The following is a 59,940-nucleotide window of genomic DNA, read 5'->3' on the forward strand; positions in this document are numbered from 1 at the left end:
AAGCCGTCAGCAGAATGGCTTCTGTGTTTTTGTAGAAATGTTTTTAATTCTGATGTACAGCAATGATTCCCCATGCCTGCAAGTGAATTGCTACAGTCTGTTGTTCTCTCCGCACCCTGTCCATCTTTCTATCTCGCGTTTTTATAGCTGAGACAAGCTGAAATGAAATGACCTTGGACTGGAGGAAACAGTGCAGCTCACATCCAACTTCACAGCGAGTGACTCACTAACCTGGAGCCGCAACAGAGAGACACATACCCATAGCAACCATCAGCAGGAGCTGGTCAGATTCAAATGGAAAGTTCTTTCTTTGGCCTCCTTGTCTCGAGAGACAATGGATACGTGCCTGGAGGTGGTCAGTGGTGTGTGAAGCAGTGCCTGGAGTGACTATAAAGGCCAATTCTAAAGTGACAGGTTCTTCCACAGGTGCTGCAGAAAAATTTGTTTGTCGGGGCTGTTACACAGTTGGCTCTCCCTTTGTGCCTCTGTCTTTTTTCCTGCCAACTGCTAAGTCTCTTCGACTCGCCACACTTTAGCCCCGCCTTTATGGCTGCCCGCCAGCTCTGGCGAACGCTGGCAACTGACTCCCACGACTTGTGATCAATGTCACAGGATTTCATGTCGCGTTTGCAGACGTCTTTAAAGCGGAGACATGGACGGCCGGTGGGTCTGATACCAGTGGCGAGCTCGCTGTATAATGTGTCTTTGGGGATCCAGCCATCTTCCATGCAGCTCACATGGCCAAGCCATCTCAAGCGCCGCTGACTCAGTAGTGTGTATAAGCTGGGGATGTTGGCCGCCTCGAGGACTTCTGTGTTGGAGATACGGTCCTGCCACCTGATGCCAAGGATTCTCCGGAGGCAGCGAAGATGGAATTAATTGAGACGTCGCTCTTGGCTGACATACGTTGTCCAGGCCTCGCTGCCAAAGAGCAAGGTACTGAGGACACAGGCTTGATAGACTCGGACTTTTGTGTTCCATGTCAGTGCGCCATTTTCCCACACTCTCTTGGCCAGTCTGGACATAGCAGTAGAAGCCTTTCCCATGCGCTTGTTGATTTCTGCATCTAGAGACAGGTTACTGGTGATAGTTGAGCCTAGGTAGGTGAACTCTTGAACCACTTCCAGAGCGTGGTCGCCAATATTGATGGATGGAGCATTTCTGACGTCCTGCCCCATGATGTTCGTTTTCTTGAGGCTGATGGTTAGGCCAAATTCATTGCAGGCAGCCGCAAACCTGTCGATGAGACTCTGCAGGCACTCTTCAGTGTGAGATGTTAAAGCAGCATCGTCAGCAAAGAGGAGTTCCCTGATGAGGACTTTCCGTACTTTGGACTTCGCTCTTAGACGGGCAAGGTTGAACAACCTGCCCCCTGATCTTGTGTGGAGGAAAATTCCTTCTTCAGAGGACTTGAACGCATGTGAAAGCAGCAGGGAGAAGAAATTCCCAAAAAGTGTGGGTGCGAGAACACAGCCCTGTTTCACGCCACTCAGGATAGGAAAGGGCTCTGATGAGGAGCCACCATGTTGAATTGTGCCTTTCATATTGTCATGGAATGAGGTGATGATACTTAGTAGCTTCGGTGGACATCCAATCTTTTCTAGTAGTCTGAAGAGACCACGTCTGCTGATGAGGTCAAAGGCTTTGGTGAGATCAATGAAAGCAATGTAGAGGGGCATCTGTTGTTCGCGGCATTTCTCCTGTATCTGACGAAGGGAGAACAGCATGTCAACGGTCAATCTCTCTGCACGAAAGCCACACTGTGCCTCAGGGTAGACTCACACGGCCAGCTTCTGGAGCCTGTTTAGAGCGACTCGAGCAAAGACTTTCCCCACTATGCTGAGCAGGGAGATTCCACGGTCGTTGTTGCAGTCACCGCGGTCACCTTTGTTTTTATAGAGGGTGATGATATTGGCATCGCGCATGTCCTGAGGTACTGCTCCCTCATCCCAGCACAGGCATAGCAGTTCATGTAGTGCTGAGAGTATAGCAGGCTTGGCACTCTTGATTATTTCAGGGGTAATGCTGTCCTTCCCAGGGGATTTTCCGCTGGCTAGGGAATCAATGGCATCACTGAGTTCCAATTTTGTTGGCTGTATGTCCAGCTCATCCATGACCGGTAGAGGCTGGGCTGCGTTGACGGCGGTCTCAGTGACAACATTCTCCCTGGAGTACAGTTCTAGGTAGTGCTCAACCCAGCGGTCCATTTGTTTGCGTTGGTCAGTGATTATGTCCCCTGATTTAGATTTGAGGGGGACGATCTTCTTGATGGTTGGCCCAAGGGCTCTCTTAATGCCATCATACATTCTTCTGATGTTACCGGTGTCTGAGGCCAGCTGAATATGACTGCATAGGTGTTGCCAGTAGTCGTTTGCGCAGCGCCTGGCTGTTCTTTGTGCAGTGCTTCTGGCTGCTTTAAGAGCTACGGATGTTAACTCGCTGGGGGCTTTCTTGTAGTTCAACAGTGCAATGCGCTTAGCGGCTATGACAGGTTCCAGCTCTTCATTGTGAGGTTGAAACCAGTCTGCATTTCTCTTCGCACTTTTGCCGTAGGTGGTCAAAGCTGACTCATAGATGGTGTCTCTGATGTGGGCCCACTTGGTCTCAGCATCCCCTGTGGGAGTGTTTTGAAGGGCTGTTACAAGTGAATTTAGAAATTTTTGTAACTGCTGTGGATGAGAAGTTTTGCTTGTGTTGATGCGCGGGTGGCCCTTCTGCTTGGAATGATGCAACTTCTTTGGTCTGAGTCTAACCTTGCTGCTTATGCAAATAGAAATGGAAATGCTTATGCAAATGAAAGTAGTATGGCTGTAATGAGGCATCTGTCACTGAACAGAAGTGTTGCTTGCAAGTGATGCTCATGCTGACAATAGCAGTGTTTTTTTTTGTTAAAAACCACACTTACAGAGCTCCAAAAGCAAATTCTCCTGGGAATTTATTGAACTGGTTCTGATGCATGGTGATTGATCTGGATTGTTAACTCTGTTTCTCTCTCCACAGTTGCTGTCTGACCTGCTGAGTGTTTTTCTAGTATTTTCTGCTTTTTGCATGTTTTGCTTTTTGTATTTGTCCTTTGAGAGAGTTTGTCTACCAATTTGACTCCATTACCTTGAAGTACACCTCTATCTTTCACCGGCACAACTGAAACTTTTTCTCGCTCCTCACTTGAAGATGTTGGTTCCCACTGGGATACAGCTTCATAGATACCAGCAATCATCCACCATTTCCCCAAGTGGTCATTCTGCAAATGCGCCCTGACGACTGTTTGTATTTACATGGCACCTTTAACATGGCAAAATATTTCATCGTTGGAGGATATAACCCAAAAAAGAAAAAGATTTGCATTTATATAGCACCTTGCATGATCGCGGGACATCTCAAAGCACTTTACAGCCAATGAAGCACTTTTTGAAGTGCAGTCACTGTTGTAATGTAGGAAGCGCGGCATCCAGTCTACGCACAGCAAGCTCCCATAACCAGCAATGTGATAATGATCACATAATTTGTTTTTGTGACGTTAATTGAGGGATAAATATTGGCCAGGACACCGGGGAGAACTCCCCTGCACTTCTTCGAAATAATACCATGGGAACTTTTATATCCACATGAGAGGGGCTTCAGTTTAACATCTCAACCAAAAGACATTACAGCATTCAAATGTTATCCTTAATTGTTGTCACAAGTCCTTGAGGTAGGCATGATCCCAGAACCAGAGACAAGAATATGACCAACTGAGCCACAATCCAAGTACAGCTAATGTGTGAAGTAAGGTAGGTGGTGAAAGAAACTATCAAAAAAGTTTTTCAGGAGACCATTAAAGGTGGAGTGAGCTGGAGTGGTTTTGGGAAGGAGTTTCAATGTGTAAGGACAAGGTGGCTGAAAGTTCTGTCACGGATGGCAGGTAGACTGGAGGATGGGTGGCAGTGTTGGATGGGCAGAGAGTGGGGGAAGGGACTTTGGACTGAAGAAGTTCACAAAGGTACGGAGCCCATGAAGACATTTGAAAAGATTGCCCATTTTTAAATGAATGCACAGGACGACAAAGAGCCAATGGAGCCATCAAGGATTAAGGTGACGAGTGAAAGGAAAATTGCACAGAAATGAAAAGGAATTGCATTTATATAGCACCTTTCATGGCCTCAGGACGTCCCATAGTGTTTTTCAGCCAATTAAATACTTTTGAAGGGTAGTCATTGTGGTAATGTAAGAAATGCAGCAGACAATTTGCACATAGCAAGCTCCCACAAACAGCAATGTGATCATCTGATTCTTTTTTCCAGCTGTTGAGGGATAAATATTGGCCAGGACATTGGAGATAATTCTCCTGCTTTTATTCAAAATAGTGCCATCAGACCTTTTGCATCCGCCTGAGAGGGCAGACTGGGCCTCGGTTTAATATCTCATCCAAAATCTTCAACATTGCAGCATTCCCTCAGTAGTGCACTGGAGTGTTAACTTAAATTTTTATGCGCAAGTCTCTGCCATGGGACTTGAATCTACAATCTTCAGACTTAGAGGCGAACTTATTACTCACTGCGCCAAGGCTGATGCTTACAAGCAAAAATCAATGGCTAACAAGGCAGGTTAAGATTCAAGCAGTGAAATTCATCTAACAGTCCATTCAACTAGAGGGGGTATTATAGCCAGGTATCATCCTGTCTGCACCCACATATATTTTCAAGCAGAGATCACTGGATAGCACTCAGAGTAAGAATTTGGTTGATTTTCCCATACACTCGTCTAGGATGCTGAACCTCTCCTCTGCCACTCAGCTGAGACAAGCTGAGCCAGCACGGACTCTGGAATTAAAGCATTCCTGCTCTATAGGGTTGAGTGGCACATCAGCCAAGACACAACAGAGGAGCTTTTACAAGTCCAAGATTAATTAGGTTTCTGTGCCTTGTGGAATGATGGATGGAAGTTCCAAAGATGAATGGGGCAGGGGAGGCATTAATTGTGCAATAGCTGTCTCCCAACTTAATGTTTTATGACAGTATTATCTGCTTACACAGACTGTTTCATCTGTGAATCCAAGATAGAACATCCTAGCTGTGAAATAAACCTACGGGAATTAAATCCTGTAGTAAGCTGGAGTAAGGTGTGATTCTTGCATTGCACCATTCTCTGGATTGCTGGTTGCTTGGCATTTCAACAATGATGGAGGGAGGGGGGGGAGGCGCGGTGGTGGGTGTGAGGAATGGAGGGAACACATTTCCTATTCATCTCAGTTTTATGTGCCACAAGCTGAGGTCTCCTCCCCCACGGCCGCACTATTTTGTTGTAACATCTGGCGTGTGACATCCAATGCCCAACTGATGTATGCTGGATGAAAAATTGTAATTGTTTATATGTCTAAAAAAAAATTAAAATGAATAAATGGCAGAGTGAATAAAACTGTATTTGAACCTGGAGGATCAGACAGTAAGCATAAACCACTCGGGATTCATTGGGTTATATATCAGCTGAAGGCCTCAATTAAATTACAGCCATTTTGCTCCCTTCCGATGATTCATAATTCTAAATGTAAAATGGATTAAGAGATGACGACAGTTGGCTTTGTTTCAGAACGCAAACAGTTTTAACCCAATGAAAAGGCTTCTCGTTTTGAATCACTGACAGGCCTCGGACTCAGACAGTATAACAAGCCTGACAACATATGCTAGCCAATTAATAAGCAACCAGTGCCTCTGTTTCACTGCAGGCGTTACTCCAAGCAACTGACTCCCTGTCCATACTCAGCTTTCTCATTGCTGAATTCATTTTGAATTAACCTTCTGACTGCAGAATTTTTACTTTTCCATCACTTCTTGTGAATGCTTTCCTTTCCTTTTTGTCTTTTTCAATCCCCCCACCCACCCAGCTAGCCCCACCCCACCCCCACCCACCCCCCTCCAGGTTTTATCTCCCCTGCTCCCCTGTATGTGATGAATCACACTGGAGCAGACTTCCAAAGCAGCTAACAGCTAAAAGCTCAGTCAAAGAGGTAGGTTTTAAGGAGTGTCTTAAAGGAGGAAAGTGAGTTGGAGAGGTGCAAGTTAGGAATTCCAGAGCTTGGGACTGAAGTTGCAGCCACCAATTAAAATCAGGGATGCTCATGAGGCCAGAATTAAAGGAGTGCAGATATCTTGGAGGGTTGTGGGGCTGGAGGAAGTTACAGAGATAGAGAGGGGGCAAGGCCATGAAGGGATTTTAAGGCAAGAAGGAGAATTTTACAGTGCAGCAGTCCCTCAGCACTAGCAGTGGAGTGTCAGCCGAGATTATGTACTCAAGTCTTTGGAGAGGGATATGAACTCACAACCACCTGACTCAAGAGACTGCTCAACACTCTACAGGGCTCTTATCGATTGAGTCATCTGGGAGTTTGTGCACAGGTTTAAATGGCATTAGTAGTATTTGAACGGCAGGGCAGGAACATTAATTTAACAGGAACTGTGTCTTCGGTAAATTATATATAACGTATAAATAAAAATATGTGCTTTTAAACGCACCTTTTTAAAAAATTTTCAAGAGCACAGTGAATGGATCATTACTTAGTAAACTGATTTCTTTTCAGTAGGTCTGAAAGTTTTAATGCATGTCGAGCGATATTGCTACTGAAATATTGATAGTAGAGGAGCAGCTGTCGAGTGTGTCCTGAATATGAGACTACAAGAATTGTATAGAGGGGGTGGGGAGCTGACAAAGGTAAACTGCAAGAGAAGAAAAGAATATTTGTAACATTTTATTTTGCCTAGTTGTCTTCCCTCTCACCCCATTACCCCTCTAAAGGAAATGGATTTGCTTATCCAGTTACTCATGTAATTCTGAACAGGACATTCTCGATCTATTCACTGCTCTCACCATATATTCCCACGTGTGCACTTTCCAGCAGGGATCACTTTCTACCGATCAAATGTGGGAACCCTTTTCCAATTTCCCTTTCCCACCATTGCTTCTCTGGCTAAGAACAGCTACCCAGCACAGAGTGGAGCAGTCCAACCCAGGACGTTCCTAGTCTAACACAAGAGGTAAAATGCTACGGCTACTGGAAATCTGAAATATAAACAGAAACTGCTGCAAATACTCAGAGGGTTGGGCAGCATCTGTGAAGAGACAAACAGAGTTAACATTTCAGGTTGGTGACCCTTGCCTATGTGGCTCAGTACCAGAATAGGCAGCGCGCGCACCATATGAGCCATCAGGGGTTCCCCCCCCCCCGGTGAGAATTAAAAGCATCGAGGTCCAACAATAGCTTTGTGTTAATGGGGTCCTTTCACATGCTGCAAGAATGCTGCCTCCGAATAGGATTATCTCACCTTTATTTTTATTGCTGATGATTGAGAAAAGGGTAAAGATTAGAAATGAATGGTCAGCTAAGTCAATCTGCCACAGACATGTGAGCAATGATGATGACTCAAAGATACATGGAGCATCAAGTATTTACCGCTTGGTTGACAGAGAATCAGTCTGTGCATCGCCTTTGGGCCTAACTAACTGCATAATGGCTATACATCTTCACATTCTGCTTCACTCTTTAATAAGTGACCGTTTAATCCCATAAGCTCCAAGTACACCCAGGAGCCAAATGAGTGGAAAGGCAATTTTAACCCCTTCCGTTCCAGAATGCAGCACATTCTTGTTAAGACTGTTTTAAAAGCGAATCCTATCCTGGTCAGTTTTTTGTGTTAGGAGAGCAGTGTTTCAAAGTGACACATGTAAGATAAACTGTGGCGTTTACATAATACAATCACATACTTAGTTTACAGTGTCACATTGTGCATAGGGTCTACAAACAAAGAATTGGGCACTGCTTCAAGCAAATTCTGAGGGAAATGCATTTCCTAATGAGTAGCTGAGTCCCACAGACCCAAAAGATTCCAGGATCAATAGTTTCTTTGCTGGATAAGAGTATAAAATGATATGGCGACAAAGGCAAGTGGATAGAGTTATGATGCAAATCAGCCATGATCTCACTGAATGGGGGAAGAGGCTCGAGGGGCTGAATGGCCTCCTCTTGTTCCTATGTTGATTCCCAGTTTGTATTAAGTCACTTCCCTCACCTGGGGTGCTGATGAGGGATTGCAATTTGGCTTCAGTATCCTGTGCCTGAAGGAAAAGGTAAACCAGGATTGCCAATCCTGATGGCTAGCCAATGACCCTTATGCAAATGCATGGATAATGGAGGAGAATGGGATCAGACTCAGCTATGATGCCCCCTGCAGTTGAATAACTTGCCAGCACTGAGCCTTGTGCTTGACGAATGGTTAGATGGATGAGGTACCAGAGGCTAGCACCCACAGAACCACATCCTGGAAGAGTCGACAAGGTTCCAGGCTCGGTCTGTGCTAAGTCAGGTGATCCCAGGCACATTGCAGTTGGGGGTGGGTTGGGGAAAGGGACTTGTTCACTCACAGAATGTGGGCATCACTGGCAAGGCCAGCAATTATTGCCCCTTCCTATACAACTGTGTGGTCAGCTAGGCCAATTCGGAGAACAATTAATAAGAATCAACCACATTGCTGTGGGTCTGCAGATGGTGTAAGGATAGCAGATTTTCTTCCCTGAAGGGGTTTAATGAACCAGATAAGCTTTTGTTTCAAACTGGTAGTTTCATGGTCCCCTTTAATGATACTAGCTTTTTATTCCAGATTTATTTGATTATCAGAATTTAAATTCCTCAGCTGCAATGGTGGGATTTGAAATGTCTTCAGATCATTAGAACAGGCCTCTGGATTACTTGCCAGTAACACAACCAATGTTCTCCCAGAGGGAGAACTCACCTGCTGTTCTTCAAGATAGTATCATGGGATCTTTTACAGCCACCTGAGAGCAGACTTGCTTTAAAGTCTTGCCTGAGAGACAACACCTCCAATAACACAGCATTCCCTCAGTGCTGCACTGAGATGTCAGCCTAGATCTTGCGCTCAAGTCCCTGGAGTGGGACTTGAACCCATAACTGTCTTACTCAGAGCGGAGAGTACAACCCACTGAGCCACAACTAACACGCATGGGACAAGAATCAGGATCAGTCCCAATTGTACTGGTCAGTATTCACTGGCTCACACATGGACAATGGCTGGTGGGGCAAATTGCTCACAAAACAGGTGAATCAGTGGCTTCAGGAGAAAAGGGGAAGACAAGTGGAAATTTAACAAACAGCCAATAAACATCAACGTACAAAAGATACCAGTCTGCTGCTTCAGAACATTTATTCACCAAATTAGAAATATGTCCCCAAAATAAATACAACACTGACAAAAAATTGCAACAGAAATATGGGTTGCAATCCAAAGATTAGCATAATTTTTACAACCTGTGGGACAAATCATTTCTTCTAAAAAATTCTATTCTACAAAAATATAAATACATGTTTGCCAGCACTTATCATTTAAGGAAGTACAGAAGCAAGGAGATAATTACAAAGATTTCACCCATTTTTTTGGAGAGTTAAGTTGTTAGGAAAGTTGGGAGTTACTAAACATTCAGTTCTACAATTCAGTTCAAATAAAATTCGGGACTCAAAAGTCTTTGTGATGAGTCTAGTCAGGTTCATAGGAAATGCTTTGGAAGTTATATGGCCATGTCATGGAATATCTCACTGGACTGTCTGTCTTTACCATCCATACTTGGTGCCCTCTCTCCAGTCTAAGATCTCAATAGCTTCTTATCTCACTTTCACAGTTTGCCTCTATTTTTCTTTTCGCTCTTTGTCCGTGTAATCTTTAATTCCCATATAGTTTATTTTTTCAATTTAGTTTCCCTCTGAAGATTTGCTTTGAACTCTGCTTGCTCATTGTCTATACCATACCTCGTCCCAATTCCCTTGCCCCCCACCACTGCCTTCCGAGAACCTCCTCTATCATTTTTAATTTTACAAGCTTCGGAGTAGCCTATTCTAAAGTCTGATGTTTCTGGGTCTGAGCGTAGCATTTGAAACACATGTCCAGACACTCTCAGAAGCCTAAAGATTGGAGTGCTTGAATTTAGAGGAGAAATCTTTGCTTTGTGCCTGATTGAATTTGAGTTGTAGCCCATTTTATGTCACTAGCACCAGGTTGGATTCTACAACTGACAGGTGCAGTGCCAGGTTCTTAGAATGCAAGAAAACATTTATTCCCCCCACCTACCCCCAGACACTTTATACAGTCACAGTTAAGAAGTAATCTTCACACTTATAAGTTGCTTATGACTTATAGAGTGAACTGCCAATGGGGGAAATGAAGGAGGTCTTGATTCAACTATTCACCTAGGAGAAGGGCTAAAGGCCACAGTGCTGATAACCACCAAGGTACAAAACAGTAACAAACTAGAGATAATACAAAAAAGTAATGGTTGGTTCAAACCAAGCTACAACTTGGAGATTGTATGTGGAAGGGAGAGTTGACATAGATATGGTGGATCAAATGGTTTCCTTCTGTGCTGTATGTTTCCAGGGTTTTTACCCTAATATCAATTGGCTCACCCCTTTCTATCCAACAGGGGGCTGTCCGATGATGAGAGGCTGCGGTAATTGAGGTAATGTGCTATTTTGAGGTGCTGGGAAAGAATGAGCTTGAGTAGTTGTTAGTATGATGAGTCAATACAGTGAGGATTCAGAGGAGTGTTGGATGGATTTCTGAAACTTAAGAGAAGCCGGAAGTTCAGCAGAGCAATGATCATAATATAATTTATAAACAAGGGATGATAAGACTGCTACAGTGGGGAGAGAGGTATATTGAACACAAGAACACAAGAGACAAGAGCAGGAGTAGACCATATGGCCCATCGAGCCAGCCCCACCATTCAATATGATCATGGCTGATCTTAGGCTTCAATTCCACTTTCCCATCTGCTCGCCATATCCTTTGATTCCCTGAGAGACCAAAAATCTGTCTATCCCAGCCTTAAATGTATTCAATGATGATGCATCCACAACCCCTTTGGGGTAGAGAATTCCAAAGATTCACAACCCTTTGAATGAAGTAATTTCTCCTCATCTCAGTCCTAAATGATTGGCCCCTTATCCTGAGACTGTGCACCCATGTTTTAGCTTCCCTGACTAGCAGAAACAATTTCTTATGGTCTACCCTATCCAGCCCCTTCAGAATCTTGTATGTTTCAATGAGAGTGCCTCTCATTCTTCTAAACTCCAGAGAATATAGGCACAATTTATTCAGACTCTCATCGTAGGACAGCCCCCTTTGGATAGAAAGGGGTGAGCCAATTGATATTAGGGCAAAAACCCTGGAAACATACAGCACAGAAGGAAACCATTTGATCCACCATATCTATGTCAACTCTCTGCAAGAGCATTTCCCTCAGTATCTCTTAGTCCCAGGAAGATAACATATGGTCACTCTCAATGCAGGCAAGAAAGTGGCAGTGCCTGCGTGGTAAACTGAGTTTTCTTTTAGCTCATTCTCAGGAAGTGGGCATCACTGGCAAGGCCAGCATTTATTGTCCATCCCAATTGCCCTTGGTAAGCTAGTCTTGAGTCATCTTCTTGAATATAACTGAGTGGCTTGCCAGGCCATTTTAGAGTCAACCATATTGATGTGGGTCTGGAAACACATGTTGGCTAGACTGGGTCAGGACAGCAAATTTCCTTCCCTAAAGGACATTAGTAAATCAAATGGGTTTCTACAACAATTCACTATTCCTCATATAAGCTTCTTAGTCCAGATTTATATTTAATTAATTGAATTTAAATTCCCAACTGCTATGGTGAGATTTGAATTGATAACACCAGATCATTAAACCAGACTTCTGGATTATTAGCCTAGTAACATACCCACTATGCTACCATACCATTTAGCAGATCTGGTCATCAATAAAGAAATTAAAATGGCAAATATCATTGCCATACTATTAAAGAATAAGAGCATTTTAAAAGGCCAGCAATTCAATGGTTCAATAGAGTTAAGCTTGAAACTTGGTAAAACTCTTCTAACCTTTACATACAACTATTTTTTATTCATTCATGGGATGTGGGCATCGCTGGCTAGGTCAGCATTTATTGCCCATCACTAACTGCCCTTGAGAAGATGGCAGTGAGCTGCCTTCTTGAACCGTTGCGTTCTTGTTCATTAAACAGGTCACTTCAAATCAAGCATTCACATAGCATTTACATCTAAATTCCCTTCTACAACGATAAGGGTAGATTTTAATCTTGTGCGATAAAGTGATTCCAATTGCAAATCAGCAGCCTATTTTACATGTCCCGATTTTGATTTTGATTTTTATATTGTTTGACTGACAGTCAAGAATCATCCAACTGGGTTGTGATGAAACCATAGGTATAATAGGCTTAATTAGGTAGAATTTAGATATAATTAATACATTATACCTTTTAGAATTAAAGATAGAATAAATGGTCAGTTTTCAAGACTCATTGAAATTCCCTTTTAAGAGCAAAGTTAAAAATTCATAAATATCCCTGTTACAACAGAATGTGAACCAGAAACACCTTTTAAGTTAAAAAAAAAATCCATTCCAAGGTCTTCCAAAGTCTCTGCTACAATGGAATTAGAAGATGAAACACACTGAGACATCCTATGTGAGGTCAGTACTGATAACTATAAAGTTAATTAGTTGATAGTGTTAGTGATATAGACAGACTGACTCAAGAGGATGGTACAAGGTACCATAAAAAGACAATTACAGATGATAAATTACAAAATGAAATGGTGCTTACAAAAACAGATGCCAAGGAAACCCAATTACAAACATTTTGACCAGATAAAAGCTCACAACTTTGAGAGAAGGGAATTTCTAGCAAATATATTAAGTGGGAATGGTAGCTAATGATATTACCATATATGGACATCGAAAGCAGGAAAAATACACACAGAAAGGTAAAACCTACATTCTAAAAGATGAGATGATAGATTAGAAGCAGTATAAACATGAGAGTTTTGAATCAAAAAAACAGAAGTATTGAATTCCTCATCAATGCTTCTCAGCCTATGGCTGACTGCATGACAAGAGAATTCTGCTCTTAACTGAGAACGTTTTGCCTTGTTAAGCAGGAAGGCTTACTCAGGGAATTTAAGGTAAAGGTTTACTTTGAATTTTGATGGATATTCTAAAATAGTTTGCTATAACATTGTTGAGGTTGAACTTTTAGATTCTATTTTAGAAATAAGCTTATGCTTTACATCTCTTAGTAATTTTTTTTTATTCATTCATGGGAAGTGGGCGTCACTGGCTATGCCAGCATTTATTGCCCATCCCTAATTGCCCTTGCGAAGAAGGTGGTGAGCTGCCTTCTTGAACCGCTGCAGTCCATGTGAGGTAGGTACACCCACAGCGCTGTTAGGAAGGGAGTTCCAGGATTTTGACCCAGCGACAGTGAAGGAACGGCGATATAGTTCCAAGTCAGGATGCTGTATGACTTGACGGGAACTTGCAGGTGGTGATGTTCCCATGAAACTGCTGCTCTTGTCCTTCGAGGTGGTAGAGGTCGCGGGTTTGGAAGGTGCTGTCCAAGGAGCCTTGGTGCGTTGCTTCAAGAGGACATAAATAGGCTGGTGGAATGGGCGGACACGTGGCAGATGAAATTTAATGCAGAGAAATATGAAGGGATACATTTTGGTAGGAAGAATGAGGAGAGGCAATATAAAATAAAGGGTACAATTCTAAAGGGGGTGCAGGAGCAGAGGGACCTGGAGGGGTATATGTGCAAAAATCACTGAAGATGGCTGGACAGGTTGAGAAAGTGGTTAATAAGGCATACGGGATCCTGTGCTTTATAAATAGAGGCACTGAGTATAAAAACAACTAAGTTATGGGGAACCTTCACGAAACACTGGTTTGGCCTCAACTGGAGTATTGTGTCGAATTCTGGGTACCAAATCTTAGGAAGGATGTGAAGACATTAGAGAGGGTGCAGAAAAGTTCCAGGAGAATGGTTCCAAGGATGAGGGGTTTCAGTTACGAGCTAGACTGGGGAAGCTGAGGCTGTTCTCCTTAAGAGCAGAGCAGCTGAGAGGAGATTTGAAAGAGGCGTTCAAGATCATGAGGGGTCTAGGCAGAGTAGATAGGGAGCAACTGGCCCCATTGGCGGAAGCGTTGAGAACCAGAGGACACTGATTTAAGGTGAATGGCAAAAGAACGGGCGGCACAGTGGCGCAGTGGTTAGCACCGCAGCCTCACAGCTCCAGCGACCCAGGTTCAATTCTGGGTACTGCCTGTGTGGAGTTTGCAAGTTCTCCCTGCGTCTGCGTGGGTTTTCTCCGGGTGCTCCGGTTTCCTCCCACAAGCCAAGAGACTTGCAGGTTGGTAGGTAAATTGGCCATTATAAATTGCCACTAGTATAGGTAGCTGGTAGGGAAATACAGGGACAGGTGGGGATGTGGAAGGAATATGGGACTAGTGTAGGATTAGTATAAAATGGGTGGTTGATGGTCGGCACAGACTCGGTGGGCAGAAGGGCCTGTTTCAGTGCTGTATCTCTATAAAAAAAAAAGAACCAAAGGTGACATGAGGAATAACTTTTTTTTAAACGTAGCGAGTGTTTAGGATCTGGAATGCAATGCCCGAGAGTGTGGTGGAGGCAGATTCAATCATGGCTTTCAAAAGGGACTTGGATAATTATCTGAAGAGGAAAAATTGTAGGGCTACAGGGAAAAGGCAGGGGAGTGGGACTAGCTGAGTTGCTCTTGCAGAGGGCAAGCATGGACATGACGGGCTAAATGGCCTCTTTCTGTGTTGTATCTATTCTATGATTCTACAGAGAGTGGTTTTCCAAGGTGGGTTCAATCTCTGAAGATATGCATTGGTCAGTGTGCACACAGCACTGTCACACAGCTGAGACTGTGCTGATTTTGCACACCAATGTTCTCCAATTGAGGGAAAGAACTATTAGTTGCCTGGGCTGGATTTCAATCCATGTCCTTAGAGCTGAAAGGTCAATGGTACAACCCTTTGGAATCTCAATGTTGGCATCAACCCTGCCCTCCGTACTTTGTGCAGTTTCAAACTGTTATGCTCAAGTTAATTCTTAAATGCAGAGGTTGCCCCCCTCCGATTCCCCTACCTATTGGCACTGAAGAAGAGGAGGTGGAGGTTGGCACAGGTGGTCTGGGCACTGACAGCCCAGACAATTTCTCTCATTTGATTTCAGCCATCTCTTTCTTGTAATAAAGAAAAGCTCAGCTGTTGCGATCATACAAAAATCTTTGATATTGTAGTATACTTAGCCACTTAAAGTGTATTGCATGTTCAATTCTTTAATAAATAGATAAAAGTTAATAAATTGTCTCATGTAGCATTCTGTATACAACTACAAGAACCACCCCACCACCAACCCCCCCCTATCTCTGTCTCCTTAAGTGAGGAGATACTTATTGAAGAGAGTTTCCCAGACCCTTATAATATCTGGGATATTTATGACCTAGCTATAATTATTTTTTAAAATAGGCTATCGGAAAGATAGTAATATTCTCTGTTAGTTTTCTTTCTTTGAGGGAAGACTAGTTCAGTTCTTCAGACCCAAACAAGTGTCTGTAGGAATCTGTCTAGTTCGAATTTAATTAAGGGAGACTCATAGGGATGTACGCTTGATTTAGTTTAGTCCCTATATGGGGTCAAAGTCATGAATCACTTCAAGGTAATGAAGAGGCTTTTCGATTTTCAACTGGAGGGTGAAGGTGCTGCTTTGTGAAGATGCTAGCCAGCCAATGGTGGGAGCATGGGGGCAGAGTAATTAGAGACAGGAGATCCTGAGATGAAACCTCCAGGCCTACATTCAATCAGAGCTGGCAACCGTAACACAAGACCTTCTGCCTTACAAACAAGAAAAACCCAGACATGCAACTCTTACGCAGCTGGCTTGTGATCTCAGTCAGTCAGTCATGAGGATTTACAGATTGGAGAATGAATCAACTAGAGATGGTGACTTCCTGTGCATGATACTTTCCAATCTTTTCATTCCGGTATCCCTTTGTGCATCATCCATAGAGAAACGAAGTTGGGGGGTGAGGAGGGGAAGTAACTTATAAACTGGAGAGAACAATGTAACTGTTTTAATTACATTTTGAGTTGGAGTTGACAGATTTATGATTGAACACACACTTGTACTAGAAGGACATCTTGCTTCTTTTAGCGTTATTCTGTTTGTAAATGGCGAGAAGTTAGCAGCAAACATTAGGAGCTTTCTGGAAGCTAGTATATTGGTATCCTGTGCCAGGTTATAAAGAAGAATTTATGTGTTCCCTTGTCGCAATGCCTCAAAAGTGCCCACAAACAGTGAATTGCATTTGAAGTATAGTGAATGTTGGTATGGTTGGACAGGTTGGGCCTGTATCCATTAGAGTTTAGAAGAATGAGAGGTGATCCTATTGAAACATATAAGATCCTCAGGGGATTTGACAGGGTGGATGCTGAGAGGATGTTTCCCCTTGTGGGAGAGACTTGAACTAGGGGACACAGTTTAAAAACAAGGCATCTCCCATTTAAGACAGAGATAAGGAGAATTTTTCTTCTCTAAGTGTCTATGAAATTCTCTTCCCCTAAGAGCAGTGGAGGCAAGGTCACTGAATGTTTTTAATGCAGAGGTAGATAGATTCTTGATAGACAAGGAAGGCAAAGGGTATTGGGGGTAGACAGGAAAGGAGAGTTGAGACCACAATCAGATCAGCCATGAACTTATCAAATGGCGGAGCAGGATTGAAAGGCCGAATGGCCTCCTCTTGCTCCTAATTTGTATATTTGTATATTCATATGTAGGCAAACACAGCAGACATGTAGCAAGCAACAAAATAAGATGCATAGCCAATGAATGGTGTTAGTTGAAGGGGAATTATCAGCTGGGACAGCAAGACCTGGAACTTCTAAAAGGGTTCTCCTCATTTTCTGCTGAAACTTTGGCATAAGATTGGCAAAACACCTGGTAGAGAAATGGCATAAACAACTAAAAACAGGCTGCCTGGGTGGCAATCTGGTGGAGCGGTTCACCCACTCCAGTTAGAATCCACCCTGCTTTTATCTCATCAAAAGCAATGGGATGAAAACCCAGACATGCTCCACAATGGGTGCATAACCCTCTTTGCTTTCAGGCAACCACGATGAAAATGATGCCCCACCCCACCCCCCCTGCATCCCCATCCACCATTTCTCCGGGGCTTCTGGTGGGAGATCGGCAGAACCCTGCAGAAATCCAACCAACAACACCACCCCCACCCCACTCCCACTACCTCTTTAGGTTCAGATGAATAGGTGGTCAATGCATTGGTTTAACATCTCATCAAAAAAGACAGCACCTCCAACATTGCAACATTGATTGTACAAGCAAGTCTATGAATAGGACTCAAAACACATGCCAGCCTGGCCTGGACTCAACAGTCCTATTAGCTGACTTGAGCAACCCAGGAGTATATATCACCAGAACTTTCAAACAAGCACCAAGATGTAGCTTGGCTGGTGGCGAGAAGGGCCCTCCCCGTCAGATCCTTCATGCACACCTAAAGTCTCGCCCCCTCTGCACAATGCCCCCGCGGTGGCTGTGGTGGGGAAGAGACGGTTGCCCACCTCCTCCTGGAATGTGTCTTCGCAAAGCAGGTGTGGAAAGAGATGCAGTGGTTTTTGTCGAGGTTCATCCCAAGCAGCTCTGTAACACAGGAGTCTCTGCTCTACGGGCTGTTCCCAGGGACGCACACCGAGACAAAAATCAACTGCTGCTGGAGGACTATCAATTCGGTGAAAGACGCCCTTTGGTCTGCCCGAAACTTGCTGGTCTTCCAGCGCAAAGAGTTGTCCACCACCGAATGTTGCAAACTGGCACATTCCAAGGTCCAGGACTACGTGCTGAGGGACGCACTAAAGCTTGGGGCAGCCGCAGCAAAGGCTCAATGGGGAAAGACCACAGTGTAAGGTCACCCCTCCAAGCTGAACTGAGAGGCTGGATCCATGGGAAACCCCTCGAACTGTATCGGGAAAATTTTGTGTGCTGTAAATGTAAAAATGTATATGGCATGACAATGAAATGGAAGGGTTGTGAGGCAACTCATGATTGTATTGAAGGAAACTGATCATCTTTGCACTGTTTGTATTTTTTGACTTGATGCTGTTTTAAACTGTTTGGGAATGTAATTTTTACAGATTTTTATGAATAAAGTATATTTTGGAAATAAAAAAATAAAAAACTCAGGAGTATATATATGAGATACTTTGCATGACTTCAGCCTGATCTCTTCAAGGGGAAAACAGCAAAGCACCTCTGGTTTGTCTCTTAAAGCACAACAATCACCCGCAGCTTAGTTGGCGCCATGGGCAAAAGGACCATAATGCATCCCTTCAATCAGGGATTGGCATAGGATGTGTGAACCTTTACAAAGGAATGAACAAAAAGCTTGAAGGGAAAATGTAAGTTGAAGAAGTACCATATATTCAGCTTAAAGGAGTTGTGAGTGAAGCAGTATTTTTGACGAATGTGTAAAGGAGTCAAGGATAATATGAGGTTAATGTGAAGCAGCTCAGTGTGGAGCACATCCAATTCTGGGTGAGAAGGGCGATTTAAAGGTGCACTGAAGCCTGTCATGGGTTTTTGCTCATTCTTCAGGCATTGCTGTAATCTGCTTCTAATGTGATTAAGTGTTTAGTTTTATTCAGTTAAAAGGGATTGTACTGAGTTGCATGTGTAGAAGTATATCCACCTGTAAATACGTAAGACAGGAGTGGTTTTAGAGTGCACGTTAGTTTAAATCTGACTTGCAAATTGTACTGAATGACTCCTGACCCTGTCTGCAGCAAGCTGGATAAAGAGCGTGGCTGATGTAACAGGAGGCAGTCTGTGAGGGTCGAGCAAGTGGTGCTGGCAATGGAGATTGATTGCTTCCATGTCCAATAAATGTAGCAGTGGTGACTATAGGGTAGAAATTTTCATACCAGCGCAGAAGCCATAAGGCTAGCTCAGGGTGACTGAAGCATTCTTTAATTTGCTAACATGCAAGCCTGGGGCGACATTGCGAGATCAGCTACTTAGCATATGACCAGCATGGATTAGGCTTGGTATAAGCAGCTGGTTTGCTGCGGGGTAAGGTGGGATATTTGGCATATAACTCCTAAAGTTGCTGCTATTTACAAGGAAGCCTTAAAGGCATGTCCTTTTGGAGAATGATCACTTCAATGTCAAAATTGTGAGACAAGGCAGAAGATGAGGGGTTTTAATAGAGTAGACAGGGACAAACTGTTTCCATTGGCAAGAGGCTCAAAACTAGAGGACACAGATTTAAGGTAACTGATTTTAAAAAAACAGGGGGTTGGGGAGAAGATGAGGAGACATTTATTTGCACAGCAAGTTGTTGTTATCTGGAATTTGCTGGGTGGTGGAAGCAGTTTCAATAGTAACTTTCAAAAGAGAACTGGAAAAATACTTGAAAAGGAAAAAAAATTGAAGGGCTACAGGGAAAGAGTGGGAGAATGGGACTAATTAGATAGCTCTTGCAAAGAGCTGGCATAGCACAATGGGCCGAATGTCCTCCTTCTGTGCTGTATCATTCTATGTAATAGGACAGCACGTTTTGAAGATACACCTCCAGGTGGGTGCAGCAAAGGAAGCTTATCCTCTTTTGGGACAGAAGATTTTATTTATAGTACAACTTAAGAGAATGTTACCTTGAGCAATAAAATCACAAATATGACGATTGCACCAGATTCGTTGGCTCCTTGTCCTGTAAGGATCCGGCCCCTTTCAAAAATGTGACCTACTTTCCTTGTCTCTTTCACCTCAGAAATCTTATTACCTATTCGCCCAGTCAATGAGCTGCTCATTTAGCTCCAAGGGTAAGTGCCAGGCAGTCTACCCCACTTCCCTACGACCCTGCCCCAACCCCTCCCTCCCTTTCTGGAAACAAAACACTATTTAGCATAGTTCGAGAGCTGGGATGTTTACGGAGAAGGGTGGTTGAGGCCAGAACTTTAGGCTCATTGAACAAACAGAATGTTGTAATAGGAAGATGGAAGATTTAGCGGGTAGATTTTGAACTCTCCAACCAGTCATGCAAACATACAAAATTAATGAAAAGACCAGCTGGCTCATCAGCCGCCCATTTTGTTGATAACAAAGGCATGTGTGTTTTTATAACGGACAGCCATTCTTTCGGGCCAGTTTTATGCCAGGGAGGTAGGTTGACAATCTGTCCCTTGATATTCTTGAAGGGTAGGTTCAAAACAGCCAAAGGGCCTTCATTACCTGATTTCTTTTTGTTACAATTTTAAATCTAATATTAAGAGTCTACTTTTTTTTATTTGTTCTTGGGACGTGAGCATCGCTGGCAAGGCTAATTGCCCTTGAGAAGATGGTGGTGAGCTGCCTTTTTGAACAGCTGCAGTCCATCTGGGGTAGGTACACCCACAGTGCTGTTAGGAAGGGAGTTCCAGGATTTTGACCTACCAACAGTGAACAATCGGCGATATAGTTCCAGGCCAGGATGGTGTGTGGCTTGTTGGGGAACTTGCAGGTGATGATATTCCCATGCATCCCATACCCTTGTCCTTCTAGGTGATAGAGGTTGTGGGTTTGGGACGTTGCTGCAGTGCATCTTGTAGATGGTACACACTGCTGCCACTGTGCGTCAGTGGTGGAGGGAGTGAATGTTTAGGTGATGGATGAGGTGCCAATGAAGTGGCCTGCTTTGTCCACGTTGAGCTTCTTGAATGTTGAGGGTCCTGCTACTCATGGACCTCCATGTTATTGCTCATAGTGTGTTGAAAGATACTGCTGGAGCTTGTGTTTTTTTATATCTTTTTTTCTGTGGGATGTGGGCATCCTTGAGCTGAGTGGCTTGCTAGGCCATTTCAGAGGACATTTTAAGAGTCAACCACATTGCTGTGGGTCTGAAGTCACATGTAGGCCAGACCAGGTAAGGACAGCAGATTTCCTTCCCTAAAGGACATCAGTGAATCAGATGGGTTTTTACAACAATTGGCAATGGTTTGGTTTCATGGTTATTGGCAATGGTTTCATGGTTACCATTAGACTAGCTTCTAATTCCAGATTTATTAATTGAATTCAAATTTCACCATCTGCCATGGTGGGATTCGAACCCTTGTCCCCAGAGCATTAGCCTGGGCTCTGGATTACTAGCCTAGTCACATTACCACTACACCACCGCCTACCCTGTAAGAGATGAGAGAGATTTGGTGAGAGCCACTGAAGCAATTGGATAAAGGTGGAGCATTTTTTTTGATTGGTTCCAAATTGGAGCCAATTGATAAGTGGCAAGATATTTTTGATTGGTTCCTGAGAAATTTGAGCCAATCACAAAAGCAGACTAGAATTTTGTTCTGAGTTACAGACACATTTAAAATGCAACACACATTATACAAAAAGCTTTGGAAAGGTTAGCAAACCTACAGCAGTTCTACTCCTGCTACGTCAGAGGATATGCTGTTTTATAAGAGGAACACTATCTAATGCAAAACACAATTTTAGCACTCTTGTGCTAAAATGTAGTTGTGTGTTCCTTTAAGGCTACAAAGTACAAAGTAAACACTGGGTGAGTTCTTGCAGAGGTCAATTAAGTAATGGGTGATCCTGGAGCGCTCTTTTGCATCTCTTTGAATTATGATACAAACATAATCCCTGAAGCTACATAGGCTCATATGACAAATATTGGACAATTTTCATACAGTATACACGGACCCATTAAATCTGTGTTTACTGAATAGTTCTCACAGCAAGTGGTGATATTACAAGCACGTATCTCCTTTTAATATACATCTAATGGGATAGAGTTGTTTCTACAAAGTGTTTTCTTTGCTTTCTCAATCTTTCCCCTACTATACCGGATAACAGGACGGGGGAAAGAGAGAGAAGTTGACTCAATTGAATCAAATGGGGAAAAATAATTCAGTGCTGTAGGGAAGATTTGGGCCCTGAAGTGACACTTTTGGGATGCTTGTGTATGAGTGTTTATCTGATAATCTTTGCTCTGCTATTTTAGTGGAGGTGCTATCCTATATACTTCAAATGAATTAACGTCTCTTTTTCCTTTAATTTGGCAGACAAACTAACGCTAGCAGATGTTGTAAAAGCTCATGGGTGAAACAAGAAAGATGCAGCACATGTCTACAACCTGTGTGCCAGCAACCTGGTGAAAATGCTGTGGTGCAGGTCTAACTGGCTGCCCTTGGAATAACATCGATGATTGGAAGCGGGGAATCCTCCATCGAAGAGTGTCTGGCCAAGCTCGCTACTATCTACTCACTTCTTCTCCAGTGACTTCCGCCACGCCCATGGTGTCCTGGGGGTCAGGCTGTACGGTTTGGACCGTTTCCACCAAGCTGCCGCTAGGAAGGACGACATACCGGGCGACGACATTCCGCGGTTTCGGCTCCTTCAGGTTCTCCTTGCTGTGCCAGATCCCGTAACCGAAATAGATAACAAAACCTTTCAATGGACGAAAGAGTGTTAGAAGCTTCCAAAGTCACCACATTTACCAAGACTGATAGTTCTCAACAACAACATTTTGCATTTATAGAGCGCCTTTAATGTAGTAAAACATTCCACTACATTTCACAGAAATGGTATCAGACAAAATTTGACCCCAAGCCACATAAGGCGATATTAGGGCAGCACCTAAGATTTGTCCAGTGTTGCCGGATTCTCTCCCCTCATAGCACTAGTATGTGGTATTGATTGTATGATAGCAATCTGATTTGTAATTTATTGTCATATGCTTAAATCTCTGTAAGCTTACACTTATCCTGGCAGAATATTTGTGATAACCTCTCCATCATACAATACACCTTTTCCACCCCATCCCTCCCCTTGCCCACCCTCCCCTTCTCCCCAGCTACTCCCGTCCTCTCCAGGAGGTGATAATTCTGGGTATGGTACACAGTCCCACAAATATAAGCAGGCCAAGTGTCTATTCTCCCCGTGTGAGCCTAGCCGGTGGACTGTTGTTAGGCAAGTTGATAGGATATAGGTGCATCCAGGCCAAGCATGATCCGGTCTTTGTACACCTTTTCCAAGCATGCACTTTCTAGGGGTTAATGATCAGAAGTAAGAGCTCAGAATGTTCCCATCCCCCTCCCTAGACCAATGGCACTGAGGCAAATTATAACTCCCTAGTTGCTGAGATCAGTTAACTCGACACAAAGGCACCTGAGCATTCATCAACTGTGTTATGGTATGGAGCTGTTTGCTATTCTTAGTTACTGTGGTTCCACACTTTACATTAAAAAAACAACTTTACTTCTATGGTTTTTTTACAAAGCAGGCCGATCCCTATTGTCACAGGACCAAGCGATGGGTAAAAATTGGGCAAAAATATGCTTTTCAATCTTAAGAACATGAGAAATTTGACAGCAAACTGCCTAGAAACTGTACTCCATCTGGACTCTATCATGTTTCCAGTGGAAGAAGAGTCAGTAACGAGAGGACACAGATTTAAGGTGACTGGCAAAGGAACCAGAGGCAATATGAGGAAAAATTTATTTTACACAGTGAGTTGTAATCTGGAACTCACTGCCTGAAAGGGCGATGGAAGCAGATTCAATAGTAACATTCAAAGGAGAATTGGATAAATACTTGAAAAAGATACAGCGCTAGGGGGAAAAGAGCAGGGGGGTAAAGGGACTAATTGGATAGCTCTTTCAAAGAGCCAGCACAGGCACGATGGGCCAAATGGCCTCTTTCTATGCTGTTTCATTCTATGATTCTATGAATTTCCTCCCACACCACTGGAAGTGCATATTGCGAAATTGCACATCACTGATCTATGATTTCCCACCTGTTCATTTTAATTTAATTCTGTCCTTACTTCCCCTGAAAGAAGGAAATTGAGAGTTTGTCATTGGAATATACAAGATGGTCAATAGTATAAAACAACAACAGTTTGCATTTATATAGCACCTTTAACATAGTAAAATGTCTCAAGACACTTCACAGGAGCAATTATCAAACAAGATTTGACACCAAGCCCCATACAGAGAGATTAGGACAGGTGACCAAAGGCTGGGTCAAAGTGGTCAAAGAAGTAGGTTTTAAGGAGCATTTTAAAGGAAATGAAGAACTTGGTGGTGCAGTGGGTTTGACACTGGCCTTTCACTTTCTCGGTTCAAATACAACACCAGCCTGACAGATGAAAATCTCTTCAGTCAGTTGGTGGTAAGAATGGGTATTCAGTTCTTAATGGCTTTGGGTTTACAGCAAAAAACTGCTTTAATTTGGAAGATTTGGCAAGGACACCCAGTCAAGTGAGGGAAATGGAAATTAGCAAAAAATGCCATGCTGCTTCTATATGGTGTGCTCTTCTGGGGCTGAGGCACCGGGCTGGTGCAGAGTAGAGGCAGATGTGCTAAAGTGCAATTATCATGGGTGATTTTAATCTGCATATAGACTGGACAAATCAAATTGGCAAGAGTAACATGGAAGACGAATTTGTAGAGTGCATCAGGGATTGTTTCTGAGAGCACTATGTTGCAAAACCAACCCAGGAGCAGACTATTTTAGATTTGATATTGTGTAATGAGGTAGGATTAATAAGCGATTTTGTAGTTAAGGATCCTTTGGGGGGAAGCGATCATAACATGGTAGAATCTCAAATTCAGTTTGAGGGTGAGCAACTGGGGTCTCAAACCAGTGTCTTCAACTTAAATGAGGGCAATTACAGAGGTATAAAGAAAGAGTTGTTTAAAGCGGGCTGGGAAAATAGACTACAGGAAAAGTCAGTAGATGAGCAGTGGCAGACTTTTAAGCAGATATTTCATAACACTCAGCAAACATTTATTCCAGTCAGAAGGAAGGACTCGATGAGAACAATGAACCACCCGTGGATAACAAAGGATGTTAAGGAGAGTATCAAATCAAAAACAAAGGCGTACAAAGCGGCAAAAGAGAGTGGTAGGCCAGAGGATTGGGAATATTTTAGAAACCAGCAGCGGATGATTAGAAACTAATAAAGAAGGAGAAAATTGATTATGAGAGTAAATTGGCAAGAAATATAAAAACAAACAGTAAGAGCTTTTACGGGCATATTAAAAGGAAGACAGTAGCTAAAGTAAGTGTGGGAACCTTAGAGGATGAGACTGGGGAATTAATAACAGGGGACAGGGAAATGGCAGATAATTTAAACCAATATTTTGCATCGGTCTTCACGGTTAAGGACACTATAAACATCTTAACAATAATAGAGGAGCAAACTGTAAATGGGAGGGAGGAACTTGTAACAATCTCTATCACGAGTGTAAAGGTCCTGGACAAACTAATGGGACTAAAGGCAGACAAGTCACCAGGACCTGATGGTCTGCATCCAAGGGTTTCAAAAGAAGTGGCTGAAGAGATAGTGGAGGCATTGGTCATAATATACCAAAACTCACTGGATTCCAGTAGGGTACCAGCGGATTGGAAAACCGCTAGTGTGACGCCCTGTTCAAGAAAGGAGAGAGACAGAAAGCAGGAAACTATAGATCAGTTAGCTTAACATCTATCACTGGGAAAATGCTAGAGTCCATTATTAAGGAAGAAATAGCAGGACATTTAGAAAAACATAATGCAATCAAACAGAGTCAACATGGTTTTATGAAAGGGAAATCATGTTTGACAAATTTGTTAGAGTTCTTTGAGGAAATAACAAGCAGAGTGGATAAAGGGGAACCAGTAGATGTAGTGTATTTTGGAGGCTTGCTACCCCACCCGAACCCAACGGGACCCGACGACATGTGTCGGGTTCGGGTCGGGTCGGGCCCATCTTCAGGGTACGACATTTGGGCTTGGGTCAGGTCGGGCCGGACACACACAATAAGTGCTCTGCTGGTAAGTATTGAAATTTTAAAAACTTACCTGAGCTAGGAGTCCGGGACGAAACTGAGTCTGCGCAGTGAGCAAGTGACATCATCGCGCATGTACTGCAGCTTCGTGGAGATTCCGAGTCCAAAGGTAAGTAAAGGGATGGTCGTGTCGGGTCAAGTCGAGTTAGGGCGGGTTCGGATCGTGTCGGGTTCGGGGCAAAATCGGAGGGGCTCGGGCTGGGTCGGGCTCGGGTCCGCAGTGGTTCGGTCGGGTTCGGGTCGGGTTCTTTTTTCCCGACCTGAGCAGGCCTCTAGTGTATTTGGATTTTCAGAAGGCATTCGATAAGGTGCAATATAAAAGGTTATTGCACAAAATAAGAGCTCAGGGTATTAGGGGTAATGTGTTGGCATGAATTGAGGGTTGGCTAACACACAGAAGGCAGAGAGTTGGGATTAATGAGTCTTTTTCAGGTTGGAAAGCCGTAACTAGTGGGGTACCACAAGTATCGGTCCTAGGGCCTCAATTATTTCTTATCTATATTAATGACTTGGGGGAAGGGACAGAGTGTAGTGTATCCAAATTTGCTGACGATACAAAAATAGGTGGGAAGGCATGTTGTGATGAGAACACAAAGAATCTGCAAAGGGCTATAGATAGGTTAAGTGAGTGGGCAAAAACTTGGCAGATGGAGTTCAATGTGGGAAAGTGTGGGGTAATCCACTTTGGTAGGAAGAATAAAAAGGCAGATTATTATTTAGATGGAGAAAGACTACAAAACACTGCAGTACAGAGGGATGAGTGTTCTTGTGCATGAAACACAAAAGGTTAGCATGCAGGTGCAGCAAGTAATTAGGAAGGCAAATGGAATTTTGGCCTTTAGTGCTAGAGGGTTAGAGTTTAAAAATAGGGAAGTCTTGTTACAACTGTACAGGGTGTTGGTGAAGCCACACCTAGAGTACTGCATACAGTTTTGGTCTCCTTATTTAAGGAAGGATATACTAGCATTGGAGGCAGTTCAGAAAAGGTTCACTAGGCTGATTCCTGGCATGAAGGGGTTGTCTTATCAAGAACGGCTAAACAGGTTAGGCCTTTATTCATTGGAGTTTAGAAGAATGAGAGGTGATCTCATTGAAACATATAAGATTCTAAGGGGGCTTGACAGGGTAAATGTTGAGAATATGTTTCCACTGGTGGGGGATTCTCGAACTAGGGGACGTAGTTACAGAATAAGGGGGCACACATTTAAAACTGAGATGCGAAGGAATTTCTTCTCTCAGAGGATGGCAAATCTCTGGAATTCTCTACCTCAGACAGTTGTGGAGGCTAGGTCACTAAATGTATTTAAGGAGGAGATAGATAGATTTTTGAAATCTCGGGGAGTCGAGGGTTAGGCGGAGCAGGCCCGAAAGAGGAGTTGTGGCCTGGGACCGATCAGCCATGATCTTATTGAATGGTGGGACAGGCTTGAGGGGCTGAATGGCCTACTGCTGCTCCTATTTCTTATGTTCTTATGTTCTTTGTGCTGACAGTGGGGATCTGGAATGGAAATTCTTCCATTCCCCAGTTTGATGATCATCAAAAGTAGGTAAATCTGGAACACTCCTTCGAACTAACCTATGACAGGAGGACAAGATGCACAGGATCAAACTAATAAAGAGAAATGTTAGGACCGATGCCAGGAAAATCTTCACACAAATTATGATCAATGCAAGAGATAGAATTCTGAGTTTAATACAATGAGCTTAAACCCTGAAACCATTTAAGAACCAGCTGGATACTGGATTGAATGAACTATAGGGTCTTTTTGCACGGAAGATCTAAAAATGAGCCAAATAACCTTCTGTACTTAACATGTGAGTAATAAAGTTAAAAATCCCGGTGAGGGGAGAATACCTAGAGCTACAGAGAATCATACAGCACAGAGGGGACCACACTTTAGGAAGGATGTGAAGGCATTAAAGTGGATGCAGAAAAGATTTAGGAGAATGGCTCTAGGGATGACAGACTTCAGTTACGTGGATAGATTGGAGAAACTGGGGCTGTTCTCCTTAGAGCAGAGAAGGTTGAGAGGAGATTTGACAGAGATATTTGAAATCATGAGGGGTGTGAACAGAGTGGATCGGGAGAAACTGTACCAGAGGACACTGATTTAAGATGAATGGCAAAAGAACCGTGAGGAAAAACTGTTTTACGCCAGAAGTGGTTAGGATCTGGAATGCACTGCCAGAGAGTGTGGTGGAGACAGATTCAATCCTGCTTTTCGAAAGGATATTCGACAATTATCTGAAGGGAAAAAATTTGCAGGGCTACGGGGGAAATGCGAGGAGTGGGACTAGCTGAGGGCTCTTGCAGAGAGCCGGCACGGACATGACTGGCTGAATGGCCTCTTCCTATGCCATTCTATAATTCTAGAATTCTATTAGAGGGAGGCCATTTGGTCCATCATGTCTATGCTGGCTCTCTGAAAGCTATCAATTGGCCCCATTCGTCTGCTCTTTCCCCAGAGCCCTGCAATTTTTTTTCCCTTTTTATATTTATCTAATTCCCTTTTGAAAGTTACTACTGAATCTGCTTCCACTGTTCTTTCAGGCAGCACATTCCAGATCACAACAACTAATACTGTAAAGAAATTTCATGCAATTTTACATGAGGTGACAGCTCTTATATTGCTACTGCATTTCTCATGATGGATTACCAGTAACTTTGTGATAATCCCTTGCCAACATGGAGAGTTGGATAGGAGATAGGGCTGTGGAAACTATAGCCCAGATTCCCCAACCAATGACCACCAATACCAGGTCAACACGCCATCATGGAAACCTGGTATTGGCGAATACTTGACATGTAGAAATAAGTTTTAAAAGAAAAGTTGTCATACCTACAGCCATCCAAACTGCAAATCTCACCCAAGTCAGTAAACTCAGCTTTAACATCAGGTGCACATTCAGTAAAATACTGATAGCAGGAACCAAGGGCACCAGAGGAACCTGCAGAAAGAAAATTAGTAAGGATCTGATCAGTGATACAACTCATCTTCAATTTTATCAAAAAATTATAGTATCATCCCCAATCATTTACCAACTGATTGGTAAAACCACAAGCCAGATAAACCAGATGGTTGTAGTCCTCAATCCCAGTTTGCACTTTAGCTGATCTCAGTTTTGGAGGCGGTAATGTCATTACAATTGGCCTCAGTGCCCTTGAGGGGGATCAGCTGTGGCTCAGTGCGTAACACTCTCACCTCTGAGTCAGAAAGCTGAGAGATGAAGTCCCAATCTGGAGACTGGAGCACAAAACCCAGACTCAGCATTGATATGGACTTTGCACAATCGGAGGTGGCATTTTTCAGATGAGATGTTAAAACCGAGGTTTTGTCTGCCCTCTTGGGTAGATGTTAGAAATCCCTTGCAATATTTCAAAGTAAGCAGGGGAGATCCCCCAGAGTCCTGGCCAATATTTATCCATTAACCGTCATCATTAATACAGATTCAATACAGGTCATTGTCACATTTCTGTTTGTGGGACCTTGCTGTGTTTTTTAAAATTCATTCATGGGGATGTGAGCATCACTGGCAAGGCCAGCATTTACTGCCCAACCCTAACAGCCCTTGTGAAAGTGATGGTGAGCCGTTACCTTGAACTGCTGCCGTCCATGTAATGTAGGTAGACACACAGTGCTGTCAGAGAGGGAGTCCAGGTTTTTGACCCAGCGACAGAGAATAAATGGTGAGATAGTACACAATTTGGCTGCTGTATTTCCTACAGTGCAACTGCACCTATACTTCTAAAGTACTTAATTGGCTGTAAAGCCCTATAGGATGTCCTAAGGTTGTGGAAGGTGCTGCACAAATGCAAGTCTTTCTTTTACTTTCTGGGCTAGGAAGGTGGAAAATGGCCAATAGTGTCTGGGTGCAATCCAATGTCTCTAGGAGGAAAGTGCTGGTGGGTGAACATCAGGTGACAGCAGGTTTGTGCTTAGCTGTGTGCATAGTCCTTGTATAGTCAAATAACCTGCCCACAGTCATCCAGTCATTGGCTGCAGCCTGGAGAATAGCTACTCATGTCAGATGGCAGAGTGTGACTGTCGCACATGTAACCTAACCCCAGCATTCAGGGAAGGAAAGGAGAAAACTGGTAAGGAGAGGGGTGGGGAAATAAGTTACTCCTACATAACTGAATTTTACAAAAGGGGATGGGCCACTTCTTGTTAAGGATCTAAAAGATTTTAACACTTGTGAAACAGGTGCACTCAAACATGGGGCATGGCAGTTGAGGACAATGAAGATTGATGCTGACTGCATTAACCCAAAGTGATGTGGCATTCATGGAACAGACACTGGTTTTGCTATTGCAATTTGTTTTAGCTCACAAAGACAATCTTAACAAACATTGCAAATTGAAAAAAGAAAAAAGGAAAATATTCAACAATAAACAGCTAAGGCATTAATTTAAAAAAATATTTGTTTTAACAGAAGAAAAATTTTACACTTGTCATAATGATATAGAACTGAAAAATATTTCCATCTCAACATTCTGTGTAGGGCGCATTGATGGCACAATTAAGCATTCTTGAACCCTGGTTTAACACACTTCAGGATTGGAAAGCAATGGCACAGTTAGGCACAGGAGCTATCTCGTGTTTCCTCGAGCTGTTTTGGGTTAGGCCACACTTCCTGTGCGATTGGGGGCCCAATGAGGTTGTACTTACATTGCTGGTCTGGCATCAATCAATTCCTTCCCCATCAGGGGTGTGAGAGATGGCATGTGTGGGCCTTCAAAAAGATGCTAAGGCTGCCTGGCAGTTTAGCAGTTCTAAGAAGAGAATGTATATCATGTGATGCAATGGACAGCTGTCCCACATGTGCTTCATCCACATGTTAGTAGGGTGTTGTCATTGTGGGGCGTGCATCTTCTTGCTGCCAGCAGTGAGCTGTAACACTCTTTGCATCTCAAGCAAGACCAACACACTTCGGTGATGCACAGAATGCATGACATTAACTTGGGGACAGAATTAAATCTTTTACTCATGCCTGCCCTTTACAATCTCTCAACAAGACTTTTAATGTAGCGACTTTATTGTACAAATATGGGCCTGAATTTTATGTAGTCAGCAGGGGTTCTGCCGCTGGGGCCGAAAGGGGGGGGGAGCGAACCCACTGCTGGGTCAGTGGGATCTGGGGCCACATCTCGTCCGTGGCAGCCAATTAGGTGGCTGCCGCTGGGGCTACCATCCCTATTAAGGATGGCAGCCCGCCCCCAAGAGCTGCCGGCCAATCAGAAGGCCAGCAGTTCAGCAGCGCCACCTAACGGTGGCCACTGCTAGGGCTACACCTGCAAGATGAGGGTGTATTGATGCGGCTGTCAGACAGGCCGAGGCAAGGGACAGGGGGTAGTCGCTGAGGGCAGGTGGCGTCATTGCTGCGGGGGTGGGCATTGCTGCCGGGAGCTCCTCTGTGGGCCAAAGTGTGCCTGAAAAGCACGGATTCCACCCTCACCCCCAGCCCAAGCAACCCACAGGGAGGCCACCAGGATTTACCTAACGGCCTTCCCACGCGGCAGAGTGTCTCCCAAGTACCGGTAAAATGCCAGTGGAGGCAGGAAAAGTCACTTTATTGGCCAGTTAAGTGGCTCAATTGGGCTCTGGGTGGGCGGGGCTGTCGGACACCTTTCCCACCACTGGCAAGCTGGTATGTCGGCAGGAAGACAAAGAGCACAACACCTTCCGTACCATTTTGCCAGCTTTCCTGCCCCCTAGCCCGTCCCCAAATGGCTGGTAAAATCCAGCCCATTTTTTCTGCTAATCGGAATACATATTTTATACCTGTACACACGTCTTGTCCACAAAACTAGCCCTCCTGTTTTCACATTTTTGTTGCACTTTTGTGTCAACTTGCCAGTATAAATTCGTCTCTTTGCATGTCTATTGGAAATTGCCTCTGTAAACTTATTACCCTCAAATCATTGGTGACACAAGAGCACATTGCTTTTGCATCTCCCAGCTCCTCAGCTCACATTGCAGAAAAACTCTGCTCCAACCAACTCCTCTGTTTCCCAAATTGCCTCAGGTTTTACAAATTAACTGCAAATAAAAATTTTTTTTAAAAAGCACTGTGTAAAAATGCATGACATTAACTTGGGGACAGAATTTAATCTTTTACTTATGCTTACCCTCAAACACCTCTTTAGCTAAAGATGGCTATTAATCTTGGTCCCCAGGATGCAGCACCATAGGTCAGACTGCCCTAATTTACCACATCACTGGAATATATTTGCTATTCAAAGAATACTGCAGATGAGGAAAAGATTGGAAGGCTTTAGTGCAGTGCTTCATTCAGTCGATTTGGTGCAACTGTGGCAAGAAAGAAAAATCAAACATGATGGTTGAGGAAGGTTTGTAGGGGTCAGCAAAAGTATTTTGCAGGCTTGTAAATCTTGGCTGAGATCTCAGCCAGCCCACCACCAGAATAAAGGTAGTGACACTACCACTGGCATTTTGACAGATCACTGCCAGGGGGATGCCTCAGATGGCACTCTTGACAGTGAAGGAAATTAGATGGCAAAGTAGATGGTTGGCTTCCTGCCCTCTCCACACTGTCTAGCCAGGCTTCTAATGTTGGGAAGACAGTACAGAGCTGTTCCAAGTAAAAAGAACTTCCCAGCATCATAGCATGACACAGCACAGAAGGAGGCCATTTGGCCCATCATGCCCATGCTGGTTCTGTGAAAGAGCTATCCAATTAGTCCCGCTCCCTTGCTCTTTCCATACAGCCCTGCAAATGTTTCCTTTTCAAGTATATATCCAATTCCCTTCTGAAAGTTGACTATTGAATCTGCTTCCACTGTCACTTTCAGACAGTGCATTCCACATCATAACAACTCACTGCGTTAAAAAAAAAATTATCTTCATCTCCCCACTACTTCCTTTACTAATTACTTTAAAATTTGTGCCCTCTGGTTACTGCCACTGAAAACATTTTCTCCCTATCTACTCTTTCAAAAGTCCTCAAAATTTTGAATAGCTGTATTAGATCTCCCTTTAACCTCCTCTGCTCTAAGAGGAACATCATGCTTTCATCTTGTCTCATCATGCCATCGAAGCTTCTCAAAGCACTTTGCAACATGATTTATTTTCGGAGTGCAGTGATTATTGTTATGTAGGTGTACAGAAACAGTTCTCTCGTAACTTTAGCACCTGATGTTCTGGATCGGCTCCATTCACATTGTGTGGTGTTTTTAGCATTCTTTTGGGCCTCCTTATCTCGAGAGACAATGGATACGCGCCTGGAGGTGGTCAGTGGTTTGTGAAGCAGCGCCTGGAGTGGCTATAAAGGCCAATTCTGGAGTGACAGGCTCTTCCACAGGTGCTGCAGAGAAATTTGTTTGTTGGGGCTGTTGCACAGTTGGCTCTCCCCTTGCGCCTCTGTCTTTTTTCCTGCCAACTACTAAGTCTCTTCGACTCGCCACAAGTTAGCCCTGTCTTTATGGCTGCCCGCCAGCTCTGGCGAATGCTGGCAACTGACTCCCACGACTTGTGATCATTAATGTACAGATAACCCGTGCAAGAACAATTATTGCAAATCATAACTCAGGTCCTTACTTTATGCCATGCTGTACTATACCTGACCTGGGAGTGCTCAATGATGACCCAGTGTGTCTGAAACGAAAAAGCATTTAATTCCTGAGTGCTAACATGCAATCTCCTCAAGGACCCACCTGAAAGGTATTCAATTTATGGTGCTGTTCGTGTATCCAGATGAGAAACAAGCTGAGGAGCAACCCAGTCGCAAAGAATACGATGAATAAAATGTAAGCCCATTGAGGAAGATGGAGATGACTGAGACCGAATACCAATATGCAGCCCAAGCACACTGAACAGAGAAAAAAAGCGACAACTGCCACAGTCACTATCTCTCCGGGTACAAAATCACGAAGGAAATGTAAATAAGGATCAAAGCAGGACCTCAGCTGGCCAGGCTTTCTTCGTTCTTTGGCCTCTTTTTGCCTCTCCACCAATTGGAGTTTATCCGAAAATGACTCGTATTCTTTCAAGCCACCACTGTCCTGTGCTTGAGGGCTTTGATTGGGTGGGGGTGGCTCCGGGGGGTTTGCTTTATCTGTCTGATAGCGTAGCACAATAATACTGGCAGCAACGAATGTATAGGCCAGGAGCGTACCGATGGACAGAAACTGCACCAGGGATTCCAGATCAAACACCATCGCCAAGATGGCCATCAGGATTCCAAATATAATGATGCCAATCACGGGGACCTTAGTGACCGGGTTCACCTGTGCAAATACCTTGAAGAGCAGGCCATCTTCAGACATAGCATATGCAATCCGAGGGAGGGAAAACAGGCTGCAGAGGAGAACTGTGTTCATTGCTTGAATAGAAGTGAAAAAAAGATAATAATAATCAAAAGACATATCAAGACTGATACACATCTAATCACTTCCTTCCTCCTCTTATCCCATTTTATTCTTATGCTGCCTTGAAGGTGGTGACTCACGCTGTGCCACAGACACCATCCAAGCCTCTGATAACTCATTCAAGATCTTGATGAGAATAAATACTGTACAAGGCATTACAGCAAGTTGTCTTTACCCTACATACAATCAAAAGCACCTTCCATCAGGCAGTCACTGGGTAATAGCAGAAATGGGAGCCACGACTGATTTTCCCTTCTCCCTGGCTGACCTTAGCCAACATCACAGTTAGCAGTTACACATTAGCCGTTACATTGGCTGTGAACAACTAGCTCAGCAAGAGACCAGGGAACAAAGCTGAGGCCCTCTGCTAAGTATGACTCAGTACCACCCTGGGCAGTACATCTATCAACTGAACCATTGAGGGAGCTAAAATATTTCATTTGCCAAGACGTCAGCCCCAAATATCAGTAAAACTTCCCTGTTGCACAATTGCTTCACTTTGTAATTACAGTAACACCACCGCCAATTGCAGTGCAGGCTGCACCTACACATGGCGTAACTAAGACCTGACAATTGGGGTCTGTCTATGAGATGCATTTCCCAGCAGGTAAATATGACATTGGCAACTAATTCTGCACCTGTCACAGTACGTTTCATTTGCTACATTTTTAAAACACTGCAGAAGAAAGTTAAAATTCTGCACTTACCAGAGACAGGGCTGCAAACAGGGTAAATTGCAGAAAACTAGGCCACTCAGTGAAGGAGAGCACAGCATTAAAATTATAAATTAAACAGAAATGTTGAATAGGTTTACCAGAATTATACCTGAACTGCAAGAGTTAAATTAGGAGAAATTACTCAAAGTAGGGTTGTATTCCCTCGAATTTATAAGGCTAATAAGTCATTTGATCAAAGTGTTCAAGATATTTAGTGGAACAGATAGGGCAGTTAGAGAGAAACTATTTCTGCTGGCTGGAGTGCCTAGGACGAGGGAACATAGTCAAAAAAGTAGAGCCAGCCTTTCGGGAGTGAAACATTTCTACACACAAAAGGTGGTTTGGAAGTCTGGAACTCTCTTCCACAAACAGCAAATGATTGGAGATCAATTGTTAATTTTAAATCTGAGATTGATAGGCTTTTGTTAACCAGAGGTATTAAGGGATATGATGCAAAGGCGGCATATGGAGTTAGGTCATAGATCAGCCATGATCCCATTGAATGGCGGAACAGACTCAAAGGATTTTTAGAAAATTCTTTCATGGGACATGAGCGTCGCTGGCAAGGTCAGTATTTGTTGCCCATCCCTAATTGCCCTTGAACAGTGGTGGTGTGCTGCCTTCTTGAGTCGCTGAAGTCCATGTGGTGTAGGTACACCCACAGAGCTGTTCGGAAGGGAGTTCCAGGTTTTTGACCCAGTGACAGTCAAGGTACGGTGATAAAGATCTAAGTCAGGATGATTTGTGACCTGGAGGGGAACTTGCAGGTGGTGGTGTTCCCATGTATCTGCTGTTCTTGTCCTTCTAGGTGGTAGAGGTCATGGGTTTGAAAGGTGCTGTCGAAGGAGCCTTGGCGAGTTGCTGCAGTGCATCTTGTAGATGGTACACACTGCTGTCACTGTGCACCAGTGGTGGAGGGAGTGAATGTTTAAAGTTGTAGATGGTGTGCCGATCAAGTGGGCTGCTTTGTCCTGGTTGGTGTCGAACTTCTTGTTAGGGCTGCACTCATCTAGGCAAGTCGAGAATATTCCATTACACAGCTGGCTTGTGCCTTGTAGATGGTGGACAGGCTTTGGGAAGTCAGGAGGCGAGTTACTCGCCACAGAATTTCCAGCCTCTTTTGGCCACGGTATTTAAATGGCTGGTTCAGTTCAGTTTCTGGTCAATGGTCACCCCCAGGATGTTAATGGCAGGGGATCCAGCAATGCTAATGCCATTGACTGTCAAGGGGAGATGGTTAGATTCTCTTTTGTTGGAGATGGTCATTGCCTGGCACTTATGTGGCACGAATTAAAGGGCCTACTCCTGTTTCTATGTTCCTTTGAGTGAATTCAGTGGTGCAAGTAAAACCGGCTTCTGGATCTCTAACTTCCATTCACTTAACAAAAAAATTTATCACTTTCATTTATGTTATCTTTTTGCCTACTTTTCATCTGCTGAAAGCTTGTATCTTGCCAGGTATGATTCTGCAGATATATGCAGCTATCTAAGTAGTCTTTCTTTGTACATAAATCTGGACCATGATTGTTGACAGGCTACTTAACACTTAAGAGCATCAGAGCATCTCGTCCTCTCCTGGGGTCCACACATAGTCATTTTTTTGATCAGGAGTTACAATAGAGATCTGCTGACTTTATCCTTAGTCCAGGTATACTGAGGCCTCAGAGAAGGTGCAGAGCAGATTTACTAGAATGGTACAAGAGATTAGGGACTTCAGTTATGTGGAGACACCAGAGGCTGGGATTGTTCTCCTTACTGCAAAGGTTAAGAGGAGATTAAATATAGATGTTCATATTTATGAGGGGTTTTGATGGAGTAGAAAGGGAGAAACTGTTTCTAGTGGCAGGAGAGTCAGTAACCAGAGGGCACAGATTTCAGTTCATTGGGAAAAGAACCACGGGGAGATGAGGAGAATTTTTTTCATGCATCACGTTTTATGATCTGGAATACACTGCTTGAATGTGTGGTTGAAGCAGATTCAATACTAACTTGCAAAAGGACATTGGATAAATGCTTGATAAGGGGAGATTTTCAGGGCTGTGGAAAAGAGCAAGAGAGTGAGACTAATTGGATATCTCTTTGAAAGAGCTCGCATAAGCATGTTGGGCCAAATGGCCTCCTTCTCCACTGCATGACTCTATAAATTCCCATGATCTATTACTGCCCTGGCTGTGATCAGATAACTCAGCATAGAAGGGGGAATTTCTCAGTGTGTAAGGTTCAATGGCTGCACCACTGAGCTACTGGGATATAGATATCCAAAGCCAACAATTGTTTTCATAACTAACTTCTCGAATACGTTACAGTGTTTCTCAATTTCAATGACACAGCAATGACTACCTGTATCACTGTTTTAACAGATCATATAATCTAGTCATTCAGAATACTAACATTAGACAACAAAAGTGCAAATAACAAATTAATATACAATGACTTTATGTATGTTGAGCCAGTGTTGTACCTTAAACCTCAGTTGTAACAACAATAACTTGCATTTGTTTAGCCACTTCACTGTAGTAAAATGTCCCAAGGTGCTTCATGGGAGCATAATCAGACAAAAGTTTAACACTGAGCCAAACAAGGAGACATTAGGACAGGTGGCCAAACGGCTTGGTCAGATCTTAAGGAGGGTAAAGGGGGGGGGTGGGGGATGGGGGAGAGAGAGAAGGAGAGGCTGAGAGGTTTAGAGAGGTCAACAGTCTTCCATGACTTTGTGAATGTTAGCTGGCAAAATCTTTCATCTTTTACTTAGGGGGAGGTAAGAGGACGAAGTCGATTAGTAACAGGGTTTGATAGACGAGAGCTGTTGGGACTATCAAGACTGGGCTATTCATTGAAGCAACACAAGGTCATTTGCCTAATTATTATTAGCATCTTGAGCTCCTCAGTGTGTCTATAAATGTCCGCAGGAACAAAATTGCCATGTTCTTACAATGAGTAATTAAAGTAGGTGTTTGCTAGCACAATAATTCTTTTGGTATCAATCTTCTGCAGTTGACCGTAGTTCTACTACATGATGATCTATTGTGAAAATTCTCTTGCCTATCACTAATTTATCAATTGTTTGACGATTCTTGTTTTTCTCAATGTTCTTCATTCATTCCTCCTAATTTCCAAGTACCACCATTTTATATGCTCATCCTCCTTCCACAACCTTACTAGGACCCCTTGAAATTCCGAGGTTTTGGGAGAATGGAAAAGAAGATTTCCAGCTGGGTATGCTAGGAATTTGGGATGGAACCCAGTTCTGCCAGGATTGTGCTTCAACTAAAGTACACCTTTAAATTCTATGCAGCATGGCAGAATCTTCTGTCCACACTCCCCAACCACTCCCCCATCACCAAAATGTCAAGTTGACGTGTCTGAGGGCATTCTCAGACTACCTTGGACATTCAACCCTTATAATATCCATGGGGAATTCATGACTGAGGGCTTTATGAAGGCCCGAAACCTTTACTAGGAAAGGTACTCAGTCCAGAAGGGATTACTACCTTCCTCAATGGGCAAAATATCTCAGGCCCTTTCAAAACCTTCTCTTTGCTGTCAGGGTGTCATGGTGCCATTCCAACATATAAAGGATATAGAAGCACTGGAGAAGGTGCAAAAAAGATTTACTAAAATGATGCCAGGGCTGAGAGGTTATACCCATTAGGAAAGAATGAACAGACTGGGGCTCTTTTCTTTGGAAAATAGATTGCTGAGGGGAGACCTGATAGAGGTCTTCAAGATTGTCAAAGGGTTCAACAGGTCAGACAGAGAGAAGATGTTTTCACTTATGGGTGAGACCAAATCTAGGGGCCATGGATATAAGACAGTCACTAATAAATCTAATAGGGAATTTGGGTGAAAATTCTTTACACAGACAGTGTCTGTCTTCACTGTAGAAAACACAAACAACATTCCAGAAATACTTGTAGATCAAGAGGTGAAAGGGAGGGAGGAACTCAAAACAATTACATTCACCAGGGAAAGGGTACTGAGAAAACTATTAGAACTAAAGGCTGACAAGTCCCCAGGACCTGATGGCCTGCATCCTAGGGTCTTAGAAGAAGTGGCTGAGGAGAAATAGATGTAATTTTCCAAAATTTCCTAAATTCCGGAAAGGTCTTATCAGATTGGAAAATAGTGAATATAACTCCTCTATTCAAGAAAGGAGGGAGACAGAAAGCAGCTAACTATAGGACAGTTAGCCTAACTTCTGTCATAGGGAAAACGCTAGAATCTATTATTAAGGAGGTTACAGCAGGGCACTTAGAAAATTTTAATGCAATCAGGCTGAGTCAACATGGCTTTGTGAAAGGGAAATCATGTTTGACTCATTTATTAAAGTTCCTTGAGGAAGTAAGAAGTAATATGAAACAAAGGGTAACCTAAAGATGTGATGCACTTGGATTTCGAAAAGATGTTTGATAAGGTGTCACATTAAGATTACTACACAAAATAAGAGCTCATGGTGTAGGCGGTAACATATTGACATGGATAGAGGATAGTTTCCTGTTAGCTAGCCAGAGAGTAGGCATAAATGGGTCATTTTTTGGTTGGCAAGATGTAACGAATGGTGTGCCACAGGGATCAGTGCTGGGACCGCAACTATTTACAATCTGGATGAAGGGACAGAATGTATGGTTGCTAAATTTATTGATGACATTAGATAGGTAGGAGAGTAAGTTGTGAGGAGGACATAAGGAGTCTGCAAAGGGATATGGATAGGTTAAGTGAGTGGCCAAAAATTTGGCAGATGGATATAATGTGGGAAAATGTGAACTTGTCTACTTTGGTAAGAAGAATAGAAAAGTAGTATATTATTTAAATGGAGATAGATTGCAGAACTCTGCGGTACAGAGGGATCTGGGTGTCCTGGTACATGAATCACAAACAGTTAGTATGCAGGTACAGCAAGTGATTAGGAAGGCAAATGGAATGTTGTCATTTATTGCAAGGGGAATGGAATATAAAAGTAAGGAAGTTTTGCTACAGTTGTACAGGAAGTTGGTGAGACCACATCTGGAGGACTGTGTACGGTTTTGATCTCCTTACTTAAGAAAGGATATGATTGCACTGGAAACAGTTCAGATAAGGTTCACTTGACTGATTCCTGGGATGAGGGGGTTATCTTAGGAGGAAAGGTTGGACAGGTTGGGCCTGTATTCATCGGAGTTTAGAAGAATGAGAGGTGATCTTATTGAAACATATAAGATCTTAAGGGGTCTTGACAGGGTGGATGCTGAGAGGATGTTTCCCTTTATGAGAGAGAGTAGAACCAGGGGTCTCCCATTTAAAATGGAGATGCGGAGAATTTTTTTCTCTCAGAGGGGCGTTTGGCTGTGGAATTCTCTTCCCCAGAGAGCAGTGGAGATAGGTTATTGAATATTTTTAAGGCCAAGTTAGATAGATTATTGATTGACAAGGGAATCAAAGGGTATAGGGGGTAGACAGAAAGGTGGTGTTGAGGCCACAATCAGATCAGCCATGATCTTACCCAATGGCGGAGCAGGCTCGAGGGCCGAATGGCCTACTCCTGCTCCTAATTTGGATGTTCGTATGGTTGGAAAGTGGAACTCACTACCCCAGGGAGTAGTTGGGGTGAATATAATAAATGCATTTTAAGGGGAAACTAGATAAACATACAAGTGAGAAAGGAATAGAAGGATATGTTGATGGGGTTAGATGAAGAGGAATGGGAGAAGGTTCATGTGGGGCATAAACATGGCATGGACCTGTTGGGCCAAATGATCTGTTTCATTGCTGGAAATACTTGGTAATACTTTGTAACATGCTGACTTGCAATTTGGGGCAGGCACTACTGGCATACTCACTACCAACGTTCCCTGTAAAATTCTGTTGTTTTGCACAACTAGTTTTTTCAATGCGCAGTACCTATAGTTTTGTCTTTGTACGGCTGTGTCGGTGCAGTATTTAACATGGAGCAAGGCCTGCATGGTACCTTCCAGGCTGCTGCATGCCCGCCCATGGCAACACCTTGGAAGGAACATTGCCCACTACCTCCTTTGATTTATAATCTACTGTTTTGGATAAGCAGTTCAACATTTCATTGGTTTTGTTAATTGCTGCACTTCATCCGTTTAGCATGGAGTCTCCTAAGTCTCCTAGGTCTCTTTTAGCATCATCATTAGTTATCTCAACACCATCCATGAAGTACATGTCATCTATTTTTCAGTTCGTACATGTACACTTCTTTGAATTAAATTTTATCTGTCAATCTCATGGCCATTTACATCTCTTGTCCAACTCATTTTCAATCTTGGTGGCATCTAACACTTTTATAAACACTGCCATGATGGACCAAATAGCCTTCTTCTGTGCTGCATTATTGTATGATAAACTCTTGGCCTTTCATCGTGGTTTCTTAACCAGAAAGTACAGATATCTAATCTTCCTGAGAGTAACACTAAGGCACATAGAATCATAGAAAGAGGCCAATTGTCCCATCGTGTCTGTGCCAGCTGAAAAACGTTCCACCCATTCTAATCCCTCCTTCCAGCATTTGGTCCGTAGCCCTGCAGATTACGGCACTTGAGGTGCATATCCAGACTTCTTTTGAATGAGTTGAGGGTTTCTGCCTCAACTACCCTTTCAGGCAGTGAGTTCTAGACCCCACCACCCTCTGGGTGAAAGAACATTTCTTCATCTCTCCTCTAATCTTTCTACCAATCACTTTAAATCTATGCCCCCTAGTCACTGACTTCTCTGCTAAGGTTAATAGGCCCTTCACCTCCACTCTATCCAGACCCCTCAAAATTTTGTACATTTCAATCAGATCTCCCCTCAGCCTTCTTTGTTCCAAGGAGAAAAACCCCAGCCTATCCAATTTTTTCTCATAGCTGCATTTTTCCAGTCCTGGCAACATCCTCATAAACCTCCATTGCAAGATATTTCCCCCATGCAGGTCGTTCACATTGCACTCACTGTAACAATAGATGGGAAGGGAAGGGATGAAAAATCTTGTTTATTATTGTATGACTTGGACTACAAATATATTTGACAGAAAATAAATGAGAAGGACAAGTGGCCATCGACCATGCTTCTAGCGCCAGCTGTGAATCAAACATTTGGACACTGCTCCACTAAGCTAAACACATAGCTTTGAAAAATAATTTTAAAAATGCTCCATTCATGTTTCCAAATACCTACAACAAAGAGATCCAATAGCCACGATGAATCCAGCCCAGGCATAGCCTCTCCTGTAAAAGGCATCTGAGAGTGCCGAGTTTGGGTTTAAGCTGTGCCAGGGAACCATCAGGGTGACTGCTGCAGAAACCAAGGTGTATGCTAAAGTAGCCAGGCCCAAGGAAACTACTGTCGCTATAGGGATAGCCTTTTGAGGGTTCCGAGCCTCTTCTCCAGATGCTGCAATGACATCAAATCCTACAAATGCATAAAAACAGGTTGCTGAACCAGCTATGATGCCTGAAAATCCAAAGGGGGCAAAGCCACCCTCTTCAGCACTGAAGTTCTTTGGATCAGCTAGGATGAACCCCAATATCAGAATGAAGAGTATCACTCCGATGCTGATGGCTCCAAACATGTGATTCAGCCAAGAGGCAACTTTGGCCCCGCAAGTGATGAATGCTGTGGCAACGAGCAATATCGCGGGGGCTAGCATATCGGGGTTGTGGGCAAGCAAGGGCATGTTCCACGTGCCAATGTGAGTTTCAGTGAAATTTTGAATTTTGTAGTTGAAAATAGAATCCAGATAGCCACTCCAAGCTCTGGCCACAGCAGCTCCTCCAATCATGTATTCCAGAATGACATTCCAGCCAATCATAAAGGCCCAGATTTCACCAACTGAGACATAGGTGAACATGTAGGCGGAGCCAGTCTTTGGCACACGGGAACCAAACTCAGCGTAGCAAAAGGCGGCCAGCAGAGAAGCAAAACCTGCGAAGATGTAAGAAAGGATGACAGCAGGACCGGCAACATCCTTGGCGACTGTGCCCGTCAGGACGTAAAGGCCAGAGCCAACCATGCCACCAAAGCCCAGCATGATCAGGTCCAGAGTTGATAGGCACCTATTCAGGGCAGTCTCCATCATATCTGCCTCTAGGGTCTTCACTCTATTCAGCTTCTGGCAGAATCGAGCCAGGGAGTTAAAGCTGGGCAACCTGCTCACCATTATTGCCCCTTTATTGTGTCAAAAATGTTCAGTGTTAAAAGTTAGGGCTTGTTAGCAGAGGAGATGGAGGCTTGATTTATCTGTATTTATTCTAATCTCCGATGCAGCAGAGAAAATCTCATTTCCGAAAGAGTACAGTTTGATGGTAATTACAGATCTGTGAATCAAAAGAAGAAAAACAAAAATGTTATTCGCTGTGGTTTTCTGACTGTTGACCTAGGTTAAGGGCTACTCTCAAGAACGCTACAACATACTTCAGCGACAGCATGTGACGATCTGAGTAGGTGCCATATGATGCTTTGCACAGTGACCTCCGAATTTTGAAATGTACCACCCTCAGAAGTTGCCAATTGGAGGGCAGGTCTCTCCCCATGGACACAGCTTGTTACTCTCATCAGTATCCCTTTAAAATAAATTGATCGGATACAATGAATCATGATGCACCAGCTCTTTGAACCAGTATGTATGAGAATAATTAATGGCAGAAATAGTACTTTCAACACAAAGTACTTGCACAGTCTGTATATCATAGTGAATACACTCCTCCTGAATAGTTTCCAACCTACAGTGAAATAGCTCTTCTGTGGTCCTCACCACAAACACTGTGCTCTTGCCATCAACTTCATCCCCCTCCCTGGATCCTATCTCAGACTGCTCGCAACCTCAATGTCCTGTTTACAGAATCATTGAATGGCTACAGCACAGAAGGAAGCCATTTGGCCCATCAAATCCATGCCAGCTCTCTGCAAGAGCAATTTATCTAGTTTCACTCCCTTTCTCCCTTACCCTGCAAATTTTTTCCCTTCAGGTGCTTATCCAATTCCTTTTTGAGAGCCATGATTGAATCTGCCTCCACCCCTACTCCCAGGCAGTGCATTCCAGATCCTAACCACTCGCTGCATAAAAAAGCTTTTCCTCATGTTGCCTTTGGTTCTTTTGCCAATCACCTTAAATCTGTGTCAGCTGGTTCGCGACCCTTCTGCCAATGGGAACAGTTTCACTTTATCTACTGTCTAGACCCTACATGATTTTGAACATCTCTATCAAATCGCTCTTAACTTGCTCTTCTCCAAGGAGAATAGCCCCAGCTTCCCCAGTCCATCTAACTGAAATCCCTCGTCCCCGGAACCATTCTTGTAAATCTTTTCCACATCCTTGTAGGTACTAAAGGGTTAGCCTTTTCTATGTTTTATCTGTTGGATGAATCTATAAATTATGGTCTGATAAAACTCACATGAGATGCTATGTTTTAAATTAGAATGATTTTAAGTGATGTTGCGGTTATGTTCGGGATTTTATATATGTATATATATCAATGTATTAGATCAGAATTAAGTTATGGACTTTGTGTTTAGAATCATGTTGTTAAATGTGCAATGTATATTTGTATACTGTAGTGGGGAGATGGTGGTAGACAGTGTTTATTGTAACAAGAGCAGAAGTAGCATTGCCACGAGACCAGATGCACATTTTGCATTTCAACTAAGACAGACTCAGTCACAATAAGGGATAGACTTGTAGGCCTCATGAAGGATGATAATGCAAATTCAAGACTGGAATATTGATAGGGACAGCAAATATTCCCCATTGTGTGATAACGACTTGGGCCATCAAGCTGTCTGCAGAGACAACGTACAGAAGCTAGGGTCATATCTGCTGTAATCTGATCACTATAAATTAATCAAGGGGGGATAAGGTACAGAAGGTGAGGTCATACCTGACCAAAGGGTTAAGGTGGACTATAACCTAATTTGGATAGAAGAAACCCCCGGAGGGGGGCCATAAATGGCAGGTGCTGGGACAGCTCAGGCGCACTGATTCAAGAAGAAACCAACCTACAGTCAACAGAACACCTCAAGAAAGAAGATGGTGCCACAGCAGCTCGGAAGGCAAGGACTGAGGATACCCTATATCCTACTGTATAACTACTGCCAGTGGTTAAGTATTGCTTGCATATTCTTGCTGTTCTTAATAAACTCTCTATCTTGATTAAGAAACCAGAGCTTGTACTTTGTGGGTCAAAAGTTAGTCAACATCCCACCTAAACATACAAAAATCATACACCCTCTCTATGCCTTCACATACTTCCTAAAGTGTTGTGTCTAGAATTGGACACAATACTCCAGTTGAAGCTGAACCAATGTTTTATCAAGGTTCATTTAACTGCCTTGCCTATGTTTGATCCCCAAACTGAGCCTTCAACCCCATATCCTGTCCAGCACAATGATCGCCTGCTTCCATTTCAATACATTGCCCAACCTCTGGCCAGCCTCAGCCCATCAGCCACTGGAAGACTCACTCACACCCTCCGCTCTGATGATATTCACTCCTGCAACATGCACAGTTCCATGCCAGCAACATCCTGTTCAATATTCAGCTCTGTTGACTTTTGTATTTGAATAGAGAAGGAGCCATGCATCGTTTTTATGGCAATAAGGTACAGGCAACACTGGTGCCTCTCTGCACAGCTTACGTTACCATAAATACTATAAATAGGGAGTTCAATCATTTCAAAGCATGACGCACCCCCCCCCCCCCCCCCCCCTTTTCATTTTCAGTTTTTATTTCTTTTTTCTTTTTATTTTATTTTAGTTTGTTTCGTCATTCATTTTTCTTAACATATGATTGCCCACTGTTTTTTCATGTTTGTGCTTTGGGCCAGGGCTGTTCATTTTTATGTCCATTAACACCCTCTCTGCATTAACGCTTTATCTTTCAACACACCATTAACATACCGTTTGCCTTTGCTCCATGATCTTCTGGTCAGTTATTCTCTGTGACCCTCTCCTATCAACACCTTTTCATTTGTTATCTCTTGCCCCACCCCTGGTTTAATTGCTTTAAACCTATTACATTTCGAACCCTTGCCAGTTCTGATGAAGGGTCACTGACCTGAAATGTTATCTCTACTTCTTTTTCCACCGATGCTGCCAGACAAACTGAGTATTTCCAGCATTTCTTGTTTTTATTTCAGATTTCCAGTATCTGCAGTATTTTGCTTTTATTTTACGTTACCATAAGTTTACAAGTAAAAGAGGGCATTTTCAGGAAGACAATGCCAGTTTTAAAATAGTATTTTTCTCATTAGCTCACCTTAAAAATTATATGCTTTTTATTTCTTTCTCTGTGGCTGTTTAAACTTTATACATTAGTCATCGGACTAATTTGGATTGTGAATAAGCTGATTTACATTTATGAAGTCATCAACCAAATTTGCTTTATCAGTGTTGTAGAGATTACAGCCCTTTCATCCACCAGGGCTCTATATCTCTTCAAACTGGGATTATTTCAGCCATACCAAAATAAAACATAGCAAGACATGGAAACCATTCAAACATAGCTGCCAAAGTTGTCCTATTGGCTCTGAGGTACTGGCCTGGATGGGAGTTCTGTGCAAGTGAGGATGAGCTGTTGTAAGGTCAAAAAACCTGAAAGGACAGGTTTCCCAAATGTTCTCCAGAATTTAACTGCAAAGCTCCTTTAGATCTTTTTCTGTGGGGTTGGGTGGCCTGATGGTAGTCAAGGAGGTCTCGACTTTGTGACGGTGGGGGATGATGGTGGTTGGGGGGAGGTCAGGGAGAAGACAGATCGCGGTTGCAGGGAGTGGGGGAGGTTTACTGGGTAGCTTGTTGGGCCTGGAGGAAGCACTGCTGTTCCTCCTGACCCACAAGCAGTGCTACAAAGACACTTACCTCATTGATTCAGCCACTCCAGCCTCCATTGAGCTGCTGGGTTGCCTGCAGCCTGTGGTTAAAAGTGGAATGAGGGGTACAAACCTATCAACACCCTTGGGGTTACCATTGACCAGAAACTGAACTGGAGCAGCCATATAAATACTGTGGCTACAAGAGCAGGTCAGATACTGGGAATTCTGAGTTGAATAGCTCACCTCCTGACTCCCCACAGCATGTCCACCATCTACAAGGCACAAGTCAAGAGTGTTGAACCACTGCAGTCTGTGTGGTCTGAGTACACCCACAGTGCTGTTATGGATGGAGTTCCAGGATTTTGACCCAGTGACTGTGAAGGAATGGCAATATAGTTCCAAGTCAGGATGGCGTGCGGCTTGAGGGGAATTTGCAGGTGGTGGCGTTCCTATGCATCTGCTGCCCTTGTCCTTCTAGGTGGCGGTGGGAAGGTGTTGAAGGAGCCTTGGTGAGTTGTTGCAATGCATCTTGTAGATGGTACTTACTGCTGCCCCTGTGCATCGGTGGTGGAGGGAGTGAATGTTTGAGGTGATGGATGGGGTGCTGACCAGTCAGACTGTTTTGTCCTGGATGGTGCCAAGCTTCTTGAGTGTTGTTGGAGCTACACTCATCTAGGCAAGTGGAGAATATTCCATCACACTCCTTTGGCCCCTCTAATTTAAACTTGAGAAACTATGATGAACGATCAAAGATACCGCCAAGGCGTTGCACTCAATTGTGCATACAAGGATACCCGATTTTCAGTGTGCTATCTGATCCAGCAGGTTTATTTCGGGCTGTTTGTGAACAGTGGTGCTGTATTATCAAAGGCTGAGTTTGGCGATGCTGCAACTGCAGAGGGTGCACTTCCCATACATGTAGTTGCAGTGCTTGGGATGTCAAAGCCAGCAATGTCCTCGGCAGCTGCCTCCACCAAAGATGGATTAATTGTGGTACACAGACTGTGCGGCACAGTGGCGCAGTGGTTAGCACCGCAGCCTCACAGCTCCAGGGACCCGGGTTCGATTCCGGGTACTGCCTGTGTGGAGTTTGCAAGTTCTCCCTGTGTCTGCGTGGGTTTTCTCCGGGTGCTCCGGTTTCCTCCCACAAGCCAAAAGACTTGCAGGTTGATAGGTAAATTGGCCATTATAAATTGTCACTAGTATAGGTAGGAGGTAGGGAAATATAGGGACAGGTGGGGATGTTTGGTAGGAATATGGGATTAGTGTAGGATTAGTATAAATGGGTGGTTGATGTTCGGCACAGACTCGGTGGGCCGAAGGGCCTGTTTCAGTGCTGTATCTCTAATCTAATCTAAGTACCTTGTGCTGAAAGTACTTATTTCTCCCATTAATTATTCTCATAATTGGGGAATCTAGAACCAGGGGTCACAAATTCAAAATGACGGAGAAGCCACTTAGGACCGAGATGAGAAGAAATTTCTTTAGTCAGACAGTTGTGAATCTTTTGAATTCTCTACCCAGAAGGCTATGGAAGCTCAGTCATTGAGTATGGTACAAGCAGAGATTGACAGATTTCTAAATACCAATGACATAAAGGGATTATGGGGATAGTGTGGGAAAAAGGAAATTAAGTGGATGATCAGCCATGATTGTATTGAATGGTGGAGCAGGCTCAATGGGCTGAATGGCCTCCTCCTGCTCCTGTGTTCCTATACATACCCTTTATAACATGGGTGGGATGTGGGGCGGGGTGGGGGGGGAGTAGGGTAGGTGGGGCCTCCAATGCAAAAAGGTTGAGAACCCCTGGTTTAGGAACAGAAAAAAAGGGTTAGGGTTCCTGCTACTATTTATCATGTAACAACCCCTACCAGAAACATGTGTGAAGAGATGGCCACTATGATGATCTCCACAATCAGATTCACTGCGTGTCAGCAGTTATTAAGGCTACTGTCTGTGGAAAATATATCTGGAGAGCAGGGGAAGAGGAGAAAATTGGAGAAAAAATTAACAAGTTAAGTGTAATAAGTAGAATATGTAATAGGGCGGCACAGTGGTTAACACCGCAGCCTCACAGCTCCAGCGACCCGGGTTCAATTCTGGGTACTGCCTGTGCGGAGTTTGCAAGTTCTCCCTGTGACTGCATGGGTTTCCGGCAGGTGCTCCGGTTTCCTCCCACAGCCAAAGACTTACAGGATGATAGGTAAATTGGCCATTATAAATTGCCCCTAGTAAGAGAATTGTGGGGATGTGGTAGGAAATATAGGATTAATGTAGGATTAGTATAAATGGGTAGTTGATGGTCAGCACAGACTTGGTGGACCAAAGGGCCTGTTTCAGTGCTGTATCACTCTATGACTCCAATTATATAGAATGAATTTCAGAACTAAAATGGAGATGGTGATTTCAAATGTCAATTTAATGCTTTTGTTTAGTTTAGTTTAGAGATACAGCACTGAAACAGACCCTTCGGCCCACCGAGTCTGTGCCGACCATCAACCGCCCATATACACTAATCCTACACTAATCCCATATTCCTACCACATCCCCACCTGTCCCTATATTTCCCTACCACCTACCTATACTAGGGGCAATTTATAATGGCCAATTTACCTATCAACCTGCAAGTCTTTTGGCTTGTGGGAGGAAACCGGAGCACCCGGAGAAAACCCACGCAGACACAGGGAGAACTTGCAAACTCCACACAGGCAGTACCCAGAATTGAACCCGGGTCGCTGGAGCTGTGAGGCTACGGTGCTAACCACTGCACCACTAATAACTGGCTTCTATATAAATCATCTTTAGTCTTTTTCATTGCACAAAACACTCTGCCTGCAGACTAAGATAGAGAATTTGATTTACCCTGATGGTCTGATCAGTGGGTAAATTAATCATCATTCGGAGCCATACTAACTATGAAGTTTATAGGTTTAGCCCCTGACCTGTGAGGAATTAGTTGAACTCCACTTGGGTAGAGGTAAGTGCTACAATTGGTCAAGAGTCCCTAGGCTTGGGCCAGGGGTAGGAAATCAGAGAATAACGGAATTGTTACAGAGCAGAAGGAGGCCATTCGGCCCATTGTGTCTGCGGCAGCTCTCCGAATGAGTATTTCACCTAGTGTCACATCCTGCCTTCTCCCCGTCCTGCACATTCTTCCTTTTCATATAACTGTCTAATTCCCTTTTGAATGCTTCAGTTGAATCTGCCTCCACCACGTCCTCAGGCAGTGCATTCCAGACTTTAACCACTCGCTGCATGAAAACATTTTTCCTCACATCACTTTTGCTTCTTTTACCAAATACTTTAAACCTGTGCCCTCTCATTCTCGATCCTTTGACGAGTGGGAACAGTTTCTCCTAATCTACTCTGTCCAGAGCCCTCATGATTTTGAATACCTCCATCTACCTCTCCCCTCAGCCTTCTCTTCTCCAAGGAAACAGTCCCAACTTCTCCAATCTATCTTCATAACTGAAGTTCCTCATCCCTGGAATCATTCCCGTGAATCTTTTCTGCACCCTCTCTAACACCTTCACATCCTTCCTAAAGTGTGGCGCCCAGAACAGGACACAATACTCCAGTTGAGGCCGAACTAGTGTCTTATACAAGTTCAACATATCCCCCTTGCTCTTGTACTCTATGGCCCTATTAATAAAGACCAGGATAATGTATGCTTTATTAACCGCTCTCTCAACCTGTCCTGCCACCTTCTAAGACATATACACACACACACATATATATATATATATATATATATATATGCCCACTTTTGATAAATATCCAATGGCCTCTGTTGCAAGATGCCCAAGTCAGCACCTTCAGGGAAAAGATGGGAGGTTTGAGCACAGGAGGAGTTGAGAGATTTTACTGCATGCTGTTTGAACATGCTGTGCCACAGAATAACATATTAATTCTTCTGTTTCTAACTTTCTGTTATTAATGTGGCTTTAACACTGAGGAAAGGTGACAGTGACAGCACTAGGGATTTCTGTGTCAGTAAAAGCCCCACTACTGCCCAACATGTAGACGCAAATTCAGTATTGATGTATTGGAAGGCATGTTTATATTACAGATATAAACTTTCACAATATATATATATAATTCCACAATCCTGCACTCATAAGGCATGCAAATCAGAAAATTGAGGCTACAATGTTCTAACCCTTGCTCCAATCTTTGCTTCCTTCAAGGTCACTTCCCAAAGGATGAGGGATCAGAGATTAGCCCTCTTATACCATGTTAGTGTTGGCTGGTACAAAGTCGCCATTTTTGTCTGGCATGTTATGTACCTCATTTACACAATGGTTTGTGCTACCCCTTTATCACAAGACTCTTTAAAAAAGACACTTGTTTTTCCCTCCCTCCCTACAGGCGCTGACACTTGATGGACTATGATTCCACACATGCAAACCACCTTCCAGTACCTTGCTGTGGTGAACAGTTCTTCACCTGTGAACTTAGATACTTACTAGCAGGCTAGTCTATCATAAGGTCATCACAGCAGAGCCTGCTCCTGTCCTTAACTAATATCCACATACATGCACTTTGTACATCTTGGCTCCAAACAGCGAGCGGCTGGCCATTCTCCAGCAGCTCCTACTGCTGCTGGAAATATCCAGGCCGGTCACTCTAGGCAATGACTTCAACTGCATCATTGATGTGGCTGGACAATTCAGCAGGGCTGACTGCAAACTGGACACCATGTAACGGTAAAAGACGCCAAGCTGCATGATGTCTTCAGCAACCCTGTAGGCGGAGCACCGTGTAGATACACTTGGTCGAGGCCGGGCTGTCCGTCCATTCCAGGATAGACTTCCTGTATGTGTCCAGAGCATTCACAATCAATATCCACCGGCATCAAGCCAGTGTTCTTCTCCGAGCACTGCCTCCAACTGGCCGACTGTCACTTTCAGGAAGACTAGAGGGTTGGTGGGGGGCTTGGAAACTGAACAAGAAACTGTTGACCCCAGAAAACATTGAGGAACTCAACAGGGATTGCAAAAGTTGGAGAACCATGAAACCCCTCTTTGATCCCTGATGCACTGGTGGGAAGCGATCAAGATGAATATCAAGAGGTTCTTCATCCTCAAAGGTGTTCAGAAGGTGAGAGAGACAGAGGGAAATGTCCCGACTCCAGAAAAGCATGCAGAATCTGCTCCTGCTGCAGTCGATGGGGGTCAAGGTCAAGGAGGATCTCCAAGAGGTGAACATAGGAGCAGGAGTAGGCCATTCAGCCCCTCGAGCCTGCTCTGCCATTCAATACGATCATGTCTGATCATCCACTTCAATGTCTTTTTCCTACACTATCCTCATATGCCTTTAGGTCATTTGCATTTAGAAATCTGTCAATCTCTGTTTCAAACATACTCAATGACTGAGCTTCCACAGCCCTCTGGGGTAGAGAATTCCAAAGATTCACAACCCTCTGAGTAAAGAAATTTCTCCTCATCTCGGTCCTAAGTGGCTTCCCCCTTATTTTGAAATTGTGTTCCCTGGTTCTAGACTCCCCAACCAGGGGAAACATCTTACCTGCATCTACCCTGCCTATCCCTGTAAGTATTTTGTAGGTTTCAATGCGATCACCTCTCATTCTTCGTAACTCTAGAGAATACAGGCCCAGTTTCCCCAATCTCTCTTCATAGGACAGTCCCGCCATCCCAGTAACAAGTCTAGTAGTGAATCTTTGTTGCACTCCTCTATGGCAATAATATCCGTCCCAAGGTAAGGGGATCAAAACTGCACACAGTACTCCAGGTGCAGTCTAACCAAGGTTCTACACAATTGAAGCAAGACTTCACTACTCCTGTACTCAAATCCTCTTGCAATAAAGACTATCATACCAACAGCCTTCCTAATTGCTTGCTGCACCTGCATGTTAGCTTTCAGTGACTTATTGACAAGGACACCCAGGTCCCTTTGTACACCTACACTTTCTAATCTCTTACCATTTAAGAAATACTCTACATGTCTATTCCTCCTACCAAAGTGGATAAACTCACAGTTTTACACATTATATTCCATCTGCCACATTCTTGCTCACTCTCTAAGTCTTTCCAAATCCTCTTGAAGCCACTTTGCAGCTTCCTCACAATACACATTCCCACCTAATTTTGTGTAATCCACAAACTTGGAAATATTACATTTGGTCCCCACATCCAAATCATTGATATATATAGTGAACAGCTGGGGTCCAAACACTGATCCCTGCGGTACCCCACTAGTCACAGCCTGCTAGCGCAAGAATGACCCGTTTATTCTTACTCTCAGTTTTCTGCCTGTTAACCGATCCTTAATCCATGCCAGTGTATTACCTCCCATCCCATGTGCTTTAATTTTGCTAAGCAACCTCCTGTGGGGACTTTATCAAAGGTCTTTTGAAAATCCAAGTATACCACATCCACCGACTCCCCTTCAATTCTGTTAGTAACATCCTCAATAAACTCCAACAGGTTCGTCAAACATGATTTCCTATTCATAAATCCACATTGACTATGCCCAATCAGATCATTATCCAAGTGTCCATTTATCACATCTCTTAGAATAGATTCTAGCATTTTCCCAATGACTGAAGTGACTAACAGCTCTGGAATGCCCTGTTTTTTCTCTCCCTCCCTTCTTAAATAGTGGGGTGACATTTGCAACTTCCAATTTGCAGGAACTGCTCCAGAATCTATAGCATTTTGGAAGATGATCACCAATGCATCGACTATCTCTGTAGCTTCCTCTTTCAACACTCAGGGATGAAGAATATCAGGTCCTGGGGACGTACCAACCTTCAGCCCCATTAATTTCTCCAATACAACCTTCTTACTAATACTAATTTCCTTCAATTCCTCATTCCTCCTAATCCCTTGGATGTTTAATTCTGGGAGATTTCTTGCATCTTTCTCCGTGAAGACAGACACAAAGTAATCATTTAGCTACTCTGCCATTTCTCTATTCCCCATTATAAATTCTCCTGACTGTGCCTGTAATGGACCCATATTTGTCTTAGCCAAACATTTCCTTTTTACATTGCTTTAGAGGTTTTTACAGTCCATTTTTATATTTTTTGCTAGCTTACATTCATATTCTATTCTCCCTTTCTTGATTAGTCTCTTCACCCTCCTTTGCTGTATTCTAAAATCCTCCCAATCCTCAGGTTTACTACTATTTCTGGCAACTTTATAGGCCTTTTCTTTTAATCTTATAAAATCCTTAACTTCCTTTGTTATCCACAGTTGACTGACTTTACTTGAAGGAATGTATAGTTGCAGTAAACGATGTAATATTTCTTTAAAGATTATCTTTTGCCTATGTACTGTCATACCTTTTAATGTATTTTCCCAATCCATTTCAACCAATTTGCCCCTCATACCTTCATAAGTTCCTTTGTTCAAATTTAACACCCTGGCTTCAGATTGAATTACCTCACTTTCAAACATAAAGTAAAATTCTATCATATTATGGTAAAGAGCCAGCAGGCCTCGCTCTTTGCCGTCTAGAGTCCGCTCCATGGAACAGGATGAGACGTGCTCGGGTTTCTTCTTTCAAAAGGTAGAGAGAGAGCTCTAATCAGCAGCCTGAAGGAAGAGGACGGCTCGGTAACATCATTGCAGTCTGACATACTAAGGATCAGCAAATCCTTCTATGCTGGGCTGCAAGATGTGAAGCCCAGAGACAATATGGCCTCACAGTCCTTCCTGTCCTCTATCATGGAGGTCTTAGATGACAGTACATGGGACAATCTGGACAAACCGCTGACTCTGGACGAGCTGACAAAGGCCTTCAGGTCTCTTCAGGTCTTCTGAGATGAGTAAAACGCCCGGAAGCGACAGCTTACCAGCTGAGTTGTATTCAACTCTGTGGGACTGGATCGGCCCAGACCTGCTGGAAGTGTACGAGAGTACGCTTCTGGCCAGCAGCATGTCAGAATCCATGAGGAAAAGCATCATTGCCCTCATCTACAAGCGGAAAGGGGAGACGGAGGAAATCAGAAATTAGCGGCCCATCTCACTGCTTAATGCGGACTACAAAATTCTGTCCAAAGCCATCACTAATCAGGTCAAGTCTGCTCTGGAATTGGTGATTGACACCCATCAGACCTGTACTGTATCCAGTAGGAAGATCTGATAGCCCTGCACTACTCAGGGATATGATCGCCCATGTGCAGGACAGGGGGGTGGACACCTGCCTGATCAACTTGGACCAGGAGAAGGCAGATTATCGCACACCTACATGATGGACATGCTCTCCAAATCAGGTTTCGGAAGGGAATCCGCAATTAGATCTAGCTGCTCCACACAAACATTAAGAGTGCAGTTTCAATCAATGGGTGGGAATCAGAAGGTTTTCTGATCAAATCTGGAGTCAGGCAGAGCTGTCTTGGCTCCCCAACCTGTAAGTGTGCTGCACCGAACTTTTTGCTGAGTCCATCAGGAAGGATATGGTCATAAGAGTGCTGACAATCCCAAGCAGCAGAGGCACTCAGCTCATAGCCTCCCCGAACATGGATTATGTCACTGTCTTCAGCTCGGACCTGCTGTCAGTTTGCTGACTGATGGGCATCTGCGACCAGCTCAAACTTGCCTCGGGAGCCAAAGTAAATCATGGAAAGAGTGAGGCCATGTTCTTTGGGAACTGGGCCAACCGATCCTTTGTTTACTTCACCATCAGGTTAGACTAGCTGAAGATGCTGGGGATATGGTTCGGAAGGGCGGGGGCATGGAAAGAGTGTGTAGCCATGGTGAAACAAAAACTAGGCATGTGGGAGCAACGCTCCCTCTCCATTGCGGGTAAGAACTTAGTAATTAGGTGCGAGGCGCTCTTGGTGTTGCTATACGTGGCGCAGGTCTGACCCATAACCCACTCCTGCGCCCTGATGGTCACCCAAGCCATCTTCTGCTTTATCTGGAGATCAAAAATGGACCATGTCCACAGGAATACAATGTACAAACCTCCAAATAAAGACCGGAAAAAATGTACCCAATGTTGCCCTCTTCCTGATGGCCACCTTTGTGTGCAGCTGCATAAAGCTGTGTGTAGTCCCATGGTACACAAACACCAAGTCTCACTAAATGCTGAGGGTCTATATGTCCCTGGTGTTGCGAAGGATGGGTCTGGCCACATTCCCGTGGAACGCTCCATTCAGTTGGACTGTGCCATACCACCTGTCCCTCATGGAAAAGTTTGTAAAGAAAAACACCTTTCACCACAAGTCCATCAGGCAGTGGTCCGCATTTAACATCCTGGAGGCCCTGCAGGAAAAGGAGATGGTGGATCCTGCCGGATGGTTCCCCGAGCAGACTGTCAAACTCATTTGGCAGAATGCCTCATTGCCAGAACTTTCAAACAGTCACCAAGATGAAGCTTGACTGGTGGTGAGAAGGGCATCCCCCGGTCAGGTCCTTCCTGCACACCCAGAGTCTCACCGCCTCTGCATGCTGTCCTCGAGGTGGCTGCGATGGAAAATAGACTATCAACGATCTCCTACTGGAATGCGCCTTTGAAAAGCAGGTCTGGAAAGAGATGTAGTGGTTTCTGTCGAGGTTCATCCTGAGCTGCTCCGTAACGCAGGACTCAGTGCTCTATGGGCTGTTCCCAGGAACGCACACCGTGATAAACATCAACTGCTGCTGGAGGACCATCAATTCCGTGAAACAGACTCTTTGGTCTGCCCAAAACTTGCTGGTCTTCCATTGCAAAGAGATGTTGACGACAGAGTGTCATTCCAAGGTCCAGGACTACACAGAGTCATTTATGGCCTATAATGGATGCCCATCGAGTCCATGCCAGCTCTTGGCGGAGCAATCCAATCAGTTTCACTCCCCCGCTTGATCCCATAGCCCTGCAAATTTATTTGCTGAGGGATGCATTAAAGTTTGAGGCGCCACAAAATCTCAATGGGGAAAGACCACTAATTAAAGCCGTCCTACCATAATATACTGAGGAGTTGAAAACTGTTTAAAACCCCTTGGGCTGTATGCACCAGAGAATGTTTAATATGAAATGTAAAACTATACTGTAAATATCTATTTAGAGATACAGCACTGAAACAGGCCCTTCAGCCCACCAAATCTGTGCCAACCAACAACCACCCATTTATACTAACCCTACAGTAATCCCATATTCCCTACCACCTACCTACACTAGGAGCAATTTACAATGGCCAACTTACAAGTCTTTGGCTATGGGAGGAAACCGGAGCACCGAGCAAAAACCCACGTGGTCAGAGGGAGAACTTGCAAACTCCACACAGGCAGTACCCAGAATTGAACCCAGGTCCCTGGAGCTATGAGGCTGTGGTGCTAACCACTGCGCTGCCCCAACCTGTAATGGCAAGTGTAGTGAGTTGTAAATGCAATTTTTTCTTTTCTTACGTGGCCATATATTGTGTCATAACACTATTGTGCAACATATGTAGTAGCTGTTAAAGAGTGAAGTGAGATAATAGTTACTCTTTTGGGGAGTAGCTACCAGGTTTGCCTGCAGTCATGTGTGAAAGAGTGGCAAGCAGCATAAGCCTGCTGCATGTTGTGAGGTAATCCTGTGGCACGCAAACAACAGCCACAGGCTGCCAATTCAAATGTAGATGGCAAGTCCCATGGCAATCTTTCTGGGGCTGATTTTCTGATTTACTTTTCTGTTCCGCACATGACATTTTGGACGTGTAAGAGGACAGTGGCCCTTTCAGCCAGCTCTTCCTGTACTGCCGTTCTTGGAGAAAGGGGCGCCCTCTGCCCCCAAAGAGGCCAAGCTTCCATTTCTGCGCCTGTTCCAGAATCTTTCCAAGGGTGATATCTATCTTCAGAGCCTGCCATTTGATTTCCTCCCTTCTTCCATCCACAAGCAGGTTTCAACAGTTGCACAGAGGACAAAAAATTATCACTTACCTAATGACAAACTGCTTCCCTAATTGAATCAGGGCACAGGCACAGCCAACTGCCCACCATGTCCTGTCTCCCTGTCAGCTGGGTCAGGAATCAAAACCTGGAATCACTCTGGATCTGAATAGTTTGGTTACACAATGGATAGAAAGAAAATAATACTCTTGAGTTTTAAAATAAAAACTTTTTAAAAACTTTCCAAATATTTGATAGGATTCCAACTGCGGGGAGGGGGCACAGTGGTGCAGCAACTAGCACCGCAGCCTCACAGCTCCAGCAACCCAGGTTCAGTTCTGGGTCCTGTCTGTGCGGAGTTTGCAAGTTCTCCCTGTGACCATATGGGTTTCTGCCGGGTGCTCCGGTTTCCTCCCACAGCCAAAGACTTGCAGGTTGATAGGTAAATTGGCCATTGTAAATTGCCCCTAGTGTAGGTAGGTGATAGGAGAATGGTGGGATGTGGTAGGGAATATGGGATTAATGTAGGATTAGCACAAATGGGTGGTTGTTGGTCGGCACAGACTCGGTGAGCCGAAGGGCCTGTTTCAGTGCTTGTATCTCTCTACGACTATAACTGCAACAGTTACACCTTCCTAAGAAAAAAAAAATTCTTAAGGCTGCCCTCCCAACCCAAACTCTGATATCTAGTTTATAGCTGGTGGAGACATAACAAACAAGCCATGTGTGGATGGGGAGTTTGAACCCGCGTAACTGATACAAGCGTCAAATAATTGCACAAATAGATTAATTTCGCGAAAGTAGACAAAAACGGTATTGTACTAAGACTGCCACGCACAGTAATGTACGTTTGTATAGATGTATACTTTGTTCAATACTTTGTGACCGAACAGGAGATACTGTTGCCAATGATACACACTCGTGTCAATTTCATGTGATATCGACAAAACCATTTGCAATCTCGTTTGCGATTACTCGTCTAGACTCGGAAACAAGGCTGTTAAAAAAAAATAACAGATGGCCTAATATTCCCATCCCAGCGAAATAAATAATTTAAAGGCAGCGAAAGAAAAAGACAAAACTGGACAGCAAAAAAGCCTACCCCCCCCCCCCCCCAAAACAAAAATAAAACTGCACCTTTTATTTCCAACTGAGCGGTCAAATATGACAATTTCCAGGACTCAGGTGAATTTTGCAAAAACATTTCTGCGTTCCAGCTCTGCATTGGCGAAATGATGATGAAAGGTTCAGCGGAAAAAAAAAATACTCACAAGCAACCATCTGTAACAGGCGGAGCCGCAAATCTGGATCAGCGAAAAGGGCAGGACAGATGGGAGGACAGGGTGGAGGGTCCGATAAACACACACACAGTGGGAGTGCTAATTGGGAGATAAAAGCAAGGTATGCACTTGTATTCCTGGCTCCTGGGATCTTGCTTCGACCGCTCTCTATACTCTTTTATCTTTGATCGCACTGACGTCAGGAGTCGCAGGTGGAGAGAAGGAAATTGGGAGAGGGAGGGAGGGAAGGGAAAAACGAATAGAGAGTTGTAGAGAAAGAGCGAGAGAGATGGGAGAGGACAGAGAGAGAGAGTGGACCGCGAGTGAAAAAGGTGGAAGGAAAATGGCACTGGGTTTGGTTGGAAGCCAAGGACAAAGGTTTGGAGGTCAGCACGAAAGATGACATATAGCACCAGAGGAGTCTTAGAGAATTCGACAGACTTTCAGACTCAGAAGAGTGCTAAAGAACACGTCAGGGATTAAACCTGAGGGTTTTCAGCTTTATACGGTGCTCTCGCACGATAGGGATCAAACACTTCAGCCCCTGAGCTACCCATAAGGTCGTAAAATACGTAATGCACAGGAGGAGAAACCACATCAAATTTTAAATAGATGAAAGACACAGTAGCGGAAAAAAGGGATGAGAGCCATTTTATAAAATGCGGACTCGTACAGAGGAAAAACATCCAGAAAAGGTTTGGGCTCCAAGAATTAGCCTACAAGGATTAAATGTAATATCTGTTGATATCGTATTTATTACAAATATATTGTTCTAGCTATAATACCCTTGTCTGGAGATATAATACTGCATGATTTTTCAACTGGAATTGATATCCAATGTTACAGAAAAATCTTAACCGTTCATTTGAATCTTTGCGAAAGAGTTTAAAATTGACATTGACACTGGAAATGACCCAGAAATTGCTGGAGCAAAGTTGGAGCCAACGGCGTGAATTGGATTTTTTAGATCATAGTTTTTTTATGGAAGTGAGAATTGGGAACGGCGCAGTCGGGGCAACAGGGCATCTAGAATCAAGTCCAACAGTCTATCTCCTCAATCAATGAAACGCAAGGATTGAGCGAGAGAGGGAAATCTGTAGGCACATTGCTGAGAAGTGGAAAAACAATAGGGCAGCAATAAGAAGGGATATCAACTACCCTAACATTAACTGGGATAAAATCAAAGTAAAGGGTATAGAGGGTGCAGAATTCTTAAAATGCATT

At 43.8% G+C, this 59,940-nt stretch overlaps 1 protein-coding gene across 4 annotated transcripts; it reads right to left on the bottom strand.

Annotated features, from left to right (window-relative positions):
• Positions 1 to 10,459: 10,459 nt before the first annotated feature.
• slc7a4 (solute carrier family 7 member 4) lies at positions 10,460 to 59,039 on the bottom strand. Of its 4 annotated transcripts, none has more exons than XM_068054701.1 (6): positions 58,708 to 59,039; positions 41,992 to 43,130; positions 33,410 to 34,077; positions 28,575 to 28,683; positions 22,167 to 22,348; positions 10,460 to 13,463 (listed from the first exon to the last, which is right to left on the bottom strand). In XM_068054701.1, the coding sequence occupies exons 2-6, from the start codon at positions 42,971 to 42,973 to the stop codon at positions 13,191 to 13,193; spliced, it is 2,214 nt and encodes a 737-aa protein (XP_067910802.1). In that variant the 5' UTR covers positions 42,974 to 43,130; positions 58,708 to 59,039; the 3' UTR covers positions 10,460 to 13,190. The 4 variants fall into 4 exon arrangements, with proteins under 4 accessions (XP_067910802.1, XP_067910800.1, XP_067910801.1 ...); XM_068054699.1 differs by having other exon boundaries at positions 10,460 to 13,484; XM_068054700.1 differs by lacking the exon at positions 58,708 to 59,039 and adding an exon at positions 43,228 to 43,245 and having other exon boundaries at positions 10,460 to 13,484.
• Between the last annotated feature and the right edge of the window lie 901 nt (positions 59,040 to 59,940).

This window comes from Heterodontus francisci, chromosome 23, assembly GCF_036365525.1.
Source record: "Heterodontus francisci isolate sHetFra1 chromosome 23, sHetFra1.hap1, whole genome shotgun sequence".
Taxonomy (NCBI): Eukaryota; Metazoa; Chordata; class Chondrichthyes; order Heterodontiformes; family Heterodontidae; genus Heterodontus; species Heterodontus francisci.

What these genes read in the sequence shown, in the direction of transcription:
- slc7a4 (XM_068054699.1), bottom strand. Translation starts at nt 42,973, where the DNA reads ATGGTGAGCAGGTTGCCCAGCTTTAACTCCCTGGCTCGATTCTGCCAG. An exon ending in ATAAATTGAATACCTTTCAG is followed by an intron (nt 28,684 to 33,409) that starts GTGGGTCCTTGA and finishes TTCTTTCTGCAG; the next exon opens with GTTCCTCTGGTGCCCTTGGT. An exon ending in CGGAAGTCACTGGAGAAGAA is followed by an intron (nt 13,485 to 22,166) that starts GTGAGTAGATAG and finishes CCATTCCACCAG; the next exon opens with CCTATTTATGTCCTCTTGAA.